The sequence below is a fragment of the Apium graveolens genome, unplaced genomic scaffold (assembly GCF_009905375.1).
Source record: "Apium graveolens cultivar Ventura unplaced genomic scaffold, ASM990537v1 ctg5378, whole genome shotgun sequence".
Lineage (NCBI taxonomy): Eukaryota > Viridiplantae > Streptophyta > Magnoliopsida > Apiales > Apiaceae > Apium > Apium graveolens.
In genome coordinates, this window is record NW_027418947.1 from 11,525 (window position 1) to 77,537 (window position 66,013).

At 35.3% G+C, this 66,013-nt stretch overlaps 2 protein-coding genes across 2 annotated transcripts; both read left to right on the top strand.

The window, feature by feature from the left end:
* Positions 1 to 34,395: 34,395 nt before the first annotated feature.
* On the top strand, positions 34,396 to 37,057 carry LOC141702618 (uncharacterized). Its single transcript, XM_074506267.1, has 7 exons — positions 34,396 to 34,414; positions 34,508 to 34,966; positions 35,193 to 35,328; positions 35,471 to 35,841; positions 35,923 to 36,504; positions 36,589 to 36,615; positions 36,717 to 37,057. Exons 1-7 carry the CDS (start codon positions 34,396 to 34,398, stop codon positions 37,055 to 37,057), a joined length of 1,935 nt encoding a protein of 644 aa, XP_074362368.1.
* An 81-nt stretch (positions 37,058 to 37,138) lies between these two features.
* LOC141702619 (uncharacterized) lies at positions 37,139 to 38,230 on the top strand. Its single transcript, XM_074506268.1, has one exon. The coding sequence runs from the start codon at positions 37,139 to 37,141 to the stop codon at positions 38,228 to 38,230; it is 1,092 nt and encodes a 363-aa protein (XP_074362369.1).
* The last annotated feature ends 27,783 nt before the right edge of the window (positions 38,231 to 66,013 follow it).

Genomic DNA, 66,013 nt, shown 5'->3' on the forward strand with positions numbered 1-66,013 from the left:
TGCAGATGTGCAATCCATTAGATCAAACTTCTTTAAAAGATCAAAAATATATTTAGTTTGACTAATGAATATTCCATCACTAACTTGCTTAACTTGTAAACCAAGAAAGTAAGTTAGTTCTCCCATCATACTCATTTCATACTTGCTTTGCATCAGTTTGGCAAACTTTTTACAAAGTTTCTCATCTGTAGAGCAAAAAATAATATCATCTACATAAATTTGAACAAGTATGTTAGAGCCATTCACATTTCTGAAAAATAAAGTTTTATCTACAGTACCTCTTGTGAAGTGACTTTCCAAAAGGAACTTTGATAAAGTGTCATACCAGGCTCTAGGTGCCTGCTTCAGTCCATAAAGTGCTTTCAGTAGATAATAGACATACTCTGGGAAATTTGGATCTTCAAAGCCAGGAGGTTAACTTACATACACTTCTTCCTCCAAATCTCCATTCAGAAAGGCACTTTTGACATCCATTTGATAGACTTTGAAATTGGCATGGGCTGCATAGGCTAAGAAGATTCTGATGGCTTCAAGTCTTGCAACAGGAGCAAATGTTTCATCAAAATCTATCCCTTCTTGCTGACAATAGCCTTTAGCAACCAATCTTGCTTTGTTCCTTACTACTATGCCATTTTCATCCATCTTGTTTCTGAATACCCATTTGGTGTCTATTGGATTCTTTCCTTTAGGCTTGGGTACCAGCTTCCATACTTTATTCCTTTCAAATTGGTTTAGCTCCTCTTGCATAGCTAAAATCCAATCAGGATCTAATAAGGCTTCTTCTACCTTCTTTGGTTCTTCCTTAGACAGGAAGCTGCTGTATAGACATTCTTCTTGAGTTGCTCTCCTGGTTTGAACTCTGGATGAAACATCACCAATAATCAGTTCAAAGGGCTGATCTTTTGTCCATTTTCTTGGTTGAAGTAGATTAGCCCTAGATGAATAGACCTCAATGTTGTCTTGATGTGTGATTGAGTTTGATTGCTAGAAACTCCCCCTGAGTTTGTGGATCTTTGATTTGAGATTGGGGTGCTTTCTATGGGTGATCTGCCTTGACTTCCACCTCCTTTTGATAACCCGACGGATGGTGAATTTTGAGTATCGACGGATGAGGCAGGTTGTCTTCCGACGGATAATACAGATTGTCTTCCGACGGATGAATCATTATGTAACTTGACGGATGTTGAGTTTTGTGCTTCATTTGTAGTAGATTTGTCTGCATTATCCTTAGACACTTTTTCTTGATCACTCTCATCATCACTTTCATCACTGACCATCTCAACATTGTCGAATTTGAGGCTCTCATGGTAATCTCCATCTTTTAGTCCTTCAATCTTTTTATCATCAAACACAACATGTATAGATTCAACAACAATGTTGGTTCTTAGATTGTAGACTCTATATGCTTTACCAACAGCATATCCAACAAAAATTCCTTCATCTGCTTTAGCATCAAACTTCCCATTTTGATCAGTTTGATTTCTCAGAATATAGCATATACAGCCAAAGACATGAAGAAAGTTCAGAGTTGGCTTCTTGTTTTTGAACAATTGATAAGGTGTCTTGCATTTTGCTTGATTAATCAGAGAGATGTTCTGAGTGTAGCATGCAGTGTTGACAGCTTCAGCCCAGAAATATGTTGGTAATTTTGATTCTTCAAGCATTGTCCTTGCAGCTTCAATAAGAGATCTATTCTTTCTTTCCACTACTCCATTCTGTTGTGGAGTCCTTGCTGCTGAAAACTCATGCAAGATCCCATTTTCCTCACAGAATGCTCTCATGACATAGTTCTTGAACTCAGTTCCATTGTCACTCCTGATTCTTCTAACTTTGAAATCAGGATGATTGTTAACTTGCCTTATGTGATTGATGATGATTTCACTAGCTTCATCTTTGGACTTTAGGAAATAGGTCCAAGAGAACTTTGAGAAATCATCTACAATTACTAGGCAAAATCTTTTCTTTGAGATTGACAATACATTGACTGGTCCAAACAAATCCATGTGAAGCAGTTGCAGAGGTTCTTCAATTGCTGAATCAAGTTTCTTCCTGAAAGATGCTTTAATTTGCTTCCCTTTTTGGCAGGCATCACACAGTCCATCCTTTATAAACTCCACCAGAGGAATGCCTCTAACCAGCTCTTTCTTTACCAGCTCATTCATGGTCTTGAAGTTTAAATGGGATAGCTTCTTGTGCCATAGCCAACTTTCATCTTGACTTGCTTTACTGAGAAGACAAGTTACAGATTCTGCTTTAGTTGAGTTGAAGTCAGCTAGATACACATTTCCTCTTCTCACACCAGTGAGAACCACTTTGTTGTTTTGATTATTAATCACAACACAGGTTTCTTTGTTGAAGGTTACTGAGTTGCCTTTATCACAAAGCTGGCTGATACTCAACAGATTGTGTTTGAGACCATCCACTAAGGCAACCTCTTCAATGATGACATTGTCCTTTGAAATCAAGCCATATCCCACAGTATAACCTTTGCTGTCATCTCCAAAAGTGACACTTGGGCCAGCTCTCTCTTCAAACTCTGTGAGCAGGGTAGAATCACCAGTCATGTGTCTTGAACAACCACTATCCAAGTACCAAAGATTTCTTCTATTTCCCTGCACACATCAAAATCAAATCAAGTTGATTTTGGTACCCAAGTTTCCTTGGGTCCTTCCTTGTTAGCTTTCTTCTTCTGTTTCTTAGGTCTTAACTCATTTGACTTAGGAATTTCAGATTCTTCCTTAGTCATTTGGGTTGGGCCTTTGAAACCACTAGATGCAACAGAATTATTATGGATGTTATGGCTAACAGGAAATGGCATGCTTGGTGCAAACATGTTATTCCAGTAAGGCATGCTAAATGGCATTTGAGGCATATTGTATGCAGCATAATATGGATTAGGTGCAAATGGCATGTTAGCAAACTGTGCGTTCATGTTCTGTGTAGGCATAGCATTAACAGGCATAGGAGGCATGGCATTCTTGTTAGAGAATTGAGGCTGAACAGACATGGGAGTAGGCATGGCAGATTTTCAATTATCAGACAAATGATTTATACTACCACATTTGACACAGATTTTTCTAGGAGCATATTTGTCAGGTGTGTAGTTATTATGTTTGTTAATCCCTACTTTACCATTCCTATTATTTTTCTTTTTAGTCTCTATTTTTACCTCTATCTTCTCAAGTCTGTCACTCAACTGTTTGACAGTCATGTGACCAACATTAGCCTTCTTCCCTTTCTTGGCTTGACTTGACTCCCTGAAACAAAGTTCTTGGAAACAGACCCATACTTTTCATTTAGCTTGGTTAATTTGGCTTTGCTAATGGGTTTGCTCACAGCCGACGGATTAGGATTTTTATCGTTCGACGGATAACACATTTTGTTATCCGACGGATAGTCCTCATCATCCGTCGAGACATCTGTCAGCAATCCATCTACCAAAATAGGTTCTAGTTTCTCCTTATTCTTTTTCCAGGCTTCATCACAAAAGGACTCAATTCCTTGAACCTTGGTGATTTGAGCATGAACATCTCTGGATGTTTTCCATGCTTTAATCACCTCCTGTTCACGATCAAGCTACTTCTTTAAAATTTCTTCCTTTTTCAAGGACTCAGTTAATTCCTCCTTAGCAATTCTACACTCAATTTTTAGTTTCTCAAACTCAACAAACTGAGACTCAAGCACATTATTCCTCTCACTCAAAAACAAGTTGTTTTCTTTGATTTTAGCATTTTCTTTAGTGAGGGACTTAAGTGTAACACGCAAATGATACAATTCTGTAGACATGTCATTTATTACATCATTACACTCAGCTTTAGATAAATGTGCAAGGTTTGTAGTAATTACCTGATTGCTTGAGGAACTTGTCTCTGTTTCATCAGATTTGGCCATAAGGGCTAGATTGACATAGCTGACATCCTCATCTTCATCCAAACCATCAGCTGCCCAGTCATTCTCTTGTGTAATAAAAGCCCTTTCCTTCTGTTTGAGTAGATCAAAGTATTTTTGCTTATAATCCACAGACTCAAATCTCTTCTTACTGGAATCTGACTTTCTACACTCATTTGCAAAATACCCTGCCAAGCCACATTTGAAACACTTGAATTTTGACTTATCCACCATGTTTCTATTTGGCTTGGCAGCTCCAAAGTTCTTCTTGAACTTGAGCTTGGAAAATCTTCTTGAAAGGAATGCTAGGTGCTCATCAATGTCCTCCATGTCATCTTGACTCAAAGAATCTTCACTTTCTGCAGCTAGCCCTTTACCCTTGCTTTCACAGGCCTTTGAAGTTGATTCCACAGCTTCCATCTTCACTTCCTTCTCCTTTTCCAGTTCAGCCACTAGTGCAATGGACCCTCATTTCTTCTTTCCTCTCTCCATTCTTTCATCCTGCTCTATTTCAAGCTCATAGGTCTTCAGAATGCCATACAGTCTCTCCAAAGTAAACTCCTTATAATCTTGAGAGTTTCTCAATGAGACTGTCTTTGGTTTCCATTCCTTTGGAAGAGATCTGAGAAATTTTAGATTGGAGTCTTTAGTCTGATAGACTCTTCCATGCAATTTAAGAGCATTTAGTAGCTTTTGGAATCTACTAAAAATGTCAGTGAGTGACTCACTTTCTTCATTGTGAAAATGCTCATATTGCTGAATCAGGAACTGCATTTTATTTTCTCTTACTTGCTCAGTACCATCACAGATTATCTGTATTGTGTCCCAAACTTCCTTGGCAGTCTTGCAGTTGATGATGTTATCAAACATATCTGCATCAACACCATTGAACAGAATGTTCATGGCCTTTTTATCTTTCCTGACTTGTTCAAGATCAGGTTCAGACCATTCATGCCTTGGCTTTGGAACAGATGGTTCATTTCCTGTTGCAGCTCTCATTGGAACATGAGGGCCTCTTTCTATGCAGTCCACATAGGCCTCATCTTGAGAAAGCATATGAAGATGCATCTTTACCTTCCAATGATGGTAATTATCTTTATCAAGAAAAGGAATCTTGACTCCAACATCTTTCTTGTTCATCTTGATGTATTGTTTTGATCTTTAAACTCTTTGTAGATTAAGAGCCTGCTCTGATACCAATTGTTAGTCCCTTAACAATATAGCAAGAATTACAGAAGGGGGGTTGAATGGAATTCTTGAACTTTTTCTTGAAATAAAAATGTTCAACTCGATTATAGATATATTTGTTTTGATTAGCACAATGCGGAATATAAACTTTAATGAATCAAAACAAGAGTAATTAAAAACAAGAGTCTTTAAAAACTTTCTGGTGGATTTAAACAATTCCACCAGAGATATATTTAATATATCGAGAGGACTCTGTGTGCAGAAATGCTCACAGCTTCTTATACAAAATAGAACTACTAAGAACACAGGAAATGCTAAAGATAGTGCTTACAAAGATTTCTCTGTGTTTGTTTCTTAGCTCTCTTAGTTGTTTTTCTATTTGCTACTCTCTTGGTTTATATATTACCAAGATTACAAAGTCAAAAGAACTGAATAAATATAAAATCTAACAGTCTTGATCTTTGCTGCTTTTCGTCCTCTATTACCCAGTTAATGGGCTTCCACAGTGTGTTTGTATCCAACTCGACGGCTGTGTGTCAGCTTTCACTGTTCAACTGATGTTTGAATCTTGATATGATCATCCGTCGACTTTCAGATCATCCGTCGATGACTTACTTGATCATCTGTCGACTGCTATTTTAAACATCCGTTGAAAATCATTTGATCATCCGTCGAAGCTTTGTTAAGCATCCGTTGATAGCTATTTTGGCACTTGACTTCATTTCACTTATACAGAATTACAAGACATTGCTTATGTACAGTTAATCAACCTATTCTGCATATCTAGTTATAGTCAACATGACTTATATACTACTACAGATTCTATACAAAGGTGCATACAACACTGTGCTACAAACTTATTATTACATAAGCTACTCACTCGATGGATAATAAGTTACTCATCCGTCGGGACTAAAACGAGTTATCCGTCGGGACTATAATTCTTATCCGTCGAGTGCTACATTATTTCACTAAGTAAAATTTACTTAGATGTTTTGTTTAGGTAATCATCAAGTACACAACATATTCACAACAATAACCAATGGTTAGTAACTAAATAGTAGCTAATATAACAAAAATAGTAACCAAGCTAGTGCATAGTAACCTTGTAATCAAATAGTAACATGAATAGTGGTGAGAGTAAATGGCTAGCAACTAGCTTTGATTATTAGCTAACCTAGAAAGATTGTAAGAGATTTTCTTGTCCTAGAAGATATATACACAAAGATTACATATCATTATACAAGAAGCATCCAAGCAAAAACAAAAAAACTCTTTATTCTCTCTCTTGTAAAGCTCCATTGGGCCCTAGCACACAGAAGAAGAAATCAAAACTCAGAACTCCACTTCAAGCTATGGAAGCTTCCTAAAAAAACTAAGGTAAGATAAATTTTTGAGAGAATTTAATTAAGGTTTGAATGGTGAAATAATTTCATGAAAGTGATGATGAATAGTGTAGAATAGTAACTTTTCTTGGTTTGTTGATTTTCATGGATTGATTTAGGATTCTTAAGCTTACCCAAGCATCCCCAAGATTCAACCATCAAGGAGAACATATTCCAAGCTTTCAAGAAAGTTATAAATCCTTGACTAAACTTTATTTAAGGTTTAAGTTTCAAGAAAATTAAAGATCTTAGTTGTATTTACGAACCCAACTCTATATACTATTGTGTTGTGAAAAGTTGTTTCACCGTCTTTCGTACAAATGTCATGTTTGCCATGATAATAACATTTCGAGTTTTTACGCATCAATAACGATTGAGTTTACGATGTATATATCATAGAATATTTTAGCGCTACCATAAAGCGTAATGCATAAATCAAAAGGCTGAGAGTCGGTCAAAATTATAAAACTGGGAACCATCCTGGTGAAAAAGGCTTGTTGCATAGGCTCAATGCAATCGTGCAGCCTACAAAAGTGGAAATAATAAGTTAGAAATGTAGATTTTATTTTCTTTCTTGCCCGAGGATGTGCAAAAGCTTAAGTGTGGGGATTTATTGTATGATCTTTATGATCACACTTTCTCGATATTTTTAGTTTATTTTGTACGAAATTGGATTGTTATTTAATTAATTTTTATGTTTTATTTCAGGAAAAAGAGATTTTCTTAGAAGAGAAGGATTGGAGTTTAAAGTGCATAATTTAAAGTAAATTCTAGCAAAATTCGGATTTTCGGGACAGCTTGCGCGATGCTCACAATTTTGGCTATAATCGGAGCTCCTGATATGAGAAGACCTTTAATTCAAGTATGGTCTCAAATTTTATTGACATTCCAAACTGCCCAGAAAGTTTCCACAATCAGACAGCTCGAATTTTCAATGTGGTAATCCTACTCTATGAAGGATACTCTTTCATTTTAGAATTTAATAAGACAATTATATTATTTTAAAATATAAGTCAGTTATGTAATCATATGTATTTGTTAGCGATTTTGTAACTCAAATGCAAGTGCACATGTGGTAACAAATAATATAAATAATTCGTTCCCACAAAGACAAATATTAAGTTGTTATTTACCAAACACCAAAACTTGTTAGCGATTTTACATCTCAAATGTAAGTGCACATGTCGTAACAAGTAATATAAATAATTCGTTCTCACAGAGACTAATTTTAAGCTCTTAATTACAAAATACCATTCTTTTCCAATTCAAGTCAAAATAAAATATAAATTATTTACTACTAGTAAATAAACTAACACAAATAAGTTTCAATATTAAATTATCTAGGCACATAACTTCATCTTGAGTTTTTCAATAAACTACTCATATATCTCTATTTTAGTGTTCCAATTATTAGTCTAAGGCATCTAATCAAAAGGACCTTCCGTATCTCAAGTGATCCTAATTCATTGACTAATTCCCGTACTCCTACGAAGAATTTAAGTTTCTGAACAGCATTAACTACAGCCTTATATTGACTACCAAAGGTGTTCAAGTATATTCCTATCTTAAACACAAATTAACACATATGTCAATCCTTAGTTATAGTCTTTAGGTCTTAATTTAGATTTTCTATTTCAGTTCAACCTAAATTACCAATTTAAGTCCAAGGTTGATCATTCCTTGAAAAGCATTACATACAAAACACTATTAATAATTGTAATGAACACCATAATAGAGAATGAAAGAGTAATTTATAGGAAATCACAAGAATCCATTGTAGACCTAGAAGGAGATTTAGTTCAACATCATAACAAAGAGAGATATACACAATGAATACATGGTATCAAGGTTACAATGAAGAAAAGGAAGGGAGAGAAGATAAAATTCTAGATTTTGATCTTGCTCCACAAATTCCCCTCTTGAATGCTTCCATGTGTTCTTCTCCGTGCTTTTTCTCTTTTTTGTGTAACTGCTCTCTCCTTCAGTCACGTATGTGTCTAATATTTTTGAATCTATTCCTACCCTGAACTAACTACCCAACATTTAAATATTATAGAATTTTAATTATTTAGTAACAATACAAATAAGTATCTTATATAAAGTAGAAATCTTAAATTAGAAATCTGGACTGGCTGCTTCCAGCCTTTTTCTGGGCAGTTTGTAATGTCAATAAAATCTAAGACCATACTTGAATAAAAGGTCTCCTCGTAAGATTTCCCACGGCGCCTGAATCACCTCATTTTGACATCGGGAGCTCCGGTTATATCCAAAACAATGAACACTGCGCAAGTTGTCCCGAAAATCCGAAATTTGCCAGAATTTACTTCAAATTTTGTTATTTTAGCAACAATCCATCTATACTAAGAATTCCTTTTTTTCTACAATAAAACATGAAAAATAATTAAATAACAATCCAATTACCTGCAAAATTGACTAAAAATATAGAGAAAACATGATCATAAAGATCATACATCAAATATCTCCACACTTAAGTTTTTGCACGTCCTCGGATAAAGAAAGAAAATAAAAACTACATTCCTAACTTATTATCTCCTCTTTCATAGGCGACACGATCGCATTGAGCCTATGCAACAAGCCTTTAAACCCCTAGGCAGCCCTAGTAGGACGAGTTTTATCTCGTGAGGGCCTATAGCGTATGTACCCATAAAATACATTTAGTCTTGTAAACTAATAAAGATGATAATAGAAAAAACTAAGTTTGTTCTACCAAGTATTTGATGCACGCCAATGTAACTCTACACAAACAGATAAAAAATGTCTTGGTGTCAAATGCACAAGTATTCACATAATTTACCGGAAGAATGTGCAAAAGTACTCAAAAGTCCACGTCAAGTGCAAAATAAAATTAGTAGTCATGCTGAGTATACAAGAGTATACTATCAAGAAAATTTGAGAATTTTCATATCTATGTCAACTAATACCTCACCTTTCATTCACAAAAGAATTACGCTCAAGAATAGGTAAAGTGTATCACTCAATTTCATCATATACATAATCACGCTTGACACTTGGCGTCGATCCAATTAAAACACAACATAATGAAGAATAATAATCAAAAGGACTTTGATTCGGGTTGTAATGGGGCTAGGGACAAGGTATGTTAAGAAAAGCTAGACAGGGCAAAATGCCAAAAACTAGTGATTCTCCATAACCACTCACAAAATCTCCCCATATGTCCTCCGCACAATTAGTCTAACATGTGCAAGCACTTACTTAACTTGATATAACAAATCAAAACCCAAATAACAATAAATAAATCAAAAGCTCTGACAACATTTTTTTAGGCGTTTTATATTTTTATTTTCTTTTTCATGGCCATGAAAATAAGTTCATGGCCATGAATATTTCTGAATTTTTTTTTTGCCTTGATATTTTTTTCGAGAGCTAAAAGAAAGCATTAACATAAATACAATCACAATGATCTGATCTAAAACTCAAAAACATGTACTAAGTACAAATCAACCTCAAACTTTTCCACACATTAAAAGTATGATCACAAGTAGCACCTCCATCACAGCTTATTACTCCCTCCTTACTTCACTAGCCTTTGACAAATAGGGATCAAAATTATATTAGGCCAAGAGAAGAAATAGGTCTAGGCTTGTAATGTGGTGTGTCATCGAATAAAATGATCAAGCTCAAAGGGCTACTAATGGAAATATATTCAAGGTTTGTTAAAGTGGGATAATTGGGTTCGACCTAAATGCCTTTATCATGTTATCAATTATTCAATGTCATGTATCTCAATAAGCGTCTAAGACAAGTGTTAGAAATGTAAATGCAATGAGGACACACAAGCAATGAATAAGATGCAAAATATATGCATACAGGCTCAAAAGCTCACTTGGTGTCAATGATAAAAAGAAATTCCAAGTCATAAGAAATATTTCTTTCTAGTGCGCCTACTTGTACTCAAAACATGTAACCAATACATCTTGAACATACTTTATGTACTTTTAATTACTTAAGCATTCAATGAGTCTATTTGCTTTAACTTTTTAGTGCAAGTGTGTGAGCAAGGGCATAATATTACACCTCTCCATAAAAGTATCAATAACATAAGATCACTTGGCATGTGTGAATACATTTAGCTAAACTTGTAACAAGTGATGGATCAACTATTTCATAGGCACCCACCATATCATCTCTATCATTTTATAAGGCTAGAATTCTATTTTTAATTTTGAACTTTATCAATTTTTTTTTAATTTTTCAATTTTTTTTTGGGAATTGTCCGCGATGACTCCAAAAGAAAAACTATAAGACACTAAAAAAACTACTCTACAGAAGAAACAAAAAAATACTCCCCTAAGTGTCATGATGCTTGGCAAGGAAGGTGTTTCTTGATGAAGTTAAACATTTTGTCCATTTGCTTGGCCATCTATTCTTGATTCTGCAATAATTTTTTTTGACCTTGTTTCAAGTCGGCAACTTGCTCTTCAAGTGAAGGTTGAGATCCCTCATCTTGATGTCCCAATGAGGCCACCCATCGTTCATGAAACGTTGGCATTAACTTGCCACGGGAAAATCTTTGATGTACCATATGCATTTCAATCAAATATGTTACATCAATTGTAGTTGGCCAACCTTCCGCCACTTTAAGATTGGTTTGGTTTCGAACAAAGACATTCAATTTATGCGCAAGCCTTGTCACAAAGCCTCCAATCACAAGTGCGCCTCCTTTTTTATTTTCTTGAGATAATAACCGTTTTATCAATAAACTTGTCTAATCCACTGAAAGGCCCATATCAAGACGATACAATAACTCAAGCTCCCCTTTTTGAACAATGTGATTGTTACCCTCTCTACCATTTATGGTATAAGATAATATATGAGCAAAGTACCGAAACTTATGTTCAATAATGTCTGATGAGTTAGCATGACGTGGATCATATTTTCTAGAACTCGACAACAATGTGATTTTTTGCCAAAATGGAGTAGCAAAGCCATTAGGAAGCTTTGATTGTTCCACTAGTTGCCAACCAAACATGTCAGCCAACTCAGATTTGGTGAGTTCATGGGACATTGTTTGCTCATTGACCATGGTAAAAGAACTCAAAAATTCACATGTGAGACGCTTATATGTTGGCTCATCCATATGCATCAAGTTGCTTCACCCAATCCCGTCTAACAAATGCTGAAATATAATCGGAATTTCCAAGACTTTTAGCGCCTCCAAATAGACGTACTTGTTAGGCAAGAATTTATGTGCGGATAATTTAACAAAGCATGTCATATGCTCATCATTAACAAATTGAACTTCCAGATATTTCTGAATTGAGGATGCATTAGTACCAGAACTACGTTTTTGCTTCTTGTTGGAAGGTGGATTTGCAGTTATAGAAGAAGACATTATTGCAGACCAGAAAAACTTCTTTCAGAAAATTTATCAAACACCTCACGGTCGTCAACAATTCTTGGTCTTGTAAAAGAAGACTTTGTAACAATGGCAGAAATTCAGAGCAGGTGCAAGAATTGCTGCTTTTCCAAAGGCGAGACGCATGAACTTTTCATGGGCATGAGTCCACATTCATGGGCATAAATTTTTACTGTTTTTTAACTCCTCCAATAAAATGTCATTACAAGGACATAGCCACCTTATTTACGATCCTTCCCACCGTGTTGCTGATGGTTTCATGTTATGCACATATTGCTGACTGAATAATGTTTGTACGCTAAGTGTCAAAGTTGAATGGCAGAGAACTTTCATGGACATGAATGTAAATTCATGGGCATGATTTTTTGCTATTTTTTCTTCTTTACATCAATTCATGGGCATGAATTTGCACTCATGGCCATGATTTTTTTTCTGTTTGTTTTTTTTTTCACATCAAATTTCTTACAAATTTTCCACCTTCCACATTCAACCTTACCTAGCAACTGAAACAATTCACCAAACCCATTAAGGTACCTTATGGGAATAAAAATTATAAAGAGTAAAATATATCCTACCTTATAATAATATTAAAAATCAAAAGCAAATTAAAAACAATACTTTATACACATTAACCGTACCACACACTTGGTTTGCCTCCCAAGAAGCGCCTTTTTTTATAGTCAGGGCTTTGACTATTCACGTCCATCATAGCTCCGAAAGAGTGATGGATGAGACATTACGATCAATATCACCACCCAAATATGGTTTCAGTCTCTGTCCATTAACCATGAATGTTCTCTTGGTTTACAAATCTTCAACTTCAACAACACCATAAGAACACACCTTTACAATTTTGAAAGGCCATGACCAACGTGATTTAAGCTTTCCAGGAAACACTTTAAGTCTCGAGTTAAATAATAATACCATTTGACCTTCCTCAAGTTCCTTGTGTATGATTTTTATGATCATGACATTTCTTCATCTTTTCCTTGTAAATTCTAGATCTCTCAAATGAATTCAATCGAAATTCATCAAGCTCATTTAGTTGAAGAAGTCGCCTTTCTCCAGCTACAGCAAAATCAAGATTTAGCTTCTTGATTTCCCAAAAAGCTTTGTGCTCCAATTCCACGGCCAAATGACAAGATTTTCCATAGACTAAATGATAAGGTGATAAACCCAAGGGTGTCTTGTATGCGGTCCTGTAGGCCCAAAGACTATAATCTAGCTTCTTCGACCAATCCTTTCTTGTAGAATTTACCGTCTTCTCCAAAATTTTCTTGATTTCCCTATTAGATACTTCGGCTTGCCCGTTGGTTTAAGGATGATAAGCACATGCTACCTTGTGACGAACCTTATACTTTAACAACAATGTTGAAAATTGCTTGTTACAAAAATGTGTCCCCTCATCACTAACAATAGCTCTTGGTGTCCCAAACCGAGTGAAAATATTCTTCTTCAAGAATTCAAGCATGACAGACGCATCATTGGTCGGGTGGGCTATGGACTTAACCCACTTAGAAACATAATCGACAGGCAACAGTATGTATTGATTTCGAAATGACATCACAAAGGGTCCCATAAAATCAATACCCCATACATCAAACAATTCCACCTCAAAAATGTAATTTAAAGGTATTTCATTCCTTCTAGATATATTACCAGTACATTTTCATCGATCACATCTTTTCACAAATTTATGAGCATCTTTGAAGAGAGAAGGCCAGTAAAAACCTGATTGTAAGACCTTTGATGCAGTCCTATTACCTTGAAAGTGACCACCATAAGGAGAATTATGACAATGATTCAAGACACTTTCTATCTCATCTTCAGGAATAAACCTTCTTAGAAAATTATCCGAACAAAGCTTGAAGAGAAAAGGCTCATCCCATAGAAAAGCTTTAACCTGATGCAAAAACTTTTTTTTTGCTGATAAGTAAATTCAACAAGAATGACATTACATACCAAGTACTTAACAAAATCAGCAAACCAAGGCAAACCCTTGGTATTGATAGCCATAAGTTTTCCATCAGGGAATGAATCATCAATCATTTGAGAATTATCAAAATTTTCGTGGTTCTCCAACCTAGACAGGTGATCAGCAACTTGATTTTCGGAACCGTTCTTGTCTTTGATTTCCAAGTCAAATTCTTGCAAAAGTAGAACCCATCGAATCAAGAGAGGCTTTGCATCCTTTTTCTCAATCAAATACTTGATAACAGAATGGTCAGTATAGACAATCACCTTGGTACCCACAAGATAAGACATGAATTTATGAAAAGCATACACAACCGCAGGCAATTCTTTTTCAGCAGTTGTGTAATTAAGTTGAGCTTTAGAAAGAGTCTTACTTGTATTGTATACAGAATGAAAGATTTTGTTGTTTCGTTGTCCCAATGCGCTCCAACTACAAAATCACTAGTATCACACATCAACTCAAATGGAAGACTCCAATAAGGGGTAATAATAATTGGTGCAGAAACTAATTTCTTTTTCAACTCCTCATATGCTGCAAGACAAGAATCATCAAAAACAAATTTTGTATCTTTTTCAAGTAAACTGCACAAAGGCTTCGAAATTTTTGAGAAGTCCTTAATGAAACGCCTATAGAAGCCGGCATGGCCAAGAAAACTCCTTTAACAGAACTCGATGGAGGAAGCTTCTCAATAGTCTCCAACTTAGCTCTATCCACCTCTAGGCCTTTACTTGACACTTTATGCCCAAGCATAATTCCTTCTTGAACCATAAAATGACATTTCTCCCAATTGAGCACCAAGTTAGTTTCTTCACATATTTACAACACTCGGGCTAAATTCATCAAGCATGGATCAAACAAATTCACCAAGTACAGAAAAGTCATCCATGAAAACCTCTATTCCTTGTTGTAACATGTCTGAAAATATAGTCATCATACATCTCTAAAAAGTAGACGATGTATTACACAGGCCAAATGACACCCTTCAGAAAGAAAAAGTGCCAAAGGGGCATGTAAAAGTAGTCTTCTCTTGATCTTCTAGTGCTATAGCAATTTGATGGTATCCAGAATACCCATCCAAGTCCTTGCCTGCTAATCTGTCAAGCATCTAATCAATGAATGGTAAAGGAAAATGATTTTTCCTTGTGGTTTTGTTTAACTTTCTGTAATCCATGCACACCTTCCATCCCGTGATTGTTCTGGTAGGAATAAGCTCATTCTTTTCATTAGCCACAATTGTGATTCCACCCTTCTTAGGCACACACTGAACCGGGCTAACCCATGAGCTGTCTGAGATAGGGTATATGATTCCTGCATCTAGCCACTTGATGATCTCCTTCTTCACCACTTCTTTCATAATAGGATTCAACCTCATTTGATGCTCAATAGTCGGCTTATGATCATCCTCCATTGAGATCTTGTGCATACAAAATGAAGGACTTAAACCTCGAATATCAGTAATCTTCCACGCAATAGCTTTTTTATATTCCTTCAGGACTCGAAACAACTTCTCTTCTTGTTCATTTGAAAGAGTGGAAAATATAATCACCGACAAGGTATAGTTTTCTCCAAGAAATGCATACTTGAGATGTGCTGGTAGTTGTTTAAGCTCTAATTTAGGAGGGTCTTCAATAGAAGGCTTAGGTGCCTTAGACTTCCCGGGAATCTCAAAAGACTCAAACTTCTGAAAAGGTCTTCTATATGTAGGTAATACATCAAGTTCCTTAATACATTCATCAATCTCTTCACTACTTTCATCGTCTGCTTCTTGTAAAGACAACTCTAGAGCATCCATATTGTGATGTGATAACATATGCAAATCGTCATCACCTGTAATAGCATTCAAAGAAAAATAACTTTCCTCATCATTAGAAAACTTCATGGTAGAATAATATTAAATGTCACATGATCATCCTGCACTCGTATAGTTAACTCTCTTTTCTGAATATCAATGAGAATTCTTCCCGTTGCTAAAAATGGTCTACCAAGAAGTAAAGGAATTTCTGAATCTTCTTTCATATCAAGCACAATGAAGTCAGGGGGAAAGATGAATTTATCCACTTTTACAAGAACATCTTCAACAATACCTTTTGGATATGCCAAAGACCTATCTGCCAATTGCAATCTCACTGATGTGGGCTTTATTTCACCAACTCCTAACTTTGTAAAAATTGAAAGTGGCACAAAATTCACACTAGCCCCCAAATCACATAACGCTTTGCCAAAATATTGTGTCCCAATAGTACACGGGATAGTGAAACTTCTCAGATCTTTAAGTTTTAGAGGAAGCTTCTTCTGTAGAATTGCATTACACTCCTCGGTTAAAGCCACAGTTTCAAATTCTTCCAATTTTCTCTTCCTTGATAGAAAATCCTTCATGAAATTGACATAACTTGGCATTTGATCCAATGCTTCAGCAAAAGGGATATTAATGGACAATTTATTGAAAACAACCATAAATTTCTGAAATTGTTTATCTTGCTTTTGATTTTGTAAACATTGAGGGAATGGAGGTGGAGGATATACTGGCTTCTTTGGTGTTGATGCAACAACTTGAGGATTGGAGATTGTATTAGGTTTTTCATTCACCTCCTTAGGATCTTCATTAGACCGAGTTTATTTAGTTACCCCATCATCAACTCTCTTCGTATTTCCTTCAATTTCTTTTTTACACCTCAAAGTGATTGCCTTGCAATGCTCCCTTTTATCATTTTTAGGATTTGGCTCTGTGTCACTAAGTAGTGAACCTTATAGACAGTTGTTGATTGCACTAGCCAATTGACCCAATTACATCTCCAAAGCTCTCATTGATGCACTTTGACCCTGAATCAAAGCATTATTTTCTGCATGTATTGAAGAAAAAGATCTTCAGTTATGGGATTCTTCTCCATCTCATGTGACCTTTGATTCTGTTGGAACCACGGCGGTGCATTAGGCTTGTATGACATGTTTGGTCTAGCATTGTCATTTCATGAAAAATTTGGATGATTTCTCCAACCAAGATTATAGGTATTAAAATATGAATTGTTTTGTTGATTGCTAGAATTTCCCACAAAGTTCACTGAACTACATTGTGCTACATCATAATAAATCAATGGACTTTGTTAAATTTGATGTCCTTCCCCACACATATCACAACAAATAGGTACATTTTGAACTTGATGAGTCGGGTGAACTGCTTGGTGTCTATCTATTGATAAAGATTCAAGCTTATTATTTAAAACCTCAAATTGAGAAACCATTTGAGCCGAGAAAGATGTCAAAGGATCAACTTCATGCACACCTGCTACTTTTCTTGAACTTGTTCTATCATAAGCCTTGCAATTATTTGAAGTAATGTCCTCCAAAATCTCAAAAGCATCCTCAGGATATTGGTTGATCAATGAACCTCTAGCTGCTCCATCAACTTGAGTAGCACAATGAATGGTCAAACCATTATAGAATGTACAAATCTTTTGTTGATCAAATAGTCCATGTTATGGACACTTTCACAAAAGGTCTTTAAACCTCTCATAAGCTTCATAAAGAGACTCCATGTCAAACTGTTGAAAATTCTAAATTTTCTTGATCAATCTTTCAGTCTTTGCTGAAGAAAAGTACTTGTTTAAAAATTTATTAACAAGTTGATTCCATGTAGTAGTAGAATTATTTGGAAAAAATCAAGCCACTCTCATGCTCTCCCATCCAAAGAATGACTAAATAGCCTCAATCTGATGGCTTATTCAGAAACACCATTCACCTTGAAATTATCAAAAATCTCAAGAAAATTCCTTAAGTGAACATTAGGATCTTCAGCTGAAAGCCCATTGAACCTGTTGTCCCTAATAGCCTGCATTGTTGCTGAATCAACATGAAAGTTATTTGCTGCAAAACCTGGCCTTGCAATATTAGAATAAATGTCGTCGTCGAATGAAGGCATGATGTACTCCTTAACCCGCCTCCTTCCAGCATTAGGATCCGGAGGATTATTCGTAATTCAGCCATTGTGGGTGACTGATTCCTAGATTCTTTAGCTTTCTTTCTATTCCTTCTTGCAGTTTTCTCAATCTCCAAATCAAGTGGAAAAAGTGAAGATGAACCAAGTTTACGCATACAACGTTAAACTCCTATAAAACAAAACAAAAGAACATAAACTAACTTGATCTTAAAATACTAGACAATGTATTGATATTAACGAATAAATACTTAAAGGTAATCCCCGACAGCGGCACCAAAAGCTTGTTAGCGATTTTACAACTCAAATACAAGTGCACATGTTGTAACAAGTAATATAAATAATTCGTTCCCACAAAGACTAATTTTAAGTTGTTAATTACCAAACACCATTCTTTTTCTAATTCAAGTAAAAATAAAATATAAATTGTTTACCACTAGTTAATAAACTAACACAAATAAATTTTAATATTAAATAATCTAGACACATAACTTCATCTTGAGTTCTTCAATAAACTACTCATATATCTCTATTTTAGTGTTCCAATTATTAGTCTAAGGCATCTAACTAATCACAAATATCTTCTCTATTTTAGTGTTCCATTCATGTAAAGTTTCTTCATTTTACTGATGTAGTTTGAATCTAAAAGTTATTATGCAAACGTTAATAAGGCTATCTGTTATTCCCAGTGAACTAACAATGAGATTTACAGAAGGGTGGTTGAATGTAAATCTCAAAACTTTTTCAAGTTTTGAGCAGTTTCTAGTCTATATGTTTTGATGAGCAAGTGTGTGTGAATTGCTTTAAGCTAATGCAGACAGATATATATTCAAACACAAATGTAAAGAACACAATAGACTTAAAAACTTTTCTGGTGGATTTGTTGTTCCACCAGAGATATGTTATTTCATAAAATCTGTGATTCAAAGAATTAAATCACAGCTGCTTCCTAGTACAAACTAGATGATTTTCTCTCTGAATTTTTTTAAACAGCTCTGGAAAATTCACATCTAATTACTAGCTGCTACTTGGTTTATATATCACCAAGTTTACAAGTGAAGACAAAACTGTAAAATACAATTAAAAGGTTCTTCTCATGTTTCTTTTTCATTTCTCTATCCAATGCAATTTAGGTTTGGCTGTGAATCTTTGAATACTTCCTTGTTTGCACCAGAATGGAAATGCTGCATTTTCTTGATTCTTCCTAGAGGCTGCCACATTCCAGTTTGTCTCTGTCAACCCATGTGCCTCTGTCAGCTTATGAATTGTCACTATCAACTGCTATTGAACTAAGCATCCGTTGAAGCTTTCATCCGTTGATGCTTTATCCGTTGAAGCTTTATCCGTTGATGCATTAGCAGTTGAAGCTTTATCCGTTGACGCACTTATCCGTTGATGGATCTTATCTGTTGAAGCTTTAGAGACATCCGTTGAAGCTTTGTTTCTTATCCGTTGAAGGTCTTTAATATCAGTTGATACTTTTTCACTTATAAAAAATTACAAGGCATGATATATTTACAATTAGCCCTCCTATTTGCATATCCACTAGTAGTCAACATGACTGATAATTTCCCATAACATCTAAGAAGTACAACTTAGATACAGAGACTGAAATGTGCTACAATACTAAACTTATTTCTAAGTGAAGCTACTCCTTCAACGGATAGCCAAGATGGTCTTATCCGTTGAGACTACAAACACTAGATTTCTAATTAAGTGTTTTGTTTAACTTATCATCAAACTAATGCACATATTCCTAACAATCTCCCCCTATTTATGTCTACTAGAATTGTAGGCATAAATTTGGGTTTAAGTTGATGATAACAAAACATTTAATAAACATATGAACTGTAATAAAGCAGAAATTCAAAAGTGCTGCAAAAATGTGTATGCTGAGATGGAATTGAAGAATTACATTGTTTCCAAGGGTGCTCCTTTAACCTGAGTGGATTAATTTCTTTTCCTTTGACCCCTTGTTTTATTTCCTAGCCTCCTGTCATTCTCCTCCATTTGGAGTTGGAGTTGTCTGTAGAACTCAGCTTCATCTTCTTCATTGATGTCCAACTTAGATTGCATATCCTTGAGAGTTTCATTACTGGCAATCTTGAGCTGATTTTCAAGTCTGAAAAATCTTCTGACTCCTTTATTGTCTCTGAACTCCATCAACCAATGAGGTGATTTATGAACTGTAATTCCTCTTTCTTGGATGAGTAATGTTCTAGACAAGGCATTGGGCTCCCACCAAGTTTTCCTTATGCTGGCAATCTTGTTGAGAATCTCAGTCTTGGCAGTCCCGGTAAAGCCAGAATCCCTTTTTATGGCTGAGTAGACTCTAACCAAGGTAGAGTAGCCTTCATTCAGAATCCTGTAGAGAGGCCAAGTCCTTTCCCCACTTCCTTTGTATTTGAACACTAGTCTCTCTGGAAGCTGTCTGTGGGCATCTATTCCCCTTACTTCCTCCAGCTCATCCAGATAGAGTTCAATGTCTGAAAATTCCTTTATGTCACAAATGTGAACATAATCATCCTTTGAGGCTTGTGGCTTAGGCTTAGGTTTCTGAGTGAATTTGATTGAGTTTAGAGGAGGTGTTGATTTGATTTTCCTTTTCTGTTTCTTTGATGGTGGAGAAGTGGTTAAGAAAGTGGGCAATTTGATGGTGTCCCAATCAATTGGTTCCTCCTTAGGATTGATTGTTTCACCATGGATGTTTATGAAGGGGTCAGGCACAATGGGTTCAGGAATAGAAGGTAGTGGTTTGGATTTTGATTGGGTTTCTTCAGTCTCATCTACCATCTTTCTTTTTGTATTGGCCTTCTTTCTGTTCCCTTTCTGCCATTCCTTTCTTTCCTTACTCCTTTCTTCCACATCATCACTAATCATGTCCCCCATACCTGCATCTTCACCTTTGTCCTCAATTTCTTTTTTATCTTCAGCTTGACTTGACCTTAGCTATTTTTCAAGCTTTGTTTGTGCTCTTTTGTCAGCCTTTAGCTTTTTAGCTTCTTCCTTCAACCTTCTGGCTTCTTCCCTTTTGGCTATTGAGAATTTGGGATGTCCTTGTATCACACAGATACTCTTTCCCTCTCTAAAGATAATAGCCATGTTCCTCCTTTCAACCACATCCTTGGTCTCCTTGTGCTTCATGATATTACCACCCAAAACCTTGTCTTCATCAGGCTTTGGAAGAGGAAAGTCCACTTCTTTCAGCTGAGCAAGGCTTAGAGGGTTCTTTGTAGAGTCCTTATTGGATCTGTTGTTGGGCTTGAGAACCATAGGTTTCAAATTCTTGGAAGAAGTCTCTCCAACCTTATTCCTCCTAACTGGCTTGAGCTCCATAATGATTGGCTCCACCTTTGTGCTATGCTTCACAGATTGTGATTTAGAAGTTGCAGAACCAAAGATTTGTTGCATCCTTTCATCAATTTTCTTCCTTTGCTCTTTGACTTTCATCTCAGCTGCTGCTATCTGGATTAGATCAATTCCATCAAGCTTTCCTTTGATTTGAAGAGTTGGAGAAGTGGTGATGGCAGGAACTAACACTTTAGATATTTGAACTGTTGTTGATGGCTCTCCTTCCCCTTCCCTTTTATTCTCCCCCTTTTTGTTATCATCAAGGATAGGGGTCAAGCCTTGTGCTTTTGCCAGCTGCATTAGTAGATTTGTCTGAGATTGTTGATTCTGAACAATGGTGACCATAGAGTCTTCAATGATTTGAACTCTGTTTTCCAACCTGGCCAGCCTCTTGTCAGCATCAGATTATCTCCTCAATCTCACCAACAAATCTTGCATAGTACCAATAGGCATAACTGAATCCAACTTCTCAGCATTGTAGGATTTCAAATCAGCAATATCCTGCTTGAGTTCATCCACACTTAAATTCTGTCTGATATGTTGCAACTGCAAGAGATGTAGAGAGTCTAGATGAGCTTGAAGAATAGCCTTTGTACCAGCATCTGTAGTCTCCTGAAGGGCCTTTTGAATAGTCATTACTTACTTGACCAAAGCTACACCAAACTGTCCTGGTGTAGATTCCTTTGTCCATGCCCATTCAGGTAGATTTGGAACAGAACTTGGGCCTGCATCTCCCCCTAAGTTCATGCTCCCATCCAAAGAATTAGAGTCATCGTCATTAGAATTTGCTCCAAATTCTTCAGATGGCTCACCAGCTTGAGAAGGCAGGCTATTAACAATAACTTTGTCTCTTAGAAGAAATTCTGAAGTGTGTACAATGTTCAAAGTCTGCTCTGCCTCCACATTGCCCTGAGCAGCCAACAGTTGATAGGCTGAAACAGGATGAGTAAAAGTGTCAGCATCCAAGGAAATGTTATCAATTTCAGCTTTGTAATGTTGCTGAAATTGTCTTCCCTTGTCAGCATCATCCACAATCATTGACTCACTAGCAATGGCTTGATCCACCCTTATAGCTTATGTACCTGCCTTTCTCTCATTTTCTCTATATTCTTGCATCAGGGGCTCCCCCTGGCTCACACACACCCTCAGACCCTCACCCTCACCTACTAAGGTGGCACTCCCCTCACTTACTTTTGCCATGCTGGAAGAAATAGCATGCATGTTTTGACTCTCAACCTCTCCTTTTGCCTGGGAGCAACCCAGCCTCTCACTCAAATTATCACTCCCTTCCCTCAATCCTAGAAGTGATTTTATAGTAACCATGTCTTCTACACTTGGAATTGAATCAGTTATGTATGTAGAGACCATCAACGGATAGGGAGTATCCGTTGAAGTGAAAACTGATGATATCAACGGATAACTGCTGTTAAGCTTATCCATCGAAGAACAACCACTTGTCAACGGATGAAAGATATCCGTTGAAGAAGGAAAAGATGTAGATATTGAAAGTGACATAATTGTTGAATCTGTGTGAATTTATTTTAAGTGAGGTGACACAGATTCTTCAACTAAGTCTGAAAGAATTGGCTGATGATCCAACAAGTCATCTAACAGATGATGATCACCAGGATTTGAGTGGGGCTCCTCCTTGAGTTTTAAAGAGGGAGAATCAGGAATTGATGTGAATATCATATCCACATCCAGAGAGGGTGATGGAGAATTTGGTGATTGATGTGTGTTTATTATGAGAGAATGGGGCTGTGACTCCACATTTGCTGGAGCCACATCAAGCTGAATTTGAGAAGGCAAAGATACAGGTGGATGTATCTGTGCAGTGTGTGCCCCCTGTGTGGAAACTAGGGTTTTAGCCTTCTTTCTTCTTGAAAAAGCTTTAACAGGTGAATGTGTGGCTTCAGTGTCCCTCCCTCTTTTGTTCTGTGTCCCTGGTTGGGGACTATTTTCAATATTTGCATCCTTTAGGGAGGATGCAACTAGGGATGTATTTGACTCCTTTTGAACCACCACAGCCTTTTGAGAGACTGTGGTTTGGCTGGTTAGGGTACCACTCACCTCTCCCACCTTATCCTGGGGGGTTTCTTGATGTTCACCCCTCCCCTAACCACTCACACCCTGTTCACTCCCTTCAGGGTTTTTGGTAGTTGTTACAACTGTTGTCTTTTGAAAAACAACAGAGGTGGTTTTCTTTGACTTGTGTTTTGGAATTTTAGTTTTGGTGGCTTTGGTAGGAATCTGTTGGGACAAAGACACAGATTTCGTGGCCACACTAGAAGGCAAAGAAACAATGGGATTGGAAAAAGTAGGAGTTGCAGAAGTATTTACCTCACTTACCTGAGGTGCATTCATTATTGGTAAATATACCAATGGCACCTGGCTGTTGAGGTTGATTCTCAAAAGGTCTGCAAGGACCCTTTTCTCTTGTGCCCAGCATTTTAGTTTATTGCTCTCATTAGTTATGACCAAACCTTCAGCAACATGGTTAGCCAATAACATAAAGAATCTAGCATAGTAGATGTTATGAGGTCTATTAGCTTTATTACCTAATCTGGAACCTAATTCTAGCATGACATAGTTGCTAAAATTAAAGTACCTATCAGAAACTAGCATGTAGAGCATATTAACAAGAGATGAAGTTATGGCATCAAAATTGCTAATCTTCCCAGAGAAAACCTTGATAAAGGCATCTCCAAGAAAACTCCATTCTTTCCTAAGGCCCTTTCTTCTAATGCTTCCTAAACTAGCAGAATTAAAAGAATAGCCTATGGAATCTAACATAGCAGATACATCTTTATCAGTGTGTGGTGTCATGGCATTATTCTCAGGCAACTTAAAGCAAGACTGTATATCATCACAGTTAATGCAATAATCCTTACCTTTGAGAGAGAAAACAATGGTCATATCTGTGGAGTTGAACTCTGCAGTTGTCCAAATCTCCTCAATTACCTCACAGTAGATGATTGGGACTTCCAGCATTGTATAGCTTAGTTTGCAGTTTTTGATGAAGTCCATCATCTTGTGATTATCAGAGCGGGCTTCATTCTTTTCAACCAAGGCTACGAAATTGTTCTTTTCGTAAACAAATCCAGACTGAGACATAATTTTGACTACTGCTGCCATTATTGTGAGTAGAGGTTGCAGAGAAAAACTTGAGAGTTTTGGGAGAGAAAGAGAGTAAAATTTGCAAGAAAGCGTAAAGTGAAAATAAGAATTCAATGGACTTTTATACTTTCTTGAATTAAAATGTAAATAAAATGATTAAATGATACTTTTAAATAAATTACAGTCATTTGAGAATAAAGAAAACTGTAGAAATTCTGAAAACTACCTTTAATACAAATACATACACCTGTGTACATATATGTATCAACGGGTAAGTAAAAGAATCAACGGTTATGACTTACTTAAAGTAACTGATGTGACACTTCAACGGATGAGGTAAATAGTTATCCGTTGAAGATTAACACAGTTTTTATCCGTTGAAGGATAAAATTACCAGAAATGTATTTGTCTTTCAACGGATAATGAACATCCGTTGATAGAACAATTTTGGCTTTCAACGGATAGGGAATATCCATTGATAGAATAATCTTTTCTTAAAGCTAACTTTGTTCTTGCAGCAAATTCATTTCAGGCTTCAAAGCAGATTATAAAGAGGACATAAATTTATGAATAATTAAGCATACCTAGCTCACTTACTAATCTTGTGAATGTTAATTCATCAAGTGGCTTGGTAAATATGTCTGCAATCTGCTTTTCACTTGGAACAAAATGAAGTTCCACTGTACCTTTCATCACATGTTCCCTAATGAAGTGGTACTTGATGTCAATGTGCTTGGTTCTTGAGTGCTGTATTGGATTTTCAGTAATGGCAATGGCACTTGTGTTATCACAGAATATAGGAATTTTGTTAACAGATAGTCCATAGTCAAATAGTTGATTCCTCATCCACAGTATCTGTGCACAGCAACTACCAGCAGCAATATACTCAGCTTCAGCTGTTGATGTAGAAACAAAATTTTGCTTCTTGATGAACCATGACACAAGCTTATTCCCTAGAAATTGACAGGTGCCAGTTGTGCTTTTCCTGTCTATTTTGCAGCCTGCATAATCTGCATCTGAGTAGCCAATTAGATCAAAACCAGACTCTCTAGGGTACCAAATTTCTAGATTTGGAGTCCCTTTGAGATATCTAAAAATTCTTTTAATAGCCACTAAGTGAGATTCTTTAGGGTCAGCTTGAAATCTAGCACAGAGACGTAGAAAACATTATATCAGGTCTACTAGCAGTTAAGTATAAAAGTGAGTCAACCATGCCTCTATAACTTGAAATGTCCACAGACTTTTCAGCCTTGTTTAATTCAAGCTTGGTGGCAGTGGCCATGGGAGTTTTTGCAGATGAACAGTCCATTAGGTCAAACTTCATTAAAAGATCATAAATATATTTAGTTTGACTAATGAAAATTCCACCACTAACTTGTTTAACTTGTAAACCAAGAAAATAAGTTAGCTCTCCCATCATGCTCATTTCATATTTACTTTGTATTAGCTTAGCAAACTTTTTACAAAACTTATCATCTGTAGATCCAAATATAATATCATCTACATAAATTTGAACAAGTATTGTAGAGTCATTAACATTTCTAAAGATAAGAGTTGTGTCAACAGTACCTCTTGTGAAGTGATTATCTAGAAGAAATTTTGACAAAGTCTCATACCAGGCTCTAGGTGCTTGCTTTAGTCCATAGAGTGCTTTCAACAGATAATACACAGAGTCTGGAAAATTTGGATCTTCAAATCCTGGAGGTTGGCTTACATAAACTTCTTCCTCCAATTCCCCATTCAGAAATGCACTCTTGACATCCATTTGATAGACCTTAAAATTGGCATGGGCTGCATAGGCTAGAAAGATTCTGATGGCTTCAAGTCTGGCAATTGGAGCAAATGTCTCATCAAAATCTATTCCCTCTTGTTGAGAATAGCCTTTAGCAACCAATCTGGCTTTATTCCTTATGACAATGCCATTTTCATCCATCTTGTTTCTGAATACCCATTTTGTGTTAATAGAACTCTTGTTCTTTGGTTTGGGCACCAGCTTCCATACTTTGTTCCTCTCAAATTGGTTTAGCTCCTCTTGCATTGCTAAAATCCAATCTGGATCCAATAGAGCTTCTTCCACTCTCTTAGGTTCCTCCTGTGACAGAAAGCTACTATACAGACATTCATCTTGAGTGGCCCTTCTAGTTTGCACTTTAGATGTAGCATCACCAATGATCAGTTCAAAAGGGTGATCCTTGGTCCATTTCCTTTGAGGTGGTAGATTAGCTCTAGATGAGGTTGCCTCAGTATTGTCATGATGTGAGATAGAATGTTGATTGGTTGAAACTCCCCCTGAGTTGCTGATCCTTTGAAAAGAATTGGGAGTTCTATCAACTGATGAAGTGAATTGATTATCCGTTGACGGACTATGATCAACGGATGCTTCATTATGAACTTCAACGGATGATGCACTTTGTCTTTCAACAGATGTTGCATTACTTCTTTCAACGGAAGTTGAATTAAGACTTTCAACGGATGCAGCATTCTGTGCATTATCCAAAGGCAGATTTTGTATTCTTCTCGAGGTGCCTTCTTCATCATTCTCATATTCACTATCATCACAATATATCTCAATGTTGTCAAATTTAAGTCCTTCATGATGTCCCTCGTCTGTTAGTCCATCAATCTTTTTATCATCAAACACAACATGCACAGATTCCATGACAATGTTGGTTCTTAAATTGTAGACCCTATATGATTTTCCAGCGGAATAGCCAACAAATATTCCTTCATCAGCCTTTGCATCAAACTTTCCTTTGTGATCAGGGTGATTCCTTAGAATGTAGCATTTGCAACCAAAGACATGCAGAAAGTTTAAAGTTAGTTTTCTTCTCTTGAACAATTAATAGGGAGTCATGCCTTTTGCCTGATTAATTAGAGAAATATTATGAGTGTAACATGCACAGTTAACAGCCTCAGCCCAAAAATATGTTGGGAGTTTTTACTCTTCAAGCATTGTTCTTGCAGCTTCAATTAGTGATCTGTTCTTCCTTTCCACCACACCATTTTGTTGTGGAGTCCTTGGAGATGAGAACTCATGCATGATCCCATTTTCTTCACTATTCAACTTCATGGTTGAATTCTTGAACTCAGTTCCATTGTCACTCCTAATATTCCTTACTTTAAAATCAGGATGATTGTTGACTTGCTTGATATGATTGATAATGATTTCACTAGCTTCATCCTTTGATCCAAGAAAATGAACCCATGAAAACTTTGAGAAATCATCTACAATCATTAGGCAATATCTTTTCCTTGAAATTGACAATACATTGACTGGTCCAAAAAGATCCATGCGTAGCAGTTGTAGTGGTTCATCAATTGCAGATTCAAGCTTCTTACTGAATGATACTTTCTTTTGCTTTCCTTTCTGACAAGCATCACACAGCCCATCCCTTGTGAAATCTACTAGGGGCAATCCTCTAACTAAGTCCTTTTTGACTAGATCATTCATTGTTTTGAAATTCAAATGGGACAGCTTCTTGTGCCATAGCCAACTTTCAACTGGACTTGCTTTGCTGAAAAGACAAGTAATTGATTCTGCATCTGTAGAGTTGAAGTCAGCTAAATACACATTCCCTTTTCTAACTCCAGTTAGAACCACTTTGTTGTCCTTCTTACTTGTGACAACACAGGCTTCAGAATTGAAGGAAACAGTGTTCCCTCTGTCACATAGTTGACTGATGCTCAATAAATTGTGTTTGAGACCATCAACTAATGCAACTTCATCAATGATGATATTTTCTTTTGTAATCAAGCCATATCCCATAGTGAACCCTTTGCTATCATCTCCAAAGGTTATGCTAGGGTCAGCTCTCTCCTTAAACTCTGTGAGCAGGGTGAAATCTCCTGTCATGTGTCTTGAACAGCCACTGTCCAAGTACCATAGATTCATTCTTTTTCCCTGCACACAACAAAATCAATCAAGTTGATTTTGGTACCCAAGTTTCCTTGGGTCCAGCCTTGTTAGTCTTTTTCCTAGACTTCATTCCTCCTGCATCTTTTGACTTAGGTAACTTTCGGTCAACCTTGATCTCAGATGTAGTTGGTTGAAGAGTAAGGTTAGTCACAGAATCATTTAGCACATTTGATTGAATTTGATAAGTCATGGATTGTGCAAACATATTATTCCACATAGGCATGTTGTATGGCATCTGGGGCATACTGAATGCAGTAAAATAAGGATTATTAACATATGGCATATTTGCAAAATGTGCATGAGGATTCTGATGAGACATAACAGGCATAGCATGCAGGGGTGACATAGACATGTTAGGGATGGAGGGAGTTAAAGGCATGGGAGCATTCTTAACAGATTTGCAGTTATCAGATAGATGATTAACACTTTTACAATGCACACAGCTTTTTCTAGGAGCATACTTATCAGGTGTGTAATTATTGTGTTTATTAATCCCTACCTTCCCATTTCTATTAGATTTTCTTTTAGTTTCCTTTTTATCCTCAACCAATTTAAGCCTATTTTTCAGCTGATCTAAAGTCATGTGTCCTATGTTCACCTTACTGGCATCTTTGGATGTGCTAGCTCCTTCTTTGACAAAGTTCTTGAAAGTTGAACCATCCTTCTTATTGAAATTTTTCTTTTTAGAATCACTTGCCTGTTTTAATTGATGAGCCTTCAACGGATGCTCTTTTTCTTCCTTCAACGGATAACTTTCATCATCTGTTGATTCCACATCCGTTGATAATCCATCAATTAATTCTAACTCCTTTTTGTTTTTCTTCCAGGCATTCTCACAGAATGATTCAATTCCCTGAACCTTGGCAATCTGAACACTAACATCCCTAGATGTTTTCCAGGCCTTGATTACCTCTTGCTCACTTTCTAACTGTTTAGAAAGAATTTCTACTTTCTTAACAGCTTCTTCTAGTTCACTCTCAACAATCAAGCATTTAAGTTTAATCTTTTCAAGCTCAATTACCTGATCCTCTAACACAGCATTCCTATCACTTAAAAACACATTATTCTCTTTGATCCTTGTGTTTTCTTTAGCTAGTGATTTAAGGGAAACACGCAAATGATATAATTCATTGGACATATCATTTATGGCTTCATTGCATTCATTTTTAGAAAGCTGAGAGTGGTCAGTAGTAATTACCAGGTTGCTTGATGAACTAGTTTCATTTTCATCAGAATTAGCCATCAGGGCTAGGTTGACATATTCCATATCATCATCTTCATTGGCTCCATCTGCTGCCCAGTCATCTTGAGTGAGAAAAGCTCTTTCCTTTTGTTTGAGCAAATCAAAGTACTTCTTTTTGTAATCAACTTGCTCAAATTTCTTCTTATCAGAGGTTGGCTTCCTGCACTCATTTGCAAAGTGTCCACTAATGCCACAGTTATAACATTTGAACTTAGATTTGTCCACCATGTTTTGGTTTGACTTAGTGAATTTTGTATTTTTCCTGAATTTCATCTTTGCAAACCTCCTGGACAGAAAAGCCAGATGTTCATCAACATCATCAGAGTCATCTTGACTGAAATTGTCTTCATCTTCAGCTACTTGCTCTTTTCCCTTGCTTGATTCTGATTTGCTTGTGCCAATTTTGAGACTTGGCATTGTCTTCTCCTCATTCCTGGCTTCAATTTTCTCATTGTCAGCTACAAGTGCAACTGATCCTCCTTTTCTCTTTCCCTTTTCCAACAGCTCATCTTGCTCCATCTCAAGTTTATAAGTCTTCAAAATTCCTTATAATCTTTCAAGTGTGAAGTTCTTATAATCTTGAGAATTTCTTTGAGAAACAGTCATAGGCTTCCATTCCTTTGTAGAGACCTCGGAAATTTTAAGTTGGAATCTTTGACTTGGTACACTCTACCATACAGCTTCAATCCATTTAACAGTTTCTGAAATCTGTTGAAGGTATCATTTAATGATTCTCCTTCTTCAAAGTGAAAATATTCATACTGTTGAATAAGAAGCTGCATCTTGTTCTCTCTAACCTGCTCAATACCTTCACAGATGATTTGCACAGTATCCCAAACTTCCTTTGCAGTTTGGCTATTGATGACATTGTCAAACATATCTTGATCTAAGCCATTAAACAGAATGTTCATGGCTTTCTTGTCCTTGCAAATTTCTTCCATGTCTTTAATAGTCCATTCTGCTTTTGGCTTGGGAATGGACTGTCCAACAGCAACTGTTGCAGTAGCAGTTGTGGCCACTTTGTAAGGAATATGAGGACAATTTTCAATGCAGTTGATGTAGTTTTCATCCTGAGACGGTAGATGTAAATGCATCTTCACTTTCCAGTGATGATAGTTATCTTTTTCCAGGACTGGAATCTTTATACCAATATCCTTCCTACTCATGTTGGTAGCAGGAGGATTCTTCTGTGCACTCATGATGTTAGCAGAATATATCTTTAAACTCTTTGTATGTTAAGAGCTTGCTCTGATACCAATTGTTATTCCTAGTGAACTAACAATGAGATTTACAGAAGGGGGGTTGAATGTAAATCTCAAAACTTTTTCAAGTTTTGAGCAGTTTCTAGTCTATGTGTTTTGATGAGCAAGTGTGTGTGAATTGCTTTAAGCTAATGCAGACAGATATATATTCAAACACAAATGTAAAGAACACAACAGACTTAAAAACTTTTCTGGTGGATTTTTTGTTCCACCAGAGATGTGTTATTTCAGAAAATCTGTGATTCAAAGAATTAAATCACAGGTGCTTCCTAGTACAAACTAGATGATTTTCTCTCTGGATTTTTCTAAACAGCTCTGGAAAATTCACATCTAATTACTAGCTGCTACTTGGTTTATATATCACCAAGTTTACAAGTGAAGACAAAACTGTAAAATACAATTAAAAGGTTCTTCACATGTTTCTTCTTCATTTCTCTATCCAATGCAATTTAGGTTTGGCTGTGAATCTTTGAATACTTCCTTGTTTGCACCAGAATGGAAATGCTGCATTTTCTTGATTCCTCCTAGAGGCTGCCACATTCCAGTTTGTCTCTGTCAACCCATGTGCCTCTGTCAGCTTATGAATTGTCACTATCAACTGCTATTGAACTAAGCATCCGTTGAAGCTTTCATCCGTTGATGCTTTATCCATTGATGCTTTATCCGTTGAAGCTTTATCCGTTGATGCATTAGCAGTTGAAGCTTTATCCGTTGACGCACTTATCCGTTGATGGATCTTATCTGTTGAAGCTTTAGAGACATCCGTTGAAGCTTTGTTTCTTATCCGTTGAAGGTCTTTAATATCAGTTGATACTTTTTCACTTATACAAAATTACAAGGCATGAAATATTTACAATTAGCCCTCCTATTTGCATATCCACTAGTAGTCAACATGACTGATAATTTCCCACAACATCTAAGAAGTACAACTTAAATACAGAGACTGAAATGTGCTACAATACTAATTTTTTTCTAAGTGAAGCTACTCCTTCAACGGATAGCCAAGATGGTCTTATCCGTTGAGACTACAAACACTAGATTTCTACTTAAGTGTTTTGTTTAACTTATCATCAAACTAATACACATATTCCTAACACTGTCTTTATTCTTTGCTTCAGTTAAACCCGGATCTGATCCAATAAATATGCGTGGAAATGTATTTTCAGATAGTAGCAAGGAGAATCAGAATCCACTAATTTTTTCAGGTTAAGCATCTCTCAGCCGATCAACTATTGAACATGGCCAAAGCCGGACATTCTAACAATTTTGATGTATAGTTAATGTTGTTTATTTGTGATTGTTACAGGTACCAAACCACAGCCGTTCAATCAGTCTTTGAGGACTAATAATGCAAAATATCTTAGCTGTAATCCTCTAAAAACAATTAACGGTAACTTGAATTACAGGACAGTCATGTATATAGATAGGCCTGGTATTTTAAGTTAACTTTGTATTCCCCTTTCATGGATGCATGTAATTCTGCAAGCCTGTCTCCTTTGACTGAATTATCAAAGAATATCGAATTTAGTCAGAATTTACAGTCTGCAAGTTCGGCCACTTTGAATGGTTTTCGTTTGCTTCTTAATGTAATACTAATGTTGTGTTTACACAATACCATGATCAACATTCAGTAGAATTGAAAATAAGTTTTTCTCTATTCTTTGCTTTAGTTAAACCCGGATCTTATCCAATAATTTTGAGTGGACATGCATTGTCAGATAGTCGCAAGGAGAATCAGAGTCCAATAATTCCGTCAAGTATATCATCTCTCAGCCGATCAAGTATTGAACATAGTCAAGGTCTGTCGTATACTGCGGTCCACTTTGACATGTTTTTGTTTGCTTCTTAATGTAATACTAATGTTGTGTTTATACAATACCATGTTCAACATTCAGTGGAATTGAAAATAGGTATCTTAAACACACAGAGCTGCAAGATATTAACGTAGGACTATGTAAGCAACAAATATTCGGAGATTTTCCATTGTGTTTGGAAGATTTAGGCAAACAGTCTCTGCGCACTCTTGACACGACAAAGGCTGGTAAATTCCCGAGTTTACATTTATAGCTACAATATTCTTAATTTTAATATACCTTTTGATTATGCAGTTTCAGTTGTCGGTAATTACCAATATAGTGATAAGGATAGATTAGCCACCGGACAGATTTTAATGTCAACTCTCCATGAAGTTCAGGTTGACATTAATTTCCAACCCAGTTTTGAGAAACTAGGTACTGACGGATATTGCCTCAATACTAAACCAAATGCAAAACCAAACCTGAAACAACCTGGTAAACAATAATAAGTGTGGTCAGTTATTTTTTTTACAAAAGAATCCTGTTTGATAATATAAATGTCTTTACTGGAAATTGCAGGAAAAAAACCAAATGAGGGTGCGTCGAAAGAACTGCAGTTTTAAGGAACACAAAATATTCCTGAGTACACTGACGGATGATCCAACTGTTAGCGAAAGCATTGTGCACAAGCAACTTTAGGTTCCAGCAGTGATATCGCTGTAAAATAACAATCCAAAAAAACTTGTGGTAAAATTAGTCCAGGTTCTTCAACATATGATACATCTTCCGTAAAAAGTTATTATGAGCAAGGAGAAAGTTCAGGTTCTAAGAACTTATTAGGAGAATTTAACAATGTTGAAGATTGTGACAGCAGCGATAGTGATTGTATATCTACCAGTATGAACTTAAATTCAGTTTCATTCTTAATTACTCTGATGTTCCACAGTCATAATAATTTCAAATTTTGTAGGTGATTGTGACGATGTTGATGTACATGATTTTGACAATACTGTTACTAAGTGGAGTGAGTACCTCGATGTCGGTGATCCTGATAGAATTTGTTCAAAGTGTCAAGCCATCATGCGGAATCATGAAAGAAACAATAAAAAAACGACCAAAAAGCCTCCAATTTTCTCTCTTTGTTGTAAAAATGGTCAGATAATTCTTGAGAAAGAAAAGCAACCTCCCGAGCCTCTCACTTCACTCCTTACTGGTGGATCCCGTTTTAGGCATTTCAAAGAAAATATTAGAATGTACAACTATATGTTTGCCATATCTTCCACCGGAGGTCAAATTGATCATAGTATCAATCGTGGCGGTGCTCCTTACTGTTTCAAGGTAAAAGGTGTAAATTACCATAGTATGGGAAGTTTTGTACCACTTGATGGTGAGATCCCCAAATTCTGTCAACTCTACATATATGACACTGAAGATGAAGTATATAACATAATAAATGCCGTTAAGGGAGGACGCGATGCCGTGGATGAAGAAATTGTTGAGTCATTGTTACAAATGTTGGATAAACATAATCGTTTGGTCAAAGGTTTTCGTATGGCACATGAAAGAATTAGTCAGAATCCAGTTGATGAATTTAGATTGGTTCTAATATCTTCGTCTTCCGCATCTGGTCGACCTAACCATATTGGTCCATCGAATGAAGTTGTCGGGTTGATTGTCACTGACGAGTATGCTAAAGGATGCAGGGATACAATAATCCATTCGAGAACCAATGGATTGGAGAGAATTTTTGAAACTGATCCATGGTTTATGCAGCTTCAGTATCCTATTCTTTTTCCTCATGGAGACATCGGATATTACCGTCAAATCCCTTTAAACAGACCAAATCAAAAAAATCAGAAACAACGTCAGAATGCCGAAGATGAAGATCCGGATGAAAAAGGGGAGAGAGTTCATCACGATGAAAGAATATTACAATTATAAAATCATGATACGGCCTTCAGAAGGTATGTTCAAAATCATGACCTAAATTTGAACACTTATATATGAATTAATTCTACCATTCTAATTTTCTCCGAAATTGTCTCATGTATATTCAGGTTTGACTCCACATCTGGGAGGTCGTTTATGGCAGCAATATGTTGTTGACGCATTTACAGTGATTGAGCAATACAGACTTGACTGGATCAGAGGTCACCAGACTATAATTCGTTCTGATATGTACCACAACATACGAGATGCACTAAACAAGGGTGACAGCAATCCTGAAAATGTCGGCAAGGTAACAATTTTACCAGCCTCCTTCACTGGCAGTAAAAGATACATGAACCAGTATTTCAAGGATGCAATGGCAATTTGTCGAATACTTGGACACCCATCATTGTTCCTTACGATGACCACTAACACAAAATGGCCTGAAATTCAGAGGATGTTAAAATTTCTACCTGGTGTTGATGTTGTTGATGCACCCGACGTCGTTGCAAGGGTATTTAAAATGAAAGTTGACCAATTTCTTGATCAAATAAAAAATAAGAACTGCTTTGGATGTTGTATTGGAGGTATACTATTTTCAGGATTTCTTCCTCTATCAAATTGCTTATGATTTAAATTTAATATGACATGTATGTAAGGCTTTATTTAATTATTTTCATCAATTTCATATTACAGTAATGCATGTCATAGAGTTTTAAAAGCGTGGTTTTCCACATGCTCGCATGCTAATATGGTTGCATCCAAACGATCATCCCAAAACAATTGAACAAATAAATAAAATGGTTTCTGCAGAAATTCATGACCCAAGTATTGATCCAGTTGGTTACGAAGCTGTCAAGAATTACATGATCCACGGACCATGTGGCACTGACTGTGTCAATTCTCCGTGTATGGTTAAAGGCCGTTGTATTAAACATTTTCCTAAAAGGTAATTCTGAGATCTTTTACATTAAATTAATTTTCCAAAGACTACTGGAAGAATACAACATTTAATTTTTCACCTTTTAGTAAAAAATTCCTTTTAGATTTATTTTAATTAAATTGAAACATCGTTCTTTCCTTTTTAACAGGTATAATTCTCACACATACTTTGATGACTGTGGCTTTCCCATCTATAAGAGGAGGAAAACTGGAATTACCGTAAAGAAAAAGGGAATTGACTTGGATAATCGTTATGTTGTCCCCTACAATCGAGATCTTCTAATAAGATTTCAATGTCACACAATTTTGGAGATATGTAACAGCTCCAGATCATTGAAATATCTGTTAAAATATTGTTTAAAAGGACATGATACCGCCACCATGTGTCTGAGGAAAAAAACAAACAACAAAAAAGGGTGCACAACCACAATCACTCCTGAGAAACGGCCGCTTGATGAAGTCAAGCAATACTTGGATGGAAGATATGTTTGTGCATCTGAAGCATCATGGAGGATATTTGGTTTTGACATCCATTCCCGGTGGCCTTCCGTTGAATGATTGCCAATACATCTACTGAATGACAAGCATGTGTCGTTTAAAGGCTCACAAAATCTACAGGAAGTTTTCGACAATGATGGAACAAAGAAAACCAAATTAGAAGCATGGCTTGATGCAAATAAAACATATGTAGAGGCCCCAAATTTAACCTATTCAGAATTTCCAAGCAAGTTTACATGGAATCCACAACCTGGTATCTGGAAACAGAGGAAAAGAGGTGATGTCATCGGTAGGCTTGCTGAAGTACATTCATCTAGCGGTGAACTATTATATCTCCGCATGCTCCTGCTCAGGATTAAAGGTGTTGTATGTTTTAATGATTTGAAGACAGTCAACAGCCATGTTTATAACTCCTTTCACGAAGCCTGTGTCGCGCTAGGTATCCTCCAGAATGACCAGCAATGGCACGAAGCTATAGGTGAAAATGCGCATACATCCATGCCTCCACAATTACATGCCATGTTTGTCAACATTTTAGTATACAGTCCAGTCTCTCATCCGCGTAGCCTTTGGGAAGCTCATTGGGGATGCATGTCAGATGATATTCTTCTTGTGAGGCGACATCTCACTGAGAATCCAAACCTTTGTCTATCAGATATTGAGATCCAGAATTACGCTCTTACAGGTATGAGTTGTTAATAATGCTTTGTACATATTACATGTTCCATGTTTGGATTAATGTTATCAAGTTTTATTAATTTTATTGCAGAGATAGAGAAATTGTTGAATGATATTGGTAAAAGCCTTAGAAACTTCCCAGATATGCCATATCCCGGATATGCTTTTTTTCCAACTCTGAGAATAGACTAATTCTTGAGGAAACATCCTATGATATAGAAGAAATGAAGAAAATCCACACAAGAAATCATAGTCTTCTCAATGATGAACAGAAGATAGTCTATGATTCCATTCTTGACAATATCAACCAGAAAAAAGGTGGTGTTTTCTTTGTTTACGGAAGTAGAGGATGTGGAAAGACTTTCTTGTGGCAGACACTGTGTTGTCGATTACGATCAGAGCATAAGATTGTGCTTCCTGTTGCCTCATGTGGTATAGCTGCTGTGTTGCTTCCTGGTGGAAGAACCGCACACTCCCGCTTTCACATTCCACTCAAGCTTGATGAAAATTGTTCTGCCGGTTTAAGACACGGGACTGATATTTCTGAGCTACTTCAGTGAACTGATTTAATAATTTGGGATGAGGCTCCTATGCAACATCTTCATGATTTTGAATACGTTGATCGATCCTTGAGAGATATTATGTCTGCTATTGATAAAAGCAGAGTTAAAAAGCCATTTGGTGGTATAACCATTGTTTTTGGTGGAGATTTTAGGCAGATACTTCCTGTCATTCCAAAAGCGTCAAGGGCTGAAGTTGTCTGCTCTACCCTCAATAAATCCAAGCTTTGGGAATCCTGTGAAGTATTTTTATTGAAGCAAAACATGCGGCTTAATGCAGGAAATAGTTATTTGGATAACAAAACCATTACGGACTTTAGCAAGTGGCAGCTTGCTGTCGGTGATGGCAAAGAAACCAATATTTCTCCAAGTCCAGACACTGGTGAAATGTTAATAAAGATTCCTGATCAATATATCGTTCATACGTCTGGAGATCCAATCCAGAAGCTTTTTGAAGTGACGTACCCAGATTTTATACAAAATATCTCTTCACATGAATACCTCAGATCAAGGGCCATACTCACACCTACCAATATCGTGGTGGATGTGATTAATACAACGATACTTGAAAAAATTCCTGGCATGGTTTACACTTATCTGAGTCAGGATTCAATTGATGATGCAGGTGATGAAGATAATGATTTCAGATCCGCTTTTCCAGTTGAGTATCTAAACTCTATCAATATGCCTTGCATTCCTAAGCATGAGTTAAAATTGAAGGTAGGAGTTGTACTCATGCTTATGAGAAACTTAAACCAGATCATGGGATTATGCAATGGTACAAGAATGATTGTGAAATCCTGTAGGAAGAACATTATTGAATGTGAGATTTTGTGTGGCTCTCATGTTGGAACGAAATATCTAATACCTAGAATTGAGATGATTCCAAGTGACACGAACTGGCCGTTTGAATTTAAACGCGTTCAATTTCCGATTCAAATATGTTATGCCATGACGATTAACAAAAGTCAGGGACAATCACTTGATACGGTTGGGCTTTACCTTCCTAAAGCGGCTGTCTCGCACAAACACATTTATGTTGCTATATCCAGAGAGACACGACCTGAAGGCCTCCATATTCTCATCGATAGTTGTGATGGTATTAGCACATATATTACAAATAATGTAGTTTTTGAGGAAGTGTTTTACAATCTTCCAAGTGTAGATAATTGACATGACATATTAAGAACTTCCTGTAACATTTTTCTATATTTCCTTCTTAACTCTGGATTTATTGTGTTTGATATATCAATGGTGTAAGTTCAATATCCAAAATGTTACACTTTTTTTTACTGCATCCGTCTATGAACATAATATAAACAATAAATCTCCAATTATTTTGTCTATTAAAAATATGTATAATCTGTTTGATTAGGAAGATTTTCTTAATTGTTTATATATTGTACATATTTTATTAGGAATTGGATTTCAGTTTTCCCTTTTTCTGTTGGAAAAAACACAAATGATAAGGTTGGTTAGTTGTCATAATCACATCAAACACTTACCTTAAGAATTATCAGCAAATTAAACCGGAATATTACTCTAATTCTCAATTAAAGGAATAGATTTGCACTATCAATTTCGAGCTAAATTGTTGGCATCTCCCTAATGCCTTGCTGGTTAAATATATTTTCAACATTTTTACAGGAGTTTTGTCATTTGCTAAGCATCATCCTTTTTTTCTCTCAAGAGTTCAACCATTTTGTAAGATCTTCAATTCTTTAAGCGATTTATACAGTTCTTAGAATATTGAATGTATAAATATCTTACCTGCTGAGTTGTTATTAAATTTTTGAATGAACTTTTTTCTTGCTCTTCTTATAGTGATCTTTTTCAATGGAATCATTTGATCGTCTATCTAATCTCGACAAGACAGGCATTAACTTGAAAATTAAGGTCAGGGTTACCAGGATGTGGGCTAACATGACTTTAGAGACGAACTCATTGAAAGGCTACAATCTTATTCTCCTTGACGATGATGTATGTTTTAAATTTATTCATCTTTGCGTTGTTTGCTGTCAATTCTTTTTCCAGTATTATATATTTATGTCATTTAAATTATCTAAATGTAGGATAACCATGTTCATGCCTTTGCCTATCATAACATTTGGAATGGATTCAGCACGAAAATTGTGGAAGGCGGTGTCTATGTTTTTGACCAGTTTGTAGTTAAAGATCCTGTTGGAAACTTGAAGCCTGTGTAGTCAACCCTCTGCATCAGATTTATAGGCTCCACTACTTTGAGGACTGCTGATGATGATGGCATGATCCCTTCGCAAAAGTTTGAGTTTTTAGACCTGGGAGATTTGTTTGCAGAAGCAAATAAATGTCTTCCTCAATAGCAGCCTGAATTTACAATAGGTCCGGTAACGCACTCTTTTAACTCGATATTATCGTAATTAACTCATATGGAACAATTCTCCTACAATTATAAGACAGTCTACTTTAATATTGTGTAAATAAATTTTATGTTAAACAGATATTATTGGAGTTGTGGAGGAGTATGAAGGTTTGAACAAGCTTCATACTCGATACGGAGATAGGGACATTGTGAAGTTTAGAATATGCGATTCAAAGTAATGTGCATATGTATATTTGATCAGTAGTGTAATTATGCATATACACCGCATATTTCTAATAGATTATTAACATATATGATATCTAAACCTATTTTGTAGTAATGCCCACAAAGTTACTGTTTGGGGTGATCTTGCTGTGTCGTTCAACAACGAGATGGCTGGAAATCCCAAAAAACTGATCATTGCTATTATAACAAGTACAAAAGTGACTACATTTATGAGTAAGTACTTATGCAATCAAATCTATTACACAGTTATATTCTTGCTGATTAAACAATTAACTTTATTTCCATATACAGGTTATGTTCAGATTGGTACATTACCATCTATTCATCTATATATAAATCTAGCTGATGAATCTATGAATGATATGAGGCAGAGGTAACAAGTAAATATAGAGTTAAAATTAACTTATCGACGTTTTGCTCTATTTATTAATTTCTTCAATATGTTTAGGTTGCTTGAGGAAGGATATATAATGAAAAGAGACAAATTGTTCCAAGCTAAACAAATTGAACTGGTTCCCACATTATTTGAAAAAATTGTCACTCAAAGACCTTGATGAGAATCTGACATACGATCACCTCAAGGTATTGCATTTATATAATATTCAGAAATGGTATTTTTATATGGTTGCTTTTGTTGTTAAATATTACATTTTCATCGTACCCCATAAAAGAATTTGATGCACCTTTAAGATCATTAAGGTCGATGAGGAAACAAATTGGTGGTTTTATAGCTGTAACAAATGTCTCCACGAGGTTGAGCGCATTGGAACAGTATTCAAATGTACCCAATGTCCTCGAAACATTCCCGTGTCTCCGAAGAGGTAACCTAAATATTTCAATTTATTGGAAATATTTGTAGGCTTGATACTGTTAATTAAAGCCTTTAAAAAATAGCTAACTATTTTCTCAGGGTTCCGTATCATGGTCCTTGCCGAGGATGAGACATTTTCCTGTAATGTTGAGTTTCTAGAAGAGTTCTTGGAACAAGTGCTGCAAAGGTGATTCCTGATTACGATAAGGTAAATAACTGTTGAAATAAAACAGCTGCAGCGTCACCATGTTATACCACATATGCATTCTTATTTTCTACAACTGTGTTCAGGATTCCTCTAAATCCTTTCCAGAAGTGATTAAATCATTAGTCGGAAGACTAATTTCAGTTGAGCTCGGTCTGACAAAATCAAACGTTGTTGAGGATAATAACATCTTTTATGCTGATGATTTATATGAACCAATGATGAACACTCCAACTCCTTCTGAATCTCTGATTATGTCCGAAGATTATTCCATCAACATGGGTTTTGAAGTGAGATTATAATGCGGTTATGTTATATTTGAGTTCTCTTTAGTATTCCATGCTGAATACTAATATTTGCAGACTTTTTTATTAAAACGTCTTTGCATGTATAGTACTCTGAAGGTGATGACGCTAATGGTACTCCAGGCTCTGCTAAATCTGGTGCCAAAAAAATTAAGAAGGTATTGACAATAACTAGCATCCTATGTTAGACATCCTATTTACTTATATACCAAAGTGCTTTTCGCTGACTAGGAATTGTCCTTATTCATCACTCTAACATAGGATACTTATGTCACTTTTGCTTGCAGGAAGGTTGATAGCATGCTTCAACTTCGAGTATTTTCCAGAGCTTTCATCTTGCTTATGGCTGAATGATTTTTTACAGTTATTGTCCACGTGACATTATTTGTAATTTCAATTGCATAACAATGTTTTTACCCTGTTTTTAACATTTGTTATCTATGTATTTGATTTTTAATCCTTCATAACTATGATCAGCGTCATCACACATAAATAAAAGTTTGGTTTACAATATTTAAATTTTACCTTGATCATCTACGTTTAATGAAGCATGGTTGAAGCACTACTTTTATTAAAAAGTAGTGCTTATTTATCAAGGTTCCTGTCGTACACCATTTAATTTGAAAATCAATGTCCTTTATGGACATAAGATTTTGTAATGGAAAGAAATGTTTAATTTCAAATTGTATAGCGAAAAGATCATTTTTTCAAGAGAATACAAGTTCTTAAATTTGACTCGAAACATTCATGATGAGCAACCTTAAATTCAAAATAAAGTGTCAGACTATATGTTTTAAATTCCCCGCATTACTCAATATTGAAATTTACCAAATTTAACTACTTTCCATCTCATTATACAAGTTTCCACGATATTTCCCGTGAATAACCTCAAAATATGCTCCTTAATTTTGACATAAATCAATACCTTATTTATGGCAATCATGTTCACACATTGCTTTGTTTAGGATTATGATATAATATGCGTATTGTTTGTGATTTGCAGAGTATACCACAACCTATAAAAATTATCCTAACTGTCTACAATCAAGATGACAATATCTTCCTTTAAAATTGGTGTTATTGAGTATCTTTCCCATATTCAAAATCAATCTTATTCTACTAAGACGGTATTATATATTCAGTAACTTTTATAGTTCTTCTACACTAAAATTGTTGAAGAACATACAGGTTTGTACACATATTTCTCTTCAATTTCAACAAAAAATACTATACATAATACATTAATCCTATAAACATTTATCATCTTTCAGCCAGGTATGGATGACCATCAACATTTGTCCGATCTGAATGCCACTCAAATTGCATGGACATTGAAAGTTAGGGTGACAAGAATGTGGAGGTCACTGAATGGTCATGGAGAGGTCTCGAGGCACAATCTTATTTTACTCGACTGTGAGGTGTGATTGCTTTTAATCTATTGCAAGTAATTGAGTTCACCACGTTTCTATTTTTCATATTCATTATTCATGCATATACTCTCTTTATATTACAGAACACGCACATGGTTGCACTTGTTTCACCTGCTATTTGGAATCAATTTGCCGGACTTTTGATTCCAGGAACCTTATAGCGTATAAGGAACATAGGTATCATGCCTGCGACTGATTTGTACAGGCTTGTGCGTAACACAAACTGTATACGGTTCCTACCCATCACTATTGTGGATGTAGTTCCAGTGGATACTCTAATGATTCTGCGGCACAAGTTTGAATTGACTCCCCTGCCTGCTATTTCTGACGCTCTTTTGAATTCGAATTATGATGAGATGCCTGTTTACTCCACATGTATTGAATTTTAAACGTTGACAATCAAGATTTCTAAAGTTATAAACGTTAGTAATTTACAATGTCAAAACAGATGTTATCGGTATTGTCGAAGTCTTGGAACCAAAGCGAACAATCCTGAGCAGATTTGGTTCAAGGGATATGATCCGCTTTAGACTAAGTGATGGAGAGTAAGATATTCCATATTCTGGCCCTTATAATGCAGATTTGTACAATTATAACTGTTTAGATTACCACATCTTTACTTTGATTTCAGGACATCGCACCGTGTTTATTTTGTGGGTAATTTCCAACCGAAAATAGATTCTTTATACCAGGATATAGGAACAGAAAGGAAAATTTTCATCCTTGCATCTGTCCGCATCAACGTTTACCAAGGTTTAATTCTTGCTTTCCTGCATGTACTAATTGTTTTTTAAAAAGTCAACAGTCTGACTCTCAAATTCCATTTAAAGCATTCCTAAAGTATTCTATTTTTTCTATTTGAAAAAAGGTATAATTCGCATAGGTAATTTGCCCTCAACAAGTATCTTCATCAATATTGATTATCCTGATGTCGTCACTTTGAGACAGAGGTATGCACATTAAATCAACTCACATTTAAATTATTATATAATTTACTATTCATACTCTAACTTTGTTTTCCTTTTGTCATGTAGGTTAGTGAATGTCGACAACATGATGCATTAAAGAGATATTGCAGCTGGAGCATTTTATTATATTTATTAGTTTATGATATTTAACTAAATAAAGTTTTATTCGATATTCGGAATAAGCGTGCAAATTGTTCTACCACAAATATTATAATTCGTTATTCAACGTGTATGTTTCTCATATTTTTGGATTTTTAAATTATCTATTAAATCTTTTGGTTGAATTACGCCGCAGTTATCTTATGCAATATTTAACGTAATACTTCTTTGTTCGGACTAAGATATTATGATATTTAATACAAGCACGAAATATTTACCATATTCTAAATACTGTCACACTTTATTTAAGTAATCCAGTACTAAGATTACTATTTTTACTTTTCTGTAGTCGTAGAAATTACAAGTTATCTATATTAAAAATATACAATATTGATTGCAAATATATAATTACTAAGTCCTCAATCAACCTTAAGAATAATGTCATTGCAACAAGAGAGCTTTTCCATTGTTCAGCCAATAAGATCCATAATATAAATACATCATATTAAATTGGAAAGTGTTTTCAAATCAGATCACATCCAATAATCTAAATAGCTACAAAACTAAATTTCAAGGATAAAAAACCATAATATTAATACATCATGTACCAGACATAAATATATTGATCACATTGATCCAATATGAAATATAGTATATATTAAACAAAATATTCGATAACTATATCGAATATTAAATCTTCTTGCTGAAAAGTAAAAACCAAGTTATCGTCTATTTGTAGCTCATTATCAGTCGTAAATTGGTTCCATCCAGCAGAGAATCGAGGTAATCCAGTAGAAACACTATCTTAACATTCTAGGTTAAAAGCCCCATCCTAAAAGTTACAATTTCACCACTTATCCATGTCCTACCATTCGGCTGTACAGCTGCTGGGATATACTGAAAGAAGATATGTCTTTGTTATATCAATTAACCACAAAATGAGTAAAATTTATATTGTATTTGTAAAAAAAAGTCTATGTAAATTGATCGAGTAATATAACAATACCGCTCCGTGACATGTGTTGTTCACATTTGAAGCAGTCATTGTGGCGGTGAACTCCATTCCCAGGAGTTGATCATTTTCCTGATCACTTATATTATTGTCTGCAATATCATCAGTTACATCTTCAACATCCATATCCAAGTTGTCTTCTACTTGCTGAATTCCTTCTTTATGAACTTCTGCAGCATGATCAGTGTCAACTATAATATTCATATGAACAATTTCTTCTAATTCCTCAAATCCACCTGGAAGTTGTTCATTAATATCTATAGAGAAGTAGCAAAAGGTATTAATATTATTATCGTGGTCACCCGCGTTTCCATTATTACCGTTTGACTGCATAGCTTCATTAATCACCAGACAAATAAAATGGTATGTAGTATTTAAAGTATTACCATTTCTGAAGAACAGCTGACCAGAAGTTTTTCATTTTTTGAACTATCAAAAATGATAGTTTCAAACTTCCCAGATCCTCTGTAGGTAAGCAACATGAAATCCTTCCTCTCGAACATTTTATCATTTACTAGCGCCAGTATATCAGAAATCTTCCCTGTGGATTCAGAGTACTGACAATTGTATATCTTTCCATTCTGCAAGATCAATTGTACTTTTGCAGGAATCGACTTTCCAAAAAGAGTTGTCAAATTCTTCTGGTATGGCCTGCCACAAGCATAATAAGTATCGATAAATGACAAAATTACTATTAATAGAGAAAAAGATATAGATCATAGTGTGGGAAAGTAAGAATTGCTTAATTAAAATCTTACTATTACTCCAGAGTCTATTGCACCGCCAATACCGAATATATCATGAATTTGCAACCAATCCCAATTATTATATCTATAAATTAATTGTTGGTATCCAAGTTCAATCATAATGAATAATGAAATTTAAATTTATGTATCCTAAAATAAATACGTAAAAGCTTTGTAAAAATGTGCAATTACCTCTACAAGTTGAATGCGATTGGGAAACAACTCTTGCAGAATTATAATCCACTTCAATTGCATCAGGATTTAGTGCACATACCATAAATTGTCTGAGGCCCTCATGCGTGAAAATCAGAATTGTAGCCGAATACCGTCTAACTTCTTTTAGGAACCATGTAAGGTTAACAAAACTCTTTTCCTCCATTGAATACTTGACATGAATTTCACGACCACTTGGGAACCGAAGCCAGACATTTTTTGGTATCACACTTGCAAATGTTGTGGTCAACTTCTATGGTAGTTTTGTATAAATCAATTAAATTTTAAACACCAATTATTTTGATCCATATTCACAGCTACCTTAAAATTCCACCCAAATTTAAGATATGAAATGTGTACAACATTAAATGAAAAACGTACCACTATATTTTGTGCATAGTTATCTGATTTAAGAATGACGATAAATCCTGGAAGCTTGGTTTGATTAATATCCACCTAATAATTACAGGAGCATAATACTTTTACATACATTTTTTAAAAGAACAAATAACTCTATTCTATTAAACTGAATCGATATTATCACATACCATCTGATGTCTCTTCTTCAATCTCTGATTTTTTTTTTGTAATATTTCCATCCTTTCTTACTAGCAATGAATTACAAAATTCCTGCAATGGATCAATGTCATTGTCTTCTTCCATTAACATACTTTCTCCTCTTTCGCCACCAACAAATTCATATTCCACCTCATATCTATAAAATTGTAATATAGAAACATCAGTACAATAATTATAACTTTAACCTTCATCAGATTTTGCCACATTGATATGTATCAAACCTTTATCAGAATCTAAATGAATCTGTAGAAACCAATCTCTTCCTATCTTCTATTTTCCTCTAATACGCCTTTTTAAGTAATCAACCTCAAATCCATCTTCCTGAAAATCCTAGCTGAAATGATATTGCTATCATCCATAGTAAATACAAGTGTATCTCTTTCGCGCAAATAAATATCACTAGGACATATCCAAGGTAGTAAAAATATCCACTTGACGAGTTGTATGAAATGAAAGATTCATGCCCTCCAACCCGGATTTTCTCTATCATCTGGAGCTTTTGACTGTATTTGTACCGCACCAAACTTGGTACAATCTTGGAAAGAAACAATAAATAATGTTATTTTTACGAATTACGCATAAAAGCATAAACATGTACGGATGCACAAACATATAATTATATATGCTCTTCAATTTGATCACAACGGAAATTACTCACAAATCCTCCACATGCCAGAGTATCTTTAGACACAATTTTCAAGAATGATGTTTCCACCAACAAGTTTCCTGCCCCAAAAAAAATATTTGATGAATTTCTACAGATGTACGTTTTCCTTAATTCATAAATAATTTATATGTAGAAATCAAAAAATTTAACTTATGACAGTACCTCTATCAAGATCTTTACCATAAACTTCATGTTTATAGATGCAAACATTCACGTTGTTCACATTATAAATATCATTATGCATTCTATACAAGATAATATAATCTCCAACTCTAAGTCCTGTGTCTAATACAAAATCAGCCCTTCCTTTCCCAAATTTGCAATGTCCTCCAATCCTCTCTACCTCGCATTTACATTCCTTAGTAGTAAACCTCAGACTGACCGAGTTCCCATTTTTCAAGTTTTTGTAGAAATTCTCCGTTCCTGGCTTCAGTGTCTGATATATATACAAATAATTGGACAATTATACACCTTATACCAACTGATATGAAAGTATGAATTTTAGCTGATATAAAAATAATTCCAAAATCTATCATACCAGATCTAGCGCATGTTCTTGCAAGTCTGTGCTATTTATGCAGATAAGGTAAGATTCACTTTTGTTCAGAATTGCATCGTAAACTAACCGAGAAATAGATTTTTGAAACTCAATGTTTCCATACAGGACAATGAATTCATCCTGTTTCCATTCAGGTTTATTCTTCTTCCACTCATTTGGATGTATTATCTGGTAGTTTATTTCAACTGCGGCTTCCTTATATATCATCCGTCCCCATAATAATCAAAGAGAACAAAGTTATATATCTTAATGCCATAGTACTCAATGAAACGAGCAAGACCACATATTTTACTGACTTCTGAATCATATCGAGCATGCCATATATGTGTTTTACAGTATATCTTCAAGTGATCTGGAATTCTTCTACCACAAAAACCTTTAAAATTCGGTGGCACTATCTGATGAAGTACCATTAAATCAAAATTTCAGAAGATTATAAAGAGATTAAAACTATATAAATGAACGCTGTAAAATCTACACTTACAATTTGCCCGAAATCAGAAACTTCCACATTTGTTGCCAGAAAGCTACATATACTATCTTCATTGTCTGTACAATTAGTATTATGTTAATGTACCTAAATAAAACCATATACTGACTAAAGGTCAAATTCTTACCTAAATCTGCTACATTCTTCGTTGTAGAATCTGATGCTCTCTTCATCTGTAATTATATAATAAATTTATTCCAATAAATATAAATCATGAAATTTACTTAAAACCAAGATGGATGAGATACAGAGCAGAAATTTCACAAGAACACTACATGCATAAGATACAAAAATATTATATTACATGAATCGAAACAAAACATGTTCTTATATTCTATGCAGCATTAATAGATTAATTTAAGATATATATACATAAAACTCTATGAATCAAGCAATATAACTATATACCAACAACTGATTCATAGCTCCATTCCATGTATATATATATATAAACTGTATGTAAGCAATATAACTATAAAATCAAAATTGATTCATACTTCCATTGTAGACAACGAGTTGATTGTACCGAGAATGCTATTGCGTTCTCTGTGAAAGGAAGTTAGACTTCTTGCTTAATGGAAGTTGAGAATCCCAAATTAACGGCAGTTTGCGTTATCTGGGTTTTTTTTAAGACAGGTATGTTGTATTTTTTTGGGTTTATAAAATCTCAAAGTCAGCTTTATTTTTGGGCTTTTTTGTTTGCTTTTGTTTTTCTTCTCTCTTCCTCCTTATATTAAAAGGCCCATTCTGTAAATTACATTAATATATTATATTTCTATATAAGGATGATTTTGTATTTTTTTTATTTTAAAAACAATTCATGCAAAATATTGAACTATATACAGACTTTACTTTATGTCTTTTCAAATTATCAATTAAATTATACTATAAGTCGATTTTACTACGCTAACTTTATTCACATTGTCTTCTCAAAACTTGAGAAAATAATATGTTACGACACAAGAAGTAGGATACTCTTTCCAGATTGGTTAAATCTTGAGAACTAAAAAATCAAAATTAAATGTCTGTAATTGATGATTAAATATAATATATAATTTGAATTTCATACATTAACGAAATCTAAAAAAATCAGTAAACTTAAAAGATAAAAGTTTTCTAACTACCTAGGGTAGTACAAAGACAATGAGCTATATCTTGGTTGTAGCACTTTTTATTATTGATTATATGTCTAGATACAATAAAACAGCATGATGGATGTAATTAATGCTCTACAAATTATAACGAGTCTTCCAATATAGTTTTAGCAATAGGTGTAAGGAGAACTGCTTTTGGAGATATTGTCATGATAAACATTGATTTTATCTTTTTTTTCACAAATATTTAAGAAATATTTTTAATAAAGTTAGATTAAATCAAAATATATGTTGAATGTAATTCCCAGAGAAGATACAAATAATTAGTATCTTCAAGATGATTTTTTTTACAAATAAATTTATATTACTATGTCATGTAATTAGTTGACAGTTCAGAAAAATAAGTTAAGATTTTTTGTTCTATGAAATTTAAATTTGGAAATTGAATTATGATGACGCCAAGATTTAATATTATTTTATTTTTGTTACGAAAATATTGATAAATATTAATATTACGGGAATAAGTAATTTGTAGAATAAATATTGAAAGATAAATATTATATGTAATTACTTTCTTCCATCTTTAGATTAATTTATTATATGAATATTTTTAGTTTATATTCTTCAATGATTTATACGATCTTTTATAAGCAAAATATGTTTTTGGGAATAAGTACATAAAATCAATATATTTATATTTTATTCCTCGGGATAAATAAATCTTATTGAACATAAAAGGAAGATGAAAAGATAACAATCTTTTGTCCAAAACAACTGCAGATCATCATTGTTAATTAAGTCTATACACATTCCCTTTCTCTTAAACTCAAAAGTAACAGTTAACTACATTTTCCAGCAAAGCTTTCTCAAATGGCTGATCCAACTATTTTTAATGTTTCACTAGAGTTGATCAAACTTATTTTTTCTCACCTCATTTTCAAGACAGAAAGCTTCAGTTTGTTCGTGAAACTTTTGTTGGTATGGGAGCGTAAACAACCAAAGAAACATATCAAGTATGTCCTTGAAGCTCTTGACTGGGATAAGCTATATGACTTTCATCAGCATCAGATGGAAGTTACACGTGACCAGTTTTACGGCTTCATTTCTTATTGTGTTAGACACGATGTTCATCAGGAAAGTTTTTTTAACTCATCTCTCAGACTGTTGCAGAGGAATAATGTTGATTTTAATCTTGAGGTTTTATCAGTACTATCTCCTAAATATTTCCCATCCAGATTTGCTTATATTTTCTTTAAGGCATTATTTAGATTAGCTGAATTAGATAGTACTGCTGCTGAAATGTATATGATAGTCACCAATACTGACATGAGAGGAAGAGTGAAAAAGATTATTACTCTGCTCTCTGACATGCACGGTAACATTGCTGGAAATGATGTTCTACTACCAGCAAACAAATTATGTCCAAATGCAAGGAGTGTTAAACCGTTCCACCTGAAAGATGGACCTCCGTTTGAGATTGACTTATGGAATTCACTTTACACTGGAGCTGTCCAAGGAAACTATCAGGAAGAAGGCGACTTATGGCCAGAGGGTTTGAAGATGGCTCATATTTGGAACTCAAAATATCACAAATGAACTCTTAAACTGATGCTTTTCAAGATTTTACTTTATGCTATGAATTATTAAATTTAAGTAATGTATTTGTGTAAACATCAATTGTTCTTATGTAACTGGAATTTAAATCCATGATTCTACATGCGCCATCTTCTATAACCTTATTTTGTTTACAAGATTATTGATGTGTTGTGCATTCATAGCTTATAGTTGGTTTTGGAGTTAATACATCTTTCACAAATTTGTCAAATAATGACAATGCTATCAATGTTTGCATTGTTTAAAATTATAGGTTACAAAGGTTGATTTGGTTCTTCCTGAAAGGTGTCTTAAAAGGGTACTTAATTGACAACTATCCTCAAAACTAACTTTAGAAGGTGCTTTCAATAAAGAAGCTCTCTTAATTTAGGTTGTAAAAGGTGAAGAAACAAATTCAGATTTGTAGTCATTTTCAATGGAATTAGACCTATGCCATACCCTCTGTCTAACACATTTTCAGATGAACCAAATATAAGAGTTTCATTTGGTTTTAATTTTTCCCAATAATGATTTTCAGTCGCATGACTGTTTTAATTCGTTCCCGTGTCTTGCAGGTGAATGTGTTTGACTCATGAAGAGGTTTACTAACTAATTCTAATTAACTTGCCTCAATTGACATAGTGAAGCAGTATAGTGTTGGTAAGTGTAACACCCCCAGATCCGGGGTCGGGGATCCGGGTCGTCACGGTCTTTCTTTCCACAATATCACTTAACTTAATTAATAATAAATAACCTCATGCTGTGACCCCACACTAACACACACCACAACACGTTATAGTCTCAGAGATGAAATTGAAATAAGTACAAGTCTTTGAATCCACAATTTAAAAGTTATTACAACCCAAAATGATTACTTGATAAGTTTACAGTTAATTGCCATTATCTGCCACAAGTTATAATTATACATAATTGGTTCCCAAAAGTATAATTCCTGATCTACAAATAGATCTACCTCTGCAGCTATAACAGCTACGATATCAACGGGAAGACGCAGGACGCTTCCTACGCGCTTGCGCTGGGTCTTCTTGAGTCTGGCCATCTTTCCTAACTGTTGTTGTGTGATGAACAAATGAAGCAAGAGTAAGCATTATAGCTCGCAAGATAATATATAGTGTAAACAATAATGCAAGTATCTAAATGGATAACTTACTAGAACCCTTTATCAAGTGTAAGGTAATTACTTACTGGATATAATCTTAAAGGAAGATGAAGTTACCAATTACTTCACTATAATTATACCATTTTAGAAAACTACTTAAACTACCACTGTTCAAAGTATAATAGGTTTCAAAAGTTCATCCCATAGATGAGACCACAAGTTAAGACTTGAATAGATTCAATCTTTGAAATATTATTGAATGAAATGAAGTTACGAGATACTTTATTTAGTCCCGATATATATATCCACATATATATCTCTTATACATTTCCTGGAAACCTCTGTTATGTAAAGTATGAACAGAGTTTTCAATATCCAATGAATTTTGGAAAGAAAAGAATTTTGGCATAAACCCGATATCTTGCTGATCAGGCAAAGATACCAATAAGTAACCTTTTCTACTAGTAGATGGATGAATCCCCCACCGGTCATCACCTTGACCTCATTAGGACCTTGTGCTGGACCACCACCCGGCCTCTTACGCGTTGATGGGCTGCCACCCAGCCACTTACACTTTGATAGACCGTACCCCGGCCTGTCGCTTATGTCGACTCAATTAGATGGACTTACTTCCCGAACGTTGGGTAAGTAATCAATTCATTTATCAAAACAGCAACCTTGTTGCGAATATAAAATACACCACAGAGCCGGATCCCTCAGGTTTTGAGCGAGTATTTAAATCCACTTCGAAAGAAGGATCTTAAATATAAAAATGAGTTTTGGGATCCGCCCTAACTTTTAAAAATCATTTTGAAGACTCGAAAACATTTTTAAGAATGTTTGGAGTAATGCTGATTTAATAAAATAAATCTGTCCCAATATATCAGAAAATATCTGAATATTATTATTTAAATAATATTCCCATAAAGAATAATCTTTATAAAAATAATTGAAGTAGAAGTTTTAAAACTCATACTTGAAATGAATATTAAATAACCAAAGATATACTTATACGAAAGTACGATCTTTATTTGAATAATCGAAAATAAGTTTGATTATCGAAACATTATTCTTTAATAAAATAAAGAATATTATTTAGTAAAAGAAGCGGAGTCATAAGTCCTCGAATGAATATTCAAAATAATATTCATTTAATACAATAAGCGGAGTCATAAGTCCTCGAATGAATATTCAAAGTAATATTCATTAAAAAAAAATAAACCGAGTCATAAGTCCTCGAATGAATATTCAATGTAATATTCATTAAATAAAATAAACCGAGTCATAAGTCCTCGATGAATATTCAATGTAATATTCATTAAATAAAATAAACCGAGTCATAAGTCCTCGAATGAATATTCAAAGTAATATTCATTAATAAAAATAAAGTTATCGAATAAACCTTATTCGATTAATAGTTTTGAAAACTATATCTATATATATATAATATATATAATATACTCGGGAACATCGACTCCCGGTTTTAGAAAATTTTCGCCTTTGGGTCCCCTATACTAAGGGTATACGCAACTACTGCTTATCTCTAGCATAGGTATTATGCAATTATAAGCATTGGAATCAACAGATAGATATCAAGATTACAAAACAGACATGCATATAAACCATATCAGCATGCTCCAATATATCACAAGATTTGCTAATTAACCATCATGCATCTGTCACAAGATAATGCATATAATGCATATACATATATACATCACAACAACAGTATAACGGGTAGAAAACTTGCCTGAGCGACTAGGGGTGATAAAAGGCTTGGGACGAGTCTGGTAACCTATAAACAACATATAAGTTGGAATTAAACCAAAGTCGCTTATGAATCTATACTTTAACCAATTAGACCCTAACGTTCACTTTTGCGCTTAACGATTCACTTAGGTCGCTCGAGTACCCTCGGCTCCACCATTTTTAATAAATTAACCATTAGGAATTTTAAGGCTATTCTTTCGCGATTACCAACTGCCTAATCCACTTTACATAATTGTTTCATATTCCAATTAGTCATTTAAGGGCCTTAACCAAGGTTTTAAAGTAAGGCGAGGGGTAATGGTTCGGTCGCGAAATGCCGTTACTTAAAACGGTCGTTTCTCCTAAACCGTACATCGGATTTAAGCGAACCACATATCAAAACGAAGCTCTTAACATGAACTATCTAATCATGGCAATGGTCAAAACCTAACAGTGAGTTCACGGGTCCTGATGTTAAGAACAAAAGCAGTCTAAGGTAAATCGGGCATTACGATGGCTATGTTTACGCGATTACCCAATTTGTACAACTCCAAATCAATCCACAATCAATCCCACAATCATTATTACAACCAAACTACATCCATACTCTACTACAACAGCCCCAACATCTCAAGTTCTCCAATTTATATTACTCTAAATCATGAACTAAAAGCTTATACTTAAGTTCATGAACTAATAATCAAGATTTACAACTCCAAAAACATTACAAAACCAACCAATCTCTAAATATTCAATAACCATTATTCTCATGAACTATACTACTCATAACAAGCTCTTAAAATTCAATAATAATGATAGTTTAAGAGATTATACCTTCCTTGAGAGTGGGAGTAACTAATGAGCTTGAAACAACCTTGGAAAATCCTTTGTAAAGCTTTATCTAAACAAAAACACAAGATCAAAATTTCAAGTTCTTGAAAAACACTATTCACTCTCTTCTTCCATGAATTATTGGAAGAGATTTTGAAGGAATTGGAAGCTTAGATTCATAGGATATCTATATCTATGTACAAGGAACCTTGGATAATTACCTCACTAATTAACAAAGCTTGGAACTTGAATTTGAATTTTTTCTTCTTTGAAAAAGAGATGAAGCCGAGAGCTTCTTGGCTTGGAAAATGAAAGTCAACTTTGTGTTTTTTGTTTTTGATTTGTTTTGGCTTGGTTGCCTTGTTTTTGTTTTGTTTAATTAACCTTTTAACCATGGTAAAATTTGTGTAGCTTATAATCAACCAACAATTCCTTCCCTTTTGGTCATGCTTATGTCATTCTCCTATGTCATCTTTCCACACTTATCTTCTTCTTGTTGGTGTGATGACATCATCATCACTAACCTCTTTGATTAACTCCTAATTACTTGGCTAATGATCGTTGATCTGTTATACGGTTTGCTTAACTTTCATTTTCATTTATCGTTTGAGGGATCATACCCGGGATCTTATTACTTGGGCTCCCTTAACCTTTCTCAATACATTATATTCCTTTTATGATCCTATCTTATAATCCTTGAATTTAAATCCTTTTTATCCTGTTACCTTGTACTCAATTCTTTCGGTATCTGGTGGATTTTCGGGAAAAATCAAAATGTTCAAATTTGGATTCTGACAATCTTTACATACACTTATATACCATACAGAGTACTAATAAGATCTCAGAATAACAATAAAAGAACCTCTACAAAGTGTGGCATGAAAAGTTTTTTTATTCAGCATAATCAGCAAATTCACTATTCATAAGGGTTACAAAAAGTCCAAAATTTTGGGGTTATTACAGTCTCCCCTCCTTACAAGGATTCCGTCCCGGAATCAAATAGAAAACAAATGGGGGTACTTTTCTAGCTTTGCGCTCTCTAGTTCCCCAGTTTATTCTTCCACATTATGATTCTGCCATAGCACTCTGACTAGCTTGATCACTTTGTTCCGAAGCACCTGCTCATTCTTATCCATAATCTTTACTGGTTTCTCCACGTAAGTCAGATCTGGTTGCATATCCACCTACTCGTACTCCACTATGTGTCTGGCATCCCGATGAACTTCCTTAGCATTGACATATGGAACACATTATGAACTTGTTGTAGGTTCGGGGGTAGGCTAGCTCGTAAGCCAACTTCCTAATCTGTCTTAGTATCTCAAAAGGTCCAATGTATCTTGGGCTTAGTTTCCCTTTCTTTCCGAACCTCATTAATCCCTTCCAAGGGGATACTTTTAGCAGTACTAAGTCCCCTACTTCATACTCCTTGTCCTTTCGGGCTAGGTCTGCATATTTCTTCTGTCTGTCTTGGGCTGCTACCAGCCGTCCTCTGATGAGATCCACTATGTCTTTGGTCATTTGGACCACTTCGGGTCCGAGCATCTTCCGCTCTCTTACTTCTTCCCAGTATAAGGGAGATCGACACCTTTTTCCGTACAGGGCCTCATAAGGCGGCATTCCGATGCTGGCATGAAAGCTATTGTTATAAGAAAACTTGATCAACGGCAAGTGATCATCCCAACTTCCTTTAAAGTCTATTACACAGACTCTCAACATATCCTCTAGTGTCTGGATGGTCCTTTCACTCTGCCCATCTGTTTGGGGATGGTAAGCGGTACTCATATTTAATTTGGTCCCCGCACATTCTTGAAAGCTCCTCCAAAATCTAGAGTTGAACCTGGGGTCTCAGTCTGAGACAATGGACGCTGGGACTCCATGTCGCGTCACTATTTCCTTAAGGTAAATGTCCACCAGTCTATCGACCGTGTATCTCTCATTGATAGGAATGAAATGAGCTGACTTTGTTAGTCGTTCTATAATCACCCATATGGCATCATGATTGGCTTTCGTCCTTGGTAAGCCGACAACAAAATCCATGGCTATCTGTTCCCATTTCCATTCGGGAATCTCCAGGGGTCGTAAAAGTCCACTGGGTCTCCGGTGCTCTGCCTTTACTCTTTGGCAAGTCAAACATTTTCTTACCCATTATGCTACATCCCTCTTCATGTTGGGCCACCAGTAATACTCCTTCAAATCCCTATACATCTTGGTGCTTCCCGGGTGAATGGAATACCTTGAACTATGGCTTTCATCCAAAATCTCGTCTTTGAGCTCTTGAACATTCGAAACCCAAATCCGGTAGTGTTAGATATATTTGATAATGTCATGACTAATGTGATTTATGTTTAGTTTTCAGATCTTACTTAAACAGGACAAATCAGTACTTAACTGAAATCAGCACTTATACTGAAGTCAGAACTTAAGTCATCAGTACTTAATATTCAGGAGATATTTATCAGAAGATAATATCAGGACTTAAAGGAAACGTTCAGATAAGGAAGGCAACTGATTTACAGGAAGAGAAGATCGAGACAAACATAAGAAGAGATATGCATGAAGAAGGAATTCTATAAAGAATAGAATACTTGGAAGAAAAGATATCTGATTGATATATTTTAGGAAGCAGAATTATATTCCATATCAATTAGCGATTATCTTGTAACTGTGTAGCATATAAACACAGACATAGGGTTTACACTATAAATGTTATCATTATCGAGAAGATTATTCATTGTAACCCTAACAGCTCTCGTGATATTTGTTTATCACTGTGAGAGGACAGTTCCATACTGTAACAGAGTTTATTGTTTTGAATAAAGTTTGTTTTCTGTTACTTGAGTTATTAAAGTTCGATTTGATTGTACTATACACTGTATTCACCCCCCTCTACAGTGTGTGTGACCTAACAAGTGGTATCAGAGCATATCTATTAACACACAAATAGTTTAAGATCCAAAAACAATCATGTCTAAAGTAGAAACTCCAACTAAGCCCACCAAAACCGAAGAACCTCTAAAGACACAAATCCAAAGCCGATATGAGATGATTAGGGTTCCCATATTGAGACCATCTGAATATCCCATATGGAAGGTAAGGATGACCATGTTTTTGGAAGCTACAGATCCAGAATATCTCGATATAATTAAAGGAGGACCTCACAAACCAACCAAGCTCGCTGTTGCAGTTGCAGGTGAAGCAACAAAGTCTGTACCAAAGGAGAAGAGTGATTACACTGCTGAAGATATCGCATCAATTGCTGAGGATGCTAAGGTACGACACTTACTGCATAGTGCCATTGATAATGTAATGTCAAACAGGGTAATAAACTGTAAGACTGCAAAGGAGATATGAGATGCCTTGAAAATAAGATGTCAGGGAACTGATACGATTAAGAAGAACAGGAAGATAATACTTACTCAAGAGTATGAACACTTTGACTCAAAGGCTAATGAGTCATTGACTGATTTATATGATAGATTTCTCAAACTCTTGTATGATTTGTCACTGGTTGATAAGGAGTATGATCTTGAAGACTCAAACCTTAAATTCCTGTTGGCTTTTCCTGAAAGCTGGGATTTGAAGGCAACAACAATAAGAGACAACTATAATCTTGATGAAACAACTCTTGATGAAATTTATGGGATGCTCAAGACTTATGAACTTGAGATGGAACAAAAAAGCAAGAGGAAATGAGGAAAGTCAAGGACAGTTGCTCTTAAGGCTGAAGAAGAATCCCCCAAGGTAGCCACCTCAAGGAAAGGCAAGGGTAAAGCTCTCTTCATAAAGTCTGATACTGAGTCATCAAGTTTTGATAGTGATGATGACTCAGAATCTGAAAGCTTGCCTGAGACGGATGCTGATGAAGAGATGATGAAGTTGTGTGCTCTTATGGTGAAAGGAATCACAAATATTGCATACAGAAAGTTCAGGAAGGGAAAGAAGTTTTCCAGGAAAGGTGCAAGTTCTAATAAGAAGAGTTTCAGAAAATCTGAGGGCAAAGGAGGAAAGTCTGACAGACGAGATGATACAAATGTCAAATGCTACAAATGTGGTGAGAAAGGCCACATATCTCCTGATTGCAAGAAAGTAAAGAGTGACAAAGGCAAGGCTCTTGTCACAAAGAACAAAAGCTGGACAGACACCTCGGATTCTGAAAGTGAGAAAAATTATGCCTTAATGGAAAATGCTGATATGGCAAGTGCTAAAAGCAGTTCTGAAGCTGCTTAGTTAAAGGTACCTCATACTACTTATGCATTTCATACCGATGATATTAATGAGTTGAGAAGATATCTTAAAACCATGTTCATTAGCTATAGAGATCAAACTTTAACATGTGAAAGATTAACTTCTGAAAATCTTGTATGCAAAAAGAGGAATGATTATTTAGAAAAAGAGTTAGTCATGTTTCATCAAACTCAGAAAGATAGAGATGATGCTTTCTATGTTAGAGATGAAGTGTTTAAAATGAATGAATCTCTAAAAGCTGAGTTAGAAAAGGAAAGAGAGATTATCAGGATTTGGACTAACTCTGGCAGAACAACTCAGAATTTGTTAAGTAGTGAAAACTGGAAAGAGGGCTTAGGTTATGGAGAGGATAAGAATGATAAAGGAACTATAGATATTAAGCCTATAGTTGTTAAACAAAAGTCAAAGTTAAAACCTGTTAAGTTTGTAGCTGTAAAGTTTGATACTGAGAAATCAGAAGTTAAAAAGGAATTAACTTCTGACAAACTAAAACAGGAAAAGACAACTAAAGTAAATGTAGGGTTAATGACAAAGACGCAGCTTAAGCATAAGCTGAAAGATGTTAAGAATGCAAACAAGGTAAAATCACCTAGGAAAAATAGGAATGGAAAGGAAGGTGTGAATAAAAGCAATGATTATAAACCTGTTCCTGATGCTCCTAGAAAAACATGTCATAACTGTGGAAGTTCTAACCATCTGGCTTCTTTTTGCAGGAAGAATAAGAACATAAACTCCTTACCTTCAAAGTCAGGAGTTAAGAGTCAGTCTGTTAGATATAAGCCACAAAATCCTTGTTTTCATTGTGGTAGTTTATGACATTCCATTTATACTTCTAAGGAATATCATAGTATGTACTATGATTATTATCAAATAAAACCTTCTTTAAAGAAAGTTAGCAATGTTCCCTTCTAGTGTAAGTTCTGATTCAAAGTCTGATAGTGTAAATTCTGATAAGAAAAATGTTAACATAAACTCTGATGCTAAATCCGCTGCAAATGTTAACAAACTTAATAAGGCCAAAGGATCCAAGCAAATCTGGGTCCTTAAAACTAATCATTAGTGGTCTTTGTGATTGCAGGGCAACAGGAAAAACATCCTAGTTCTGGACAGTAGATGTTCAGGACATATGACTGGAAATAAAGCCCTGCTATCAGACTTTGTGGAGAAGGTTGGCCCAAGTGTTTCTTATAGAGATGGTAACATTGGAAAAACATTGAGATATGGAAATATCAATCTTGGGAATGTCATCATAAAAGAAGTAGCTCTGGTCTTAGGACTTAAACACAATCTGCTGAGTGTCAATCAAATCTGTGACAGAGGTTATCATGTGGATTTCTTTGAAGAACACTGTGAAGTTGTAAACAAATCTACAGGCAAAGTTGTTCTGCAAGGATACAGGCGTGGTAACATTTATGAAGCCAAGCTTTCAACAAGTATTGATGGTTCTGCAATCTGTCTGATGAGTAGAGCATCAATTGAAGAAAGCTGGAATTGGCACAAGAAACTCTCTCATTTAAATTTCAACAATATAAATGAACTAGTCAAGAAAGATCTTGTGAGAGGACTGCCAAAGTCAGTATTTGCTCCTGATGGCCTTTGTGATTCTTGTCAGAAGGCTAAACAAAGGAAATCCTCATTCAAGAGCAAGACTGAATCATCAATTCTTGAGCCTTATCACCTACTACATGTTAATCTATTTGGTCCAGTAAATGTCATGTCTATTGAAAAGAAGAAATATGCTATGGTCATAGTGGATAAGTTCACCATATAAACATGGGTGTATTTCTTGTACACAAAAAGTGAAACTGCATCTATCTTGATTGATCATGTCAGGCAACTGGATAAATTGGTCAAAGATTCTGTGAAAATAATAAGAAGTGATAATGGTACTGAGTTCAAGAATTTGATAATGGAAGAGTTCTCCAAAAACCATGGAATCAAGCAGGAATTTTCAGCTCCTAGAACTCCACAACAAAATGAAGTTGTTGAAAGAAAGAATAGAACTCTCATTGAAGCTGCACGTACAATGCTTGATAAAGCAAAGCTTCCAACCTATTTCTGGGCTGAAGCTGTGCAGACTGCTTATTTTACTCAGAATGCAATACTCATTAACAAGCAAGGAAAGACACCATATGAGATGGTGAAGAATAAGAAGCCAAATCTGAAGTATTTTCACGTATTTGGATGCAAATGTTTTATTCTTAAGACTCATCCTGAACATCTATCCAAATTTGATCTAAAAGCTGATGAAGGAATCTTTGTTGGATATCCACTTTCCACAAAAGCCTTCAGAGTCTATAACTTGAGAACAAGAGTGGTCATGGAATCTATCAATGTCTCTTTTGATGATAAGAAGATTACTGGACTTGAAGATTTCAATGATCATGATCAGCTGAGATTTGAAAATGAAGACTTAAATTCTGATACTGAAAATCCTGACAGTCTAAATCCTGATACTGCAAACTCTGATGGATTAAACTCTGATGTTATTGAAACTATGGTGACTACGCCAAAAGAAGATGCACCTATGCAGGGGGAGCATACTCAAGATACAACCACATCTCAAGAAGCATCAGAACATACATCTGGCTCTTCATCTTCTGATTCGTCAAGATCTGATAAGCTAAGTTTTGATAATTCTGAAAACTTAAATTCTGAAGAATCCAACTTAGAGAGCATAGTTTCAGGGGGAGCATCACAAAATGTTGATGAAGATAGCATGGATCATGGGGGAGCATCCAGTTCTAGAGAAAACCTTCCATATGCAAGGAAGTGGACTAAATCACATACACCTGACTTAATAATTGGAAATCCTGATGCAGGTGTCAGAACTAGAACAGCTACTTCAAGTGAATGTCTTTACAATTCTTTTCTTTCTCAAACTGAACCAAAGAAAGTGGAAGAAGCTCTTCAAGATGCTAATTGGGTGAAAGCAATACAGGAAAAGTTAAATGAATTTGAAAGAAACAAAGTGTGGACCCTAGTGCCAAGACCAAAGAACAGATCTGTTGTTGGTACAAAGTGGGTATTCAGACACAAAACTGATAGTGATGGCATAATTACAAGGAATAAGGCAAGGTTGGTTGCAAAAGGATATTCTCAATGGGAGGGAATTGATTATGATGAAAAATTTGCACCAGTTGCTAGATTGGAAGCCATAAGGATATTTTTGGCTTATGCTGCTCATAAAAAGTTTACTATCTTTCAAATGGATGTGAAAAGTGCTTTTCTCAATGGAGAATTGGAGGATGAAGTATATGTTGAACAACCTCCAGGATTTGTAGATCCCAAATATCCTAATCATGTCTATAGGCTTGATAAAGCATTTTATGGCCTTAAACAAGCTCCAAGAGCATGGTATGAGACTTTAGCTCAGTTTTTTCTGGAAAGTGGATTTAACAGAGGAATAATAGACAAAACACTGTTTTATCTCAACCATGGAAAGGACTTGCTTCTGGTTCAGATATATGTTGATGATATTATCTTTGGTTCTACAAATGACAGACTTTGTAAGAAGTTTGCCAAACTGATGCAGTCAAGATATCAAATGAGTATGATGGGGGAACTTAGCTATTTTCTGGGCCTTCAAGTCAAGCAGAATGAAGAAGGCACTTTTATTTTTCAAACCAAGTACACCAGAAATTTGCTGAAGAAATTTGGAATGCAAGATTGTTCAAGTGCATCCACTCCCATGGCCACTGCAATAAAACTGGATAAGGATACTGGTAAATCAGTAGATATTACTGATTACAGAGGTATGATTGGCTCTCTACTCTATCTAACTGCTAGTAGACCTGATATCATGTATGATACCTGTCTTTGTGTAAGATTTCAAGCAGATTCAAAAGAACCTCACTTAACAGCTGTAAAAAGAATTTTCAAGTATCTTAAGGGAACAGCTGATCTGGGATTGTGGTATCCTAGAGAATCAGATTTTAAACTAATAGGTTACTCAGATGCAGATTTTGCAGGTTACAAAATTGACAGGAAAAACACAAGTGGAAGCTGCCAATTTCTTGGAGGCAGATTGGTTTCTTGGTTTAGCAAGAAACAAAAGTTAATTTCCACATCAACTGCAAAAGCAGAGTACATTGTTGCAGGAAGCTGTTGTGCACAGATTCTTTGGATGAAGAATCAGTTACTGGATTATGGGTTAACATATTTTAAAGTGCTATTGCTATGACAGGTAATCCAGTTCAACACTCAATAACAAAGAACATCAGCATTATGTACCACTTCATAAGGGAACATGTGGATGAAGGTACAGTGGAATTGCATTTTGTTCCAACAGATCAACAACTAGCAGATATCTTCACAAAACCACTGCGTGAAGCTACTTTTACAAGATTAATAAATGAACTTGGAATGGTTTCAGGTTCTTTCTCTAAATTTGCTTAGTTTTTGTTCTGATGCGTCAGACTTTATGATCAGTATGTACATAAATTACTCTCTTTGTGTATTCTGTGCTTAATTGAAAATTGCTTAAGTACTGATTGTTGTCTGATGTGAATTTTTAAACTCTGATAGTGATATGACTATTTATGTGATTATTCAATCCTATGAGGATAACTGTGCTAGATGCTGACCTAGTAGTCTTCAACATACTAGAGATCCCATGTTAGCAGTAATTATTTATGTGGAACTGTATTGACACAAGTATATTCTGATATTGAGCTTAGTTAAGCTCACTTTGTCTATCTTATTACTAAGTCAAAAACTAGAATAATGCTTCTCATCTGTTAAGTTCTGGTGTTAGTAAATCTGCTGAATGTACTAAGTGCTGATAAACCTCACTTATTAAAAGAAAAAGGAAAAGAACAAGGAATAAAAATCAGGTACTCCTTTGAGATCTAGAGTAAAAATGTGGAAGGGACGACCCAAGTGCATTGCTGGTATTAAGTAATATGCATCAGAAAAGCAACTAATTATTTTTCTTGGTGACTTTTCACACTCTATGATTACTGGAGAAATACTCTGATAATAGCATAAATTCTGATAAGCAGTCGTGACTCACTTACACTGAGAAGCCACTGTAAAATGGAATCTCAAAAGATGCATAAAATAAGCACAAAACAGTTGAGGTGGACTCATGCATGCACTCATTCAAAAGTACACTTCAGAATAATGACAGATTTTTAGTAAAGTTCTTAGTTATGCCTTATTTCTAAGATGTACTGAAGTGAATCAGACTTTACTCTTTGTCTGATATTTTGCTTAATGCACACACTTACACTCCATATGAATGATAAAAATTACTGTAGCGTTCAATGTTGCTTTAGATGAACAGTTTATATGTCAGATTGCATAAATTCTAAGGACAGGTTCTGATGAAAGTTCTGATGATTAAGTTCTGAAGAACCGAAATCAGAATCTGTATGAAGAATCACAGAGATAGGCATTCATTTTTCGAGTTAAAAAATCATGTTCTGATGACTGTTAAGTTCTAATATAAGTCTAAGTGCTGATATTAAATTCTGATCCTCTATTTTGACTTAATTGTGGTTAAAAACTGAAACAGTCTTCATTTAAATCAGAATATATACGGGTGAGATATTAACAGTCAATTCAATTAGGGTTAGTGGAACACGTACATGCACAATAATTTTTACTTGTTTCTTGTGCATTAAACCCCTGTTTTACATTTCCAATGCCTATTTTTCTTCTTCCCAGTCTAGGAAGACGAGGTAGAATTATTTCTACCTGTCCGCATTTAATTATCCTCGCGTCTCCTGGCATTCTAATGCCTATATAAACCATCACCTCACACCAGCCTACACATCATTTCCTAAACACTCACTCTCTTTTCCTTCATATCAACAAAATTATGGTTAACTACAATATGTTTTTGAACTAGGAGACCTTCAACATGGAGCTGAGCTGTGAGGACTGGCAGCAGGAATGGCACGTAACTGTCATTCCTGATGAGATTTGGGACTCGGTTCCCCAGGAGGTTCTCACACACCTCCTATTCTTTTACATGGACTACCATCGCCATCTGGAGCGATTGGAGGAAGAAAGGTTGGAAGCTCTCCGCCAACAAGAGCGAATCATTCGACTCGCTATTCTTTTTGTAGAGAGTCGGAAGAAGAAATAATTTGTTTTCTTCTTCCTGTTTTTCTTCATCGCCAGCCTTGTCCGGCTTCTTTGCCAAGGACAGAAGCTGTTGATGTTAAGTTTAGAAGATTAGGACAGTCTTGTAATGCTCTGATGTAATTTCCATTTCATGACTGTATTCCCTTAATATATTAATGGAATTTCTTGTTTTTGCAAGATTTTGTCTCTGAGATGTTTGCAATTTTACTGCACTCTTAAATCCTGATATATCCATATCCTGATGACCATTTTAATTATTGATTTAAATTAAGTTCTGATTTTAAAATATCAGTACTTGTTTACTTGATTTTTTTTGGTCATTCTCACACTTGGAATTTTTTTATAGAATATTCGTTTTGCAGTGAAAATGATTAATTAAGTGGGAACAGTTTATCCTGGGTAAGTGGAATGGTTTATCCTTGAAAAACTGAATGTGATAAGTAATGATTACTGTTTTCCCGTGCCCATTAACTATTCATTATTACTGCATGTCTGACAGGTGTCCAACGGTTATTTTTTTTAACCAAGTATAAGTAAGAGAGAGAGAAGATTATACAATCTTTTATTTACTTTTACAGTTTATCTCTCTTTCTTTTCTTTTACTCTCTCTCATCTCCTAAAGTTGGTTTTTCATACAGACATTTTATCAAACACCTTACAGGCAATCTTAATTTTCAATTTTTCTCATGGCACCTAAGGATTTGATCATCGATGGAGCTAAGTTCGTTCCCAACAACTATGCTGCAATCCTAAACCATGATGAAGCTTCGTCTGAGTTGCATTTTGTGCAAGATCTTCTTGCACACAGTGAAATTGGGTATGCATTGACCCAGCCTTCAGTCTTTTCAAGCCAACAAGTTCTGACATTTTGGCGGATCGGGCATTTTGATAATGGTGGTGCTAATGGTACTCCCAGCATTATTTTTGAAGTGGATGATTCTGAACATGTGGTAACTCCTGGAACAGTTCGCAAGGCTTTACATTTACCAGAAGGCTGCATTTTCTCAACACCGGAGGAACCAGCTCTACAGCAGCTCATGGCCAATTTGGGGTATGAGAAGAGTTTGGCCAAGCTTGGACAGTTGAAACGAGCACATATCAGAAAGGAATGGAGTTTTTTCTTCGACTGCATCACTAAAGCATTCGACAATAAGTGTTCCAACTTTGATGCCATTCCAATAATGAGTCAGCATATCGGGTATGCTATTATTAACCAAACTAATTTTGATTTTGCAAGTGTTGTGCTAGGTTTTATAGGGGATATGATGACAGATGATAGAAATATAGTTTACTTTGCTAGATTCTGTCAGCTTATATATACCTTTTGCTGTGCTGATGACCCTCAATTAGCCAGTTCTTTAGTTCCACCTTTTAAACTTGAAAAACGGACTTTTAATGACTTGGTAAATGCTGACCTTAAGAAAATGGTGGTTAGACCTTTACAGATTCCTCATTCTGTAAAATAGATCCTGGTAAATGCTGATCCTCAAACCTATAGATCTGTTTATCCTGATGTTCAATCTACCACCACATCTCAAACATCACAACCACCCCATCAGA

What these genes read in the sequence shown, in the direction of transcription:
- LOC141702618 (XM_074506267.1), top strand. An exon ending in CTTTGGATGTTGTATTGGAG is followed by an intron (nt 34,967 to 35,192) that starts GTATACTATTTT and finishes TGGTTTCTGCAG; the next exon opens with AAATTCATGACCCAAGTATT. An exon ending in CCAGAATTACGCTCTTACAG is followed by an intron (nt 36,505 to 36,588) that starts GTATGAGTTGTT and finishes ATTTTATTGCAG; the next exon opens with AGATAGAGAAATTGTTGAAT.
- LOC141702619 (XM_074506268.1), top strand. Translation starts at nt 37,139, where the DNA reads ATGTCTGCTATTGATAAAAGCAGAGTTAAAAAGCCATTTGGTGGTATA.